Below are 71,820 nucleotides of genomic sequence, written 5' to 3' on the forward strand. Positions count from 1 at the left end.
TATGACTCATTATAATAATGATAACAAATGATACCAAATTAAGTTCAAATAGTTCTAAATGGTTCATATTTTCATAAAATTATCAAAAGAGGAAAATATATCCCATTTGAAATTCAAGTTGACATTTGCAAATATCCTTTAAATTTATTTTTCTGGTGTATTTTGAATAAAAGAGCATTTTTTTATTTTAGGTTTTCTTCAAAAAATAAAGAAATATTTTTTTGATAATATAAAATTAAAATTAATAATATAACTGAAATTAATTTCAAGCAAAAATTCTGTCACCGTGCAACCCACAGGGCAAATGCTAGTAAATATTTTAAATTTTATTCAACGGTACCATGTCACATTGCCACCTCACAGAAAAGGCCCAATACGGTTGCCAAGTAATTTCTTGTACCATATAGGATTAAAAAATCAAAATATATCCGATATGGATGTCATGTCATATCGTATTTTTCGGCAAAATTGAACTTCCTGACCACCAGAGGGTTTAATTTCATCATCTTCTGTGAAGATTGTAGTTTAACGTGATGAACTAGAAATGCAATTGCACAAAGAAAATAAGGGCTGCTGAGATTGTTTCCATTGCTTCAGAAAGTGTTAAAGAGGAAAAGAAAATTTACAGAGTATATATGGGAAGGAGGAAGAAACAATTTAAAAATAACAAACCTCGCCAAGCGTAACTAATCTACAACTAGCTCGTCAAAATGACGTGTCCCAATTAGAAAATAAGTGACGTGTCCCAATTATACTAAATTAATAAATGGCATATTATTGGGTTAAAAATTAATAGTGAGTAAAATTAACAAATTAGAAATAATAATTTTCCAAAAAAAATAATAAAAATAATCAATCACAGTTTAAGTGAACAAGAATTCAAAACGAGGAGGCTATAAAAGCAGACTCAATTAAAAATCGCGTTCCGTATTACTTTGGATTCTTCACCTGTACATTTTAGTTTTTTTTTTTACTAACAAGTAACAATTTCACTTGGCAGAAGAAAAGTCAAAGTAGGAATGGGCAATGACTCTGCTCCTCAGCCACAACAATAATAGAGGACAATGTACACAATATTAATAATTATTTTCCATATTATGAATAACTACAATTTAAGAATTATGATGTACCAATGTTCACATTTTGGGAAAATTACATATGCATCCTCCAAGATACATCTAATAGCATAAATATTTGTTGCTCATCCCAAGACTACAAATGTAACTGTTAATATTGTAGTCGTAATTATAAATACACTTTCTATTCAATGACGATATTTTACATAAACATCTCATGAAGTATATTGCAGTAACACTCCCTCAAAAGGTGTACCTATAATTTTATAAAAAATAGAGAGAATGTCTGTGAAATTTGGCATAACTTAAAGGTGAGTGTCGGTATAATTTACTTAAGTCCTTGGCAAATTGCCCACGACGGATAAGCCTTGGCTTTTCCATCTTGGTGACTGTGTGTTATGTGACGAGGGGGCGACGGAGACACACATTCACCTGTTCTTCCGTTGTCGTTTTAGCAGGAGATGCCTTACGGAGGTACGAAGACTGGTTCGATTTATTTGGCCTAACCGGGATTGGGGAACAGACATTGCGTGGGCTTCACAAATGGAGAGGAAAGCATATCATCAACATAGCGTTTTGAGCCTTACTTACCTCATGCGTTTACCACATTTGGAGGGAAAGGAACATCAGGCGATTTGAGCATGTAGAGAGGACGCTTGTCACACTAGCAATCTTGATCGTGGATGATGTCAGACAAAGGGTTCTCAGCATTAATCTAGCTAATTCTGTTAGTATATGTGTTTTATATAAATTATGGCGTATCCCTTGACCTGTCGAGGGAGAAACCAACTGACAAACAACTTGTTGTACTACTATTTTTACTTAATGAAAATTATATTTACCCAAAAAAAAAAGTTTAAGTATAATCATAGTTAATAAATATTTTTTTCATTCAGTCCTAATTGTAACAATTTTATTTATCACGATCTTTAACGATAAGTCACCATGTGTAGTATCTACAAGACCATATAAAAGAACCATTTCTTAATTAATAGAAACTCAAAATTAATAAATATATATATAGACACTTATATATATATATAAATATACAAATATAAACAAAAAGGAAGGTGTAGAACCCATATTAAAAAAAGAAAACAGAAAAAGAGAGGAGTGAGGGGTGGAGAGGTGTATAAAAACACCTTGTTGTCTCTAATTTTTCTTTAGCAAAAGAACATTCTAGCATCTCTTTGAAGGATCTCTCCGCAGTTGAATTTCATAAGTATCTTGTTTAGTTATTGGCTGAATTTCGTGGAAAAATAAGATATAAGATGAATATAAAGAAAACAAACCGATTACATTGGAAGAAAAGCAGCAGAAAACAATCAGTTCGATCAACCTCTATAAATCGTGATTATCTTGAGATATAGAAGTCCAAATTTAGTGATTCTTGCTTCTATGAAAATCTTACGGTGTCTACTAAAACTTATTAGTTTTTTATCAGAAGCTTATTCCATCATTTTAGTGGGTAAATGTAAGAAAACATTTTGTTGCTTTGTTTTTGTAGGAAATCATATAAAATGTGTTTAAAACCTTGTAACTTGAGTTATAGTGGTTTATCTCCACCTAAATAATAATAAATTCAAACTTGAGGATGGAAAAAATAATAAAAAAAGATTATAAGGATTTTACAAAATACAAAAATATCCGTTCCTTCTCTCCCTCCCATCTTTAGTCTTCTTTAGTCTGTTTTGTACAAACTCACAATCAAACCCTCACATATTTTTCTGTCCATATTCAAGAAATCCTCAAATTCCCGCCCACCCATCTTTTGTAAAAATCCTAAAAATCACCTCTCACAGACCCAGCATCAAACCCCTTCGATCCCCGGAAAAAACCCTCAAGATCCAAAGAAAGAAACACCATGTGGTAAGAATCTCGTGATCGCGTCCTCTTCCAAACGCACTTACAGTAACAGACGTGGCTTCCTGGTGGTTCTTTTCATTTTCAATAACAATAATTTGGAATCTGTGCATGGAGCTCCACATCAAGGTAGCCCAAGGGAAGTGTGGAAGTCCTCGCTTTGTGCACACATAGCCTCGGTGAAATTCGAAAGAAAAAAAAACAAAGGAATGAAACCAAGAAAAAAATCTGCACACGTAGCCTCGGCGAATGAGCCACGGTGGAGTGCACCGACGATGGCCGACTCAAGCCGGAGAACATGATGGGGCTTGATGGTGCCCCTATCCAAAGGCAGCACCCACAGGAGAAGCAGCGGCAGAGGTTGGGTACAACACTGAAAAATCGGAAAAAGAAAAAACCCACTGGTAAAAAATCTTCAAAAAACCACTATAATCTTCCTTTCATTTCATTTCGTGAATTTTCGGTGAAGTGGGTTTCTTCGTATGATATACTTTTGGGTCATTGTTGGAGATTATGCTTTGTGAATCATACTTTCTACGTGGGTATTAGTGGTGACTTCATTATATAATTGGTTGGGTAAGGTTTGACCTCATCCATTTGGCAATTTCTTGTAAAGTACGGCTATCATCATAACAAGTAACGAATGTCTTGATTAAGAAACTGTCACTTTTGGTTGTGGTGTGTGTCCACAAGGATTCTTGTTGTTCTTAGTTATATGATAGTCTTCTAAGTTATTGAAGGATAGATGGTTAAGGCTTCGTGTTATTAATTACTTATCGTCTTACTCAATGAAGTCATATGTTCCACGTGAAAGAATGATGAATGCAAGACTAAAACTGTTGTTGTACATATCTGGTCCATTCTTTTGATAGTTAGTTTTAGGATTTTCACCTAGGAGCGAGTTCTGCAATTCAAATATTGTATGTCAGAGGTTTCTTTGTTTCTGCATTCTTTGATAGTTGGCACTTTGACATTCATGTTTCCCTATAGCATAGTAGTCAATGGCTCATGGCACACCATGGCGCATGACACATGGCACGGCACGCGCCTTTGGTAAGGACGGCACTAATGCACAAAAATAATTGATATGTTTATATAATTAGTATTTTTCTAGAGAACAATATAAATAAAGTACATTATATCTGTCAAAAATCAGAAGTAATATAGAAATCAGATTTTCAGTCAAGTACATTGTATTTCCCAAATTTTCAGATTTTCTAGCTGTCATTTTCCTGTAGTAATCGGAGGCTGTCTGGCTTTGATGAGCTGAAAGACTCATTTTTCATTTATGATTTTGGTTAATCTCTTTATGTTCATGAGCTTCACGTGCTTGGTCCATTGTTTTGGAGATTTTGACTGTAAAGCAAATATTGCAGGAAACTTAACCAGTGTATACTATGAGCAGAGCAACCTTGATATGGCAATACTCAACTACAAGCGAGCAATAACTTGGTTCGGATATCATTTCCATATAAAGATCCACTGAATCTTTTTTCTGTATATTTATGATGAACTTTGCTGGTGGTTCTCTTTTTCATGTCCTTTCTATTGCCAGGGCAATGCATTAAAAGATGCTGGGAGAGTAGAGGAATAAATCCACTGTTACCGAGTTAGTGCTTTCTCACTCTTATCCAATTGATTGTTGTGTAATTGGTCTTGTATATTTACTGATTCTCATTTTGTTTGTTTATGAAGCAATGCCTGTCTCTTCAACCCAGTCACCCTCAAGCTCTAACTAATCTTGGAAATATTTATATGGAGTGGTATGTTTAATATCAGAGTACCTTGTTGAGGAAATTTATGTCTTTATGCCAACAGGCTTCCTTTTTCTGTATTACCGTTAGCTTGTTTATGATTGTGAAATCTTTCTTTTAATCCTTTAAAGGAACATGACGAGTGCTGCAGCTCAGTGCTACAAGGCAACACTAGCTGTTACAACAGGACTTTCTGCCCCTCTTAATAACTTAGCTGTAATACACAAGCAGCAGGTATTATGTTTGTCTTTTTGCCTCAAATGCTGAGCAGCAATGTGAAGTTAAAGGAACTCAAGTAGTTCTGTATAACAAGGATCAGTGCCATGATTGTCATTTAATTTTCACTTGCTTTTTAACATCTGGTGGTAAGAAACTGTTGTCTCTGATGCATTTACAGGGTAATTATGCGGATGCAATATCTTGCTACAATGTGGTCCTCAGGATTGATCCATTGGCAGCTGATGGCAGATACTTCACTAAAGAGAAGTTCAAAGCATATGTTATTGTCTATAACCATCCAAAGGCAATCACAGTGTGCTATGTGAAGGTCAATGAAGATGATAAAACTGATGCTGCAAGGATGTGCTTGTACCTAAGGCAGGCTCTTATTTTTCTCTCTCCTTTCCTCCCCTTCTCTCTATGACATTATTTTTCCAAGTAGATTGGAACCTTATGTGTAGTTCATTGATAAAAGCTTGTTCTGAATTTTCACTAATTTCACTACTTGTGCTTGCTAGGTGGGGAAACTTATTGGCTGTAGCCAAAGAGAAGAGAATTATGACGTTCTCAAGCAAAGGTAAGAAAAACTTTGTTAACACTATAGCTTCATCTCTATAGGCACTCGCGGACTCCCTGGCTGAAGTTTGGGATTCTGTCATACTTGAAACAATAGTAATTTTATATAGCTAGATCTACTTCTGAACCGAAGGAAATTGCATAGTAATTTTATATAGCTAGATTAACTGCATGAAATTGCATAGAGCCTAGCTCCTCTGTTTCTCTTGTCCTTCTTACAACATATAAACTTGTGTAGTCCTTTAACCTATATAATTTAGTTGAAATTGAATAAGCCATGATACACTTGAACTCCTTTCCGTGATATACTACCCTTTATTGTCAGGGATTCAGGTCCACTAAGTGTCGATGCACAGTCACATTTCCTTCTCATACCTCTTACTCCAGTTCCCTCATGCCCTCATATTTTAAGATTGTAATTTATTCACTTTGGAACAGTCTAAGTTTCCATGGGTAAAATGGATGACCTTGTATGCATTTTAGGGGTCTAGTAACATGGGAAGAGTACATTGTAACTTCTCTGATGTATCATGCATGGTAGCAAACATTTTTTTGTACAAGGCTTTAGAAGTAAACCCTGTTTGTGATTTATTTATTTAAAATTGCCGAATAACACACAATACACTAATTCCTCATATGAACATGCAGTAGTAGAGGTTGAGGAATTGCAAACTTATCTATTTGTCATTTCCCGCTTTCATTTTCATTTCTGGTCCAGTTGTTAGCAATTATTTTTCGGGGGGGGGGGGGGAATGAGCACAATGAAGGTTTAGGAAGGAAGAGGGGTTTAAATAGAGTTTTTACATAAACCTCATTGAAGATTGATGTAATTACAGAAAGGCCATCTAAACTCTCCCTTTAAGTTTGACATAATTATGAGAAAGAACCTCTAGGGATAGTTTGGACACTCAATTCGATATTTTGGTTATTTTTTCCTTTTCTTTGGATGAGTAATTCACGTCAAGGTCATTTCAAATGAAATCATCAGCTTTTGGTGCAGTCTTTGACCGGGGGTGTTGGTGTAATTATTAAATAATGAGTCTTTCTAAATTATGGCAAGCCTTAGGGTTGTTTAATTAATTTTCATTTATAACTTGGTATGTCTTGATTTGTTGTGTAGGACCAAATATACACCTCTTAAAACAAGTCCTTGACAAAGTAGGTATAGCTGAGGTAGGAATGTCATCTGATTTCTAGTCGAACAAAGAGATGCAATTGATAATGCCATATTTACTAGTCAATTAAATGAGATATAGTTTTTGGGATCCCAAGCTACGTCAGTGAACAGCAGTTGGGAAAGTCAGGAACTTGTATTATGGACAAAGCTAGAGGAAGAGATCTACCCAAAATCATCTGGCATGAGGTACTTTAGGATTTGAGTCTTTGTGGCTTAACTTTGGAATGGTCCTTGATCTCATGAGTGGAAAGAGGATTCGTACAGCGGACTGATGTTAGTTTGGGATGAGGCTGGGGCAAGGCTTTATTGAGTTGAAATTTAAACAATAATAATGCAAAAGTTTTTCCTTCATATAAAAAGATACAGCTTTTGCTTTGCTGTAACTTCAGTGTGCTTTATAAGAATGTTAAGTATACAATAATTGCTGACATTGCTTCTTTGATTGAAAAACAATTTGACAGGTAAAAGAAGGAAAAGAGAAGGCTATGGCTATGCTTAGTCCGTACCGCCTGCTGCCACACATAATCAGATGATTGAAGGCAGTGGCCATCCTCAAGAAACTTATGACTGTGCGGGAACCTTTTGTCGCCCTTTTGGAGTTTGTTAGTGAAATTTATCAGGTCTGCATGCTATTTCCTCTTCCAAATGCCACATGTGAATTTCTAAGCGAGCCATTTTCCAACATGTGAAGTGGTATCTTTTGTGCATGAATTATTTGTAACTGGTCAATTTTTAGCTAATACAGAAGTTTCCATAAACCGATAAGCGGCTGAAGGTGGAGACTGAAAAAGTTGTTGTGACTGCACGTAATTACTGGCCATATTTTCATTGTTTTGAGACATTTCTCTTAATTTACTGAGTGATCATGCCATCATGGGTGTCAAAGTTCTCAACTTGATTTCTACCGTATCGCTTCCATTTCATTCATGATATTGCCTTGATGTGGCCCTAATGTGCCGTTCTCATATTTACATTATACCCGACCTGTTAATACACTGATGTTGGGTCATGTGGAAACTGTTTGGCGATGCTGTCACCACATTTTGGTTTTGCAAAGCTAATGTTTATTCCCGAAAATTATAATATATGTATTTTTTTAGGTCATTTTGATCGGATCCTAGTCAATAATCTTCCTGTTTGGTTTGATTAGATCTTGGTCATAGAATCTTCCTGCTAGTCAATAATCTTCCTGTCAAGTTCCAAAACGTGCGGGTGTGTTGCCATATCTCTGCATTTGACAATTGATTTGTATTTGAATGTTTTTCGACCACATAGGTGAGCAAGCTTGTGGACGTGTGTAAGGGAAGTTCGGAGGAATGTTCGCGGAAGGTGGTAGGGCTTCAGGGAGTCATCAAGGCTTTAGAAGTAAGCCTTTGTTTATGCGTACTCCTAAGAACACATGTGCATACACTAATTCCTCTTATGAACATGCAATAGTTTTGGTTGAGGAATTGCAAACTTATTTGTTTGTCTTCATGCATCGTAGCTACCAAGGAATGTGTATGAGGTGGCAACGAGGAGGAATACGACAGCTATGTTGGAGGCTGGGGCTTTGAAAACAATGACAGAGCTGATGATTAAGGAAAGTACAAAGTCTTTGCAAAGTGATAATGGTGGTAAAGTTTTCTTGGCTTCCACTTTTCATTTCATTCATTAGATATGTTTCCTTTTATGTATGGGTATTGTTACCTTAAAATCTTGATATTCATCATTGGCACCATAGTGCAAAGGTACTTTTCTTAGATCTAGCAAGTTTGTTCTTTTGAAAAATATTCTCGGATGGTTTTTCAGTGGTTTTCCAATTGATTTTCTACTGTGGGTGTTTCTTATCCTTTTCTATTTAGGTGTACTTCAGTGTAATTTCATTCAGGTAAACAATATGTCTTCCTCTTAATGGTATATCAAGTTTTGTGAGACATGTTTGATTGTCGAAATGTCAATATTATTGTTTAGCATTTTGGGGTGAGACTCTTGGTTCAATTGAAATTACATGGAAGTTCTCATCCAATGATGTGAAGGACCGAATAAACTATTTCAGATGTAATGAATTCCACCTTTTTAAGTTGTCATTTGTCTTCTTTTGTATTATCGAACTACTATATTTTTTCGAGTTTATCGGGAATGACACATGGTAATTTGATGAATAAATGTGATTTAGGAAGCATAAGATTGAGACATGAGTTTGCACTGCGTTATGTGATTGTTGCTTTGAGTAAATGTGGAGTAGTTGAGGCCTAATTTCATGCATTTTGAATTGCTTTGAAATAGAGTTGGAATGTCTCTGCTTCCACTCAATCATAGGAGTTCTTGTGAAATCATATTTGTTTGCCAAAACGCTGCCCAATTGATCCTTATAAGCCTAACATGGACATGCATCATTTTCAAAAATTCAAAGGCCCTTCCCCTTAGAAATTTCTTTTACCATGAAAAAAAAGAAGAAAGAATAGCAAGAAAAAGGAAGACTACATCTACTCCGCTGGTTTAGGTCACTTAGTAACTGGGTAACTTCATCACAAATGTTGTTATTCATGTAAAACGGTGACTAGAGCCATGAGTATGCAAAGCACTTTAGATAAAACGTGTTTTGGTTGAGTAACTGGGTGCCTTCACCACAAGTGTTGTCATTCGCGTCAAAAGACTGAAATACGACGTTTTTTGGTTGAGTAACCGGGTGCCTTCATTACAAGTGTTGTCATTCGCGTCAAAAGACCGAAATACGGCCTAAAGAACATAGGTCACGAGCAAAAACAAAGAAAAAAAGAAAGGAAATAAAAGCCGTGACAAAACAAAAGGGGAAGAAAAAAGGGAAAAAAATCATTAATGGCCAAAGAAAAGAAAGAACAACAAAAGTCGTCCCAACTTAGGCAAATAAGGAGATGAAGGGTATTGTGTTGAAGCGACGAGTATGGTGACATTTAGAAACTTATGATTGGACATCGTTTTTGCCAATAACGTTTCCAGTTTTGGCTGGATAAGATCTTTCATACAGCAGCATATCAGGTTGGTGATTAATCTTTCTGCAAGCTAATTTGACACCAGCAGTGGTATTGCAAGCTCGTTTATTTAATTTTAATCAGGCTCTTGACTGGAATGCAAACTTCCTGGTTTCCTGAATCAGGACTAGTCCTATACTGATGTTGTGTCTAACCCCATTTGTTCTCTGTGGATGAATTCTTTATTTATTGAGTGATTATAAGATTGTGTCCTTCCTTAATGCTCTATAAAATCCGTGCAGTATGTAATATTGTTTTGGGCTTCTACTTCTTTTCTTTTGGGTTTAGCCATCTTTACTTCAGAGCATGTCATTTTCTGTTCTTGCTGCTTCACTAATTGCTTGCCTTGATATACCACCAAACAGAACCACCCGTATAGAGATAGTTATTGTGAAAATTTTAATCCAATCTAAATAAATACATTCGTCTTGGTTTGCTGCCAGTGATTTGTGATGAACAGCTGGATGATTTCTCTCTCATGCTTGAATGTGATAAATGAAGTGATTCTAAAAGAGCTAGGATATGAGGGGTGCTCAACGTTTTTCTGGGCTTCTCTTTGTAGGAACTGACGTAAATGATCTGACAGCATTTGCTTCCTGCAGGCTCTAAAGACATCAAAGACATACTTTCTGCTTTGAAAGAGAGTGCTGCGGAACTCATTGGGGGTTAGGACTCCTTGATGCATCAGGTCCGTATCTTCTTATCTTGTTCTGTATTTTATAGTGCACCTTAGTTGCACTAAGGCATTTCGGAGTTTGGTTATACATTAGGTGCATGCAGTTCAAATGTACTCACATAACATTTATTTCAGTTGTCTATGTATCTCGGAGAGATTATCCTTTTCTTAATCTATACTGATTTAATGCCTTTTCAAGTTTCCCTCGCCCATTACTATGAAGGTGTATATTAAATTTATTTTCTTCCCTTGACTGAGATTTATATATGTTTATTAAAGAAATCGATCCCACTGTACTAATTACATAGGTTAAATACAGTTATATAATGTCAATACAGAGTGAGAAGTGAGACCAAAGAATTGATGGACCCGGTACTCATTTTCTAATAGCGTGGGAACTTCTGTAGGTTCTAGCGTCCATGTGGTATATTCTACTTTATATTTGCTGATGACCATATAGAAAGAATATGTCTTCTTATAGGCTTACCATGAAATTTTGCTTATAGATTTCCTCATGGTATGATTTTTCTGCAATTGTTGACAATATGGTTTAAGGTCATCTGCGATTTATTTTTATATGCAAAAGCACTGTAAGTTTCGTATTTACGTGGAGCATGAATCTGCTAGGGCCAAAAATTCGTTCATAAATAAACTAGTATCTGTGTTGGAAAAATGGAATTTTTTATCTACACTTGCTTGCTTTTTCCTTCCTTTTTCATTTTTGATTCTTGTTTTGGTTAGGAAATTTTGAATGCGTCTTTCCTGTTTATGTCATTTTTCTATTTTGTTAATATTGATAATGCAAAGTTCTCTCTGTTTGTGCAGATAGCATATAGCCTTCTATTCTCTCTTGTCATCGCTTTCATATCAGATGCTTTGAGCACAGTACCGAACAAAGTTTCTGTCTTGTCCCAGGATGCTTCTTTTAGGCGTGAATTTCATGAGATTGTAAGATAAAACCTTACCAATTTGTTTGACACTGTACCTCTGTCTATGACATTATGAACCTTACTGGATCCTGTGCTTCTTCCAGGTGATGGTTGCTGGAAATGATACTGTAGTTGAAGGCTTTGTTGATTGTGTAAGGCTTGCATGGGTTGTACAATTGATTATGGTACAAGACGGAAATGACGCAGACGAGGCACTGACAAGTACTTTGTCTAATGATATGAAAAGTGTTTGCTCATGTTTGGACATCGTTTTTGCCAACAACGTTTCCAGTTTTGGCTGGATAAGATCTTTCATACAGCAGCATATCAGGTTGGTGATTAATCTTTCTGCAAGCTAATTTGACACCAGCAGTGGTATTGCAAGCTCGTTTATTTAATTTTAATCAGGCTCTTGACTGGAATGCAAACTTCCTGGTTTCCTGAAAGAAGAAAGTGGTAAAGAGAGCTGAGGGCAGTGCATCGGAAGTTGGTCTCGTATTTTAGGAAAAATAAACTACAAGGAAAGAAAGCAACAGAAAAAGTTCTATGGAGCTAGTTACCCAATGCATACAACAGAATGAAATATTCCATAAGACATCAAAGATCAAATGTACCAAATACCTGCCCTTTCTTGGTGGTAAGTTGCAAGACTAATGTTGCTGGCTTTATTTCCCCACAGTTGGCTCACCACTAAAGATAACAACAAAAAGCTATGAGATCTATTAGCGATATGGAAACAAATAAGTTCACATGATTAAAGAAAAATTGGGAACGAGTCACGTACGCCTTATCAAGGATATGTATGGATATATCATTCACCCCTTCTTCTCAAACTTGTAATTTAATAAACTCCACAAATGCAATCGGATCAAGAAACTCAAATTTGGGAGATTCTCCAATGCGAAAGGGGATTCCAGCAATGGAGAAAGCTCGACATTTCCCACCACCACTTACGTTATCAAAACTCGGTGGGGATTGCTTTTCTATCTCTTTTTTTTTTTTTGCCGAATAATGCTCTCTTTTTCTTTTTTTTTCTTTTTGTTCTTTTTTTGTTTTTCTTTCTCTTTTTGTTCTTTTTCTTCGGATTTTCTTTTTGGCGTTCGAATTCTCTTAAGCTTATCCCCCATTGCATCTTTAGAAATCCGTTCTTGTAATCTGAAAAAAAATAGAAGACAAGACAACCATGTAAGAAACCCATAAACCTAAGAAGAGAATAATGTCCTTCGAAGAACTAATTAACATTCATAGCTCTAATTCTAAAGACTAAAGTGTCATTAGTCCATTTATTTTTGAGCAACTTCAATGAGAAATAAGCAAATATTGTATCCAGCTCACGGCAGTAAACTACAGTAGAAACCCCCGTTACATATAAACTAGAAATTCTACAAAATAAACAAAGCTTCTGTAACTTAATGTTTTCGACATACCCGCTTGATATTCCACCACCTGCATAAATTCCTCCACTTTTATGCTCAACAATGTTCATGGTCAAATCAACTTTGCCTGCATTAACGAAATTACAATAAACCAATAGATCCAGGTGGACACTGCCGTTAATATTTAACCACATTTACCAAAAACATTGAAGTAGCATCAAAAACCATTTACCAACAACCGGCTCACGAATAATACTAACGCCGTCCGCAATACCATAGCTAGGACATAACCCACATCACTTTTCCACTAAATCATACAATAGACCTTCATAAGACAAATAGCTCAATCGAGTTCACAACGAGCAAACTTTAAACATGAGATAGTAAACTAATCTACCAATGCCAATTTGTGCTATTCCTTTTATTGCATTTTGCAACCGTTGCTTATGAAACAAGTTGTATAATGGCCTCGTTATTTATCACTATCCCAACAACTCACAACTTCTTTCAAGAAGAAAGTGGTAAAGAGAGCTGAGGGCAGTGCATCGGAAGTTGGTCTGGTATTTTAGAAAAAATAAACTACAAGGAAAGAAAGCAACAGAAAAAGTTCTATGGAGCTAGTTACCCAATGCATACAACAGAATGAAATATTCCATAAGACATCAAAGATCAAATGCACGAAATACCTGCCCTTTCTTGGTGGTAAGTTGCAAGACTAATGTTGCTGGCTTTATTTCCCCACAGTTGGCTCACCACTAAAAAGAAAAAATGGGAACGAGTCACGTACGTCTTATCAAGGATATGTATGGATATATCATTCACCCCTTCTTCTCAAACTTGTAATTTAATAATCTCCACAAATGCAATCGGATCAAGAAACTCAAATTTGGGAGATACTCCAATGCGCAAGGGGATTCCAGCAATGGAGAAAGCTCGACATTTCCCACAACCACTTACGTTATCAAAACTCGGTGGGGATTGCTTTTCTATCTCTTTTTTTTTTTTTTTTGCCGAATACTGCTCTCTTTTTCTTTTTTTTTTCTTTTTGTTCTTTTTTTGTTTTTCTTACTCTTTTTGTTCTTTTTCTTCGGATTTTCTTTATGGCGTTCGAATTCTCTTAAGCTTATCCCCCATTGCATCTTTAGAAATCCGTTCTTGTAATCTGAAAAAAAAATAGAAGACAAGACAACCATGTAAGAAACCCATAAACCTAAGAAGAGAATAATGTCCTTTGAAGAACTAATTAACATTCATAGCTCTAATTCTAAACACTAAAGTGTCATTAGTCCATTTATTTTTGAGCAACTTCAATGAGAAATAAACAAATATTGCATCCAGCTCACGGCAGTAAACTACAGTAGAAACCCCCGTTACATATAAACTAGAAATTCTACAAAATAAACAAAGCTTCTGTAACTTAATGTTTTCGACATACCCACTTGATATTCCACCACCTGCATAAATTCCTCCACTTTTATGCTCAACAATGTTCATGGTCAAATCAACTTTGCCTGCATTGACGAAATTACAATAAACCAATAGATCGAGGTGGACACTACCGTTAATATTTAACCACATTTACCAAAAACATTGAAGTAGCATCAAAAACCATTTAACAACAGCCGGCTCACGAATAATACTAACGCCGTCCGTAATACCATAGCTAGGACATAACCCACATCACTTTTCCACTAAATCATACAATAGACCTTCATAAGACAAATAGCTCAATCGAGTTCACAACGAGCAAACTTTAAACATGAGATAGTAAACTAATCTACCAATGCCAATTTGTGCTATTCCTTTTATTGCATTTTGCAACCGTTGCTTATGAAACAAGTTGTATAATGGCCTGGTTATTTATCACTATCCCAACAACTCACAACTTCTTTCAAGAAGAAAGTGGTAAAGAGAGCTGAGGGCAGTGCATCGGAAGTTGGTCTCGTATTTTAGGAAAAATAAACTACAAGGAAAGAAAGCAACAGAAAAAGTTCAATGGAGCTAGTTACCCAATGCATACAACAGAATGAAATATTCCATAAGACATCAAAGATCAAATGTACCAAATACCTGCCCTTTCTTGGTGGTAAGTTGCATGACTAATGTTGCTGGCTTTATTTCCCCACAGTTGGCTCACCACTAAAGATAACAACAAAAAGCTATGAGATCTGTTAGCGATATGGAAACAAACAAGTTCACATGATTAAAGAAAAAATGGGAACGAGTCACGTAGGTCTTATCAAGGATATGTATGGATATATCATTCACCCCTTCTTCTCAAACTTGTAATTTAATAATCTCCACAAATGCAATCGGATCAAGAAACTCAAATTTGGGAGATACTCCAATGCGCAAGGGGATTCCAGCAATGGAGAAAGCTCGACATTTCCCACCACCACTTACGTTATCAAAACTCAGTGGGGATTGCTTTTCTATCTCTTTTTTTTTTTTTTGCCGAATACTGCTCTCTTTTTCTTTTTTTTTCTTTTTGTTCTTTTTTTGTTTTTCTTTCTCTTTTTGTTCTTTTTCTTCGGATTTTCTTTTTGGCGTTCGAATTCTCTTAAGCTTATCCCCCATTGCATCTTTAGAAATCCGTTCTTGTAATCTGAAAAAAAATAGAAGACAAGACAACCATGTAAGAAACCCATAAACCTAAGAAGAGAATAATGTCCTTTGAAGAACTAATTAACATTCATAGCTCTAATTCTAAAAACTAAACTGTCATTAGTCCATTTATTTTTGAGCAACTTCAATGAGAAATAAACAAATATTGCATCCAGCTCACGGTAGTAAACTACAGTAGAAACCCCCGTTACATATAAACTAGAAATTCTACAAAATAAACAAAGCTTCTGTAACTTAATGTTTTCGACATACCCGCTTGATATTCCACCACCTGCATAAATTCCTCCACTTTTATGCTCAACAATGTTAATGGTCAAATCAACTTTGCCTGCATTGACAAAATTACAATAAACCAATAGATCCAGGTGGACACTGCCGTTAATATTTAACCACATTTACCAAAAACATTGAAGTAGCATCAAAAACCATTTACCAACAGCCGGCTCACGAATAATACTAACGGCGTCCGCAATACCATAGCTAGGACATAACCCACATTACTTTTCCACTAAATCATACAATAGACCTTCATAAGACAAATAGCTCAATCGAGTTCACAACGAGCAAACTTTAAACATGAGATAGTAAACTAATCTACCAATGCCAATTTGTGCTATTCCTTTTATTGCATTTTGCAACCGTTGCTTATGAAACAAGTTGTATAATGGCCTCGTTATTTATCACTATCCCAACAACTCACAACTTCTTTCAAGAAGAAAGTGGTAAAGAGAGCTGAGGGCAGTGCATCGGAAGTTGGTCTGGTATTTTAGAAAAAATAACCTACAAGGAAAGAAAGCAACAGAAAAAGTTCTACGGGGCTAGTTACCCAATGCATACAACAGAATGAAATATTCCATAAGACATCAAAGATCAAATGTACCAAATACCTGCCCTTTCTTGGTGGTAAGTTGCAAGACTAATGTTGCTGGCTTTATTTCCCCACAGTTGGCTCACCACTAAAGATAACAACAAAAAGCTATGAGATCTATTAGCGATATGGAAACAAATAAGTTCACATGATTAAAGAAAAATTGGGAACGAGTCACGTACGTCTTATCAAGGATATGTATGGATATATCATTAACCCCTTCTTCTCAAACTTGTAATTTAATAATCTCCACAAATGCAATCGGATCAAGAAACTCAAATTTGGGAGATACTCCAATGCGCAAGGGGATTCCAGCAATGGAGAAAGCTCGACATTTCCCACAACCACTTACGTTATCAAAACTCGGTGGGGATTGCTTTTCTATCTCTTTTTTTTTTTTTTGCCGAATACTGCTCTCTTTTTCTTTTTTTTTCTTTTTGTTCTTTTTTTGTTTTTCTTTCTCTTTTTGTTCTTTTTCTTCGGATTTTCTTTTTGGCGTTCGAATTCTCTTAAGCTTATCCCCCATTGCATCTTTAGAAATCCGTTCTTGTAATCTGAAAAAAAATAGAAGACAAGACAACCATGTAAGAAACCCATAAACCTATGAAGAGAATAATGTCCTTCGAAGAACTAATTAACATTCATAGCTCTAATTCTAAAGACTAAAGTGTCATTAGTCCATTTATTTTTGAGCAACTTCAATGAGAAATAAGCAAATATTGCATCCAGCTCACGGCAGTAACCTACAGTAGAAACCCCCGTTACATATAAACTAGAAATTCTACAAAATAAACAAAGCTTCTGTAACTTAATGTTTTCGACATACCCACTTGATATTCCACCACCTGCATAAATTCCTCCACTTTTATGCTCAACAATGTTCATGGTCAAATCAACTTTGCCTGCATTGACGAAATTACAATAAACCAATAGATCGAGGTGGACACTGCCGTTAATATTTAACCACATTTACCAAAAACATTGAAGTAGCATCAAAAACCATTTACCAACAGCCGGCTCACGAATAATACTAACGCCGTCCGCAATACCATAGCTAGGACATAACCCACATCACTTTTCCACTAAATCATACAATAGACCTTCATAAGACAAATAGCTCAATCGAGTTCACAACGAGCAAACTTTAAACATGAGATAGTAAACTAATCTACCAATGCCAATTTGTGCTATTCCTTTTATTGCATTTTGCAACCGTTGCTTATGAAACAAGTTGTATAATGGCCTCGTTATTTATCACTATCCCAACAACTCACAACTTCTTTCAAGAAGAAAGTGGTAAAGAGAGCTGAGGGCAGTGCATCGGAAGTTGGTCTGGTATTTTAGAAAAAATAACCTACAAGGAAAGAAAGCAACAGAAAAAGTTCTACGGGGCTAGTTACCCAATGCATACAACAGAATGAAATATTCCATAAGACATCAAAGATCAAATGTACCAAATACCTGCCCTTTCTTGGTGGTAAGTTGCAAGACTAATGTTGCTGGCTTTATTTCCCCACAGTTGGCTCACCACTAAAGATAACAACAAAAAGCTATGAGATCTATTAGCGATATGGAAACAAATAAGTTCACATGATTAAAGAAAAATTGGGAACGAGTCACGTACGTCTTATCAAGGATATGTATGGATATATCATTCACCCCTTCTTCTCAAACTTGTAATTTAATAATCTCCACAAATGCAATCGGATCAAGAAACTCAAATTTGGGAGATACTCCAATGCGCAAGGGGATTCCAGCAATGGAGAAAGCTCGACATTTCCCACCACCACTTACGTTATCAAAACTCGGTGGGGATTGCTTTTCTATCTCTTTTTTTTTTTTTTGCCGAATACTGCTCCCTTTTTCTTTTTTTTTCTTTTTGTTCTTTTTGTTCTTTTTTTGTTTTTCTTTCTCTTTTTGTTCTTTTTCTTCGGATTTTCTTTTTGGCGTTCGAATTCTCTTAAGCTTATCCCCCATTGCATCTTTAGAAATCCGTTCTTGTAATCTGAAAAAAAATAGAAGACAAGACAACCATGTAAGAAACCCATAAACCTAAGAAGAGAATAATGTCCTTTGAAGAACTAATTAACATTCATAGCTCTAATTCTAAAAACTAAAGTGTCATTAGTCCATTTATTTTTGAGCAACTTCAATGAGAAATAAACAAATATTGCATCCAGCTCACGGTAGTAAACTACAGTAGAAACCCCCGTTACATATAAACTAGAAATTCTACAAAATAAACAAAGCTTCTGTAACTTAATGTTTTCGACATACCCGCTTGATATTCCACCACCTGCATAAATTCCTCCACTTTTATGCTCAACAATGTTAATGGTCAAATCAACTTTGCCTGCATTGACAAAATTACAATAAACCAATAGATCCAGGTGGACACTGCCTTTAATATTTAACCACATTTACCAAAAACATTGAAGTAGCATCAAAAACCATTTACCAACAGCCGGCTCACGAATAATACTAACGCCGTCCGCAATACCATAGCTAGGACATAACCCACATCACTTTTCCACTAAATCATACAATAGACCTTCATAAGACAAATAGCTCAATCGAGTTCACAACGAGCAAACTTTAAACATGAGATAGTAAACTAATCTACCAATGCCAATTTGTGCTATTCCTTTTATTGCATTTTGCAACCGTTGCTTATGAAACAAGTTGTATAATGGCCTCGTTATTTATCACTATCCCAACAACTCACAACTTCTTTCAAGAAGAAAGTGGTAAAGAGAGCTGAGGGCAGTGCATCGGAAGTTGGTCTGGTATTTTAGAAAAAATAACCTACAAGGAAAGAAAGCAACAGAAAAAGTTCTACGGGGCTAGTTACCCAATGCATACAACAGAATGAAATATTCCATAAGACATCAAAGATCAAATGTACCAAATACCTGCCCTTTCTTGGTGGTAAGTTGCAAGACTAATGTTGCTGGCTTTATTTCCCCACAGTTGGCTCACCACTAAAGATAACAACAAAAAGCTATGAGATCTATTAGCGATATGGAAACAAATAAGTTCACATGATTAAAGAAAAATTGGGAACGAGTCACGTACGTCTTATCAAGGATATGTATGGATATATCATTAACCCCTTCTTCTCAAACTTGTAATTTAATAATCTCCACAAATGCAATCGGATCAAGAAACTCAAATTTGGGAGATACTCCAATGCGCAAGGGGATTCCAGCAATGGAGAAAGCTCGACATTTCCCACAACCACTTACGTTATCAAAACTCGGTGGGGATTGCTTTTCTATCTCTTTTTTTTTTTTTGCCGAATACTGCTCTCTTTTTCTTTTTTTTTCTTTTTGTTCTTTTTTTGTTTTTCTTTCTCTTTTTGTTCTTTTTCTTCGGATTTTCTTTTTGGCGTTCGAATTCTCTTAAGCTTATCCCCCATTGCATCTTTAGAAATCCGTTCTTGTAATCTGAAAAAAAATAGAAGACAAGACAACCATGTAAGAAACCCATAAACCTATGAAGAGAATAATGTCCTTCGAAGAACTAATTAACATTCATAGCTCTAATTCTAAAGACTAAAGTGTCATTAGTCCATTTATTTTTGAGCAACTTCAATGAGAAATAAGCAAATATTGCATCCAGCTCACGGCAGTAACCTACAGTAGAAACCCCCGTTACATATAAACTAGAAATTCTACAAAATAAACAAAGCTTCTGTAACTTAATGTTTTCGACATACCCACTTGATATTCCACCACCTGCATAAATTCCTCCACTTTTATGCTCAACAATGTTCATGGTCAAATCAACTTTGCCTGCATTGACGAAATTACAATAAACCAATAGATCCAGGTGGACACTGCCGTTAATATTTAACCACATTTACCAAAAACATTGAAGTAGCATCAAAAACCATTTACCAACAGCCGGCTCACGAATAATACTAACGTCGTCCGTAATACCATAGCTAGGACATAACCCACATCACTTTTCCACTAAATCATACAATAGACCTTCATAAGACAAATAGCTCAATCGAGTTCACAACGAGCAAACTTTAAACATGAGATAGTAAACTAATCTACCAATGCCAATTTGTGCTATTCCTTTTATTGCATTTTGCAACCGTTGCTTATGAAACAAGTTGTATAATGGCCTCGTTATTTATCACTATCCCAACAACTCACAACTTCTTTCAAGAAGAAAGTGGTAAAGAGAGCTGAGGGCAGTGCATCGGAAGTTGGTCTGGTATTTTAGAGAAACTAAACTACAAGGAAAGAAAGCAACAGAAAAAGTTCTATGGAGCTAGTTACCCAATGCATACAACAGAATGAAATATTCCATAAGACATCAAAGATCAAATGTACCAAATACCTGCCCTTTCTTGGTGGTAAGTTGCAAGACTAATGTTGCTGGCTTTATTTCCCCACAGTTGGCTCACCACTAAAGATAACAACAAAAAGCTATGAGATCTATTAGCGATATGGAAACAAATAAGTTCACATGATTAAAGAAAAATTGGGAACGAGTCACGTACGTCTTATCAAGGATATGTATGGATATATCATTCACCCCTTCTTCTCAAACTTGTAATTTAATAATCTCCACAAATGCAATCGGATCAAGAAACTCAAATTTGGGAGATACTCCAATGCGCAAGGGGATTCCAGCAATGGAGAAAGCTCGACATTTCCCACCACCACTTACGTTATCAAAACTCGGTGGGGATTGCTTTTCTATCTCTTTTTTTTTTTTTGCCGAATACTGCTCTCTTTTTCTTTTTTTTTCTTTTTGTTCTTTTTGTTCTTTTTTTGTTTTTCTTTCTCTTTTTGTTCTTTTTCTTCGGATTTTCTTTTTGGCGTTCGAATTCTCTTAAGCTTATCCCCCATTGCATCTTTAGAAATCCGTTCTTGTAATCTGAAAAAAAATAGAAGACAAGACAACCATGTAAGAAACCCATAAACCTAAGAAGAGAATAATGTCCTTTGAAGAACTAATTAACATTCATAGCTCTAATTCTAAAAACTAAAGTGTCATTAGTCCATTTATTTTTGAGCAACTTCAATGAGAAATAAACAAATATTGCATCCAGCTCACGGTAGTAAACTACAGTAGAAACCCCCGTTACATATAAACTAGAAATTCTACAAAATAAACAAAGCTTCTGTAACTTAATGTTTTCGACATACCCGCTTGATATTCCACCACCTGCATAAATTCCTCCACTTTTATGCTCAACAATGTTAATGGTCAAATCAACTTTGCCTGCATTGACAAAATTACAATAAACCAATAGATCCAGGTGGACACTGCCGTTAATATTTAACCACATTTACCAAAAACATTGAAGTAGCATCAAAAACCATTTACCAACAGCCGGCTCACGAATAATACTAACGCCGTCCGCAATACCATAGCTAGGACATAACCCACATCACTTTTCCACTAAATCATACAATAGACCTTCATAAGACAAATAGCTCAATCGAGTTCACAACGAGCAAACTTTAAACATGAGATAGTAAACTAATCTACCAATGCCAATTTGTGCTATTCCTTTTATTGCATTTTGCAACCGTTGCTTATGAAACAAGTTGTATAATGGCCTCGTTATTTATCACTATCCCAACAACTCACAACTTCTTTCAAGAAGAAAGTGGTAAAGAGAGCTGAGGGCAGTGCATCGGAAGTTGGTCTGGTATTTTAGAAAAAATAACCTACAAGGAAAGAAAGCAACAGAAAAAGTTCTACGGGGCTAGTTACCCAATGCATACAACAGAATGAAATATTCCATAAGACATCAAAGATCAAATGTACCAAATACCTGCCCTTTCTTGGTGGTAAGTTGCAAGACTAATGTTGCTGGCTTTATTTCCCCACAGTTGGCTCACCACTAAAGATAACAACAAAAAGCTATGAGATCTATTAGCGATATGGAAACAAATAAGTTCACATGATTAAAGAAAAATTGGGAACGAGTCACGTACGTCTTATCAAGGATATGTATGGATATATCATTCACCCCTTCTTCTCAAACTTGTAATTTAATAATCTCCACAAATGCAATCGGATCAAGAAACTCAAATTTGGGAGATACTCCAATGCGCAAGGGGATTCCAGCAATGGAGAAAGCTCGACATTTCCCACCACCACTTACGTTATCAAAACTCGGTGGGGATTGCTTTTCTATCTCTTTTTTTTTTTTTGCCGAATACTGCTCTCTTTTTCTTTTTTTTTCTTTTTGTTCTTTTTGTTCTTTTTTTGTTTTTCTTTCTCTTTTTGTTCTTTTTCTTCGGATTTTCTTTTTGGCGTTCGAATTCTCTTAAGCTTATCCCCCATTGCATCTTTAGAAATCCGTTCTTGTAATCTGAAAAAAAATAGAAGACAAGACAACCATGTAAGAAACCCATAAACCTAAGAAGAGAATAATGTCCTTTGAAGAACTAATTAACATTCATAGCTCTTATTCTAAAAACTAAAGTGTCATTAGTCCATTTATTTTTGAGCAACTTCAATGAGAAATAAACAAATATTGCATCCAGCTCACGGTAGTAAACTACAGTAGAAACCCCCGTTACATATAAACTAGAAATTCTACAAAATAAACAAAGCTTCTGTAACTTAATGTTTTCGACATACCCGCTTGATATTCCACCACCTGCATAAATTCCTCCACTTTTATGCTCAACAATGTTAATGGTCAAATCAACTTTGCCTGCATTGACAAAATTACAATAAACCAATAGATCCAGGTGGACACTGCCGTTAATATTTAACCACATTTACCAAAAACATTGAAGTAGCATCAAAAACCATTTACCAACAGCCGGCTCACGAATAATACTAACGCCGTCCGCAATACCATAGCTAGGACATAACCCACATCACTTTTCCACTAAATCATACAATAGACCTTCATAAGACAAATAGCTCAATCGAGTTCACAACGAGCAAACTTTAAACATGAGATAGTAAACTAATCTACCAATGCCAATTTGTGCTATTCCTTTTATTGCATTTTGCAACCGTTGCTTATGAAACAAGTTGTATAATGGCCTCGTTATTTATCACTATCCCAACAACTCACAACTTCTTTCAAGAAGAAAGTGGTAAAGAGAGCTGAGGGCAGTGCATCGGAAGTTGGTCTGGTATTTTAGAAAAAATAACCTACAAGGAAAGAAAGCAACAGAAAAAGTTCTACGGGGCTAGTTACCCAATGCATACAACAGAATGAAATATTCCATAAGACATCAAAGATCAAATGTACCAAATACCTGCCCTTTCTTGGTGGTAAGTTGCAAGACTAATGTTGCTGGCTTTATTTCCCCACAGTTGGCTCACCACTAAAAAGAAAAAATGGGAACGAGTAACGTACGTCTTATCAAGGATATGTATGGATATATCATTCACCCCTTCTTCTCAAACTTGTAATTTAATAATCTCCACAAATGCAATCGGATCAAGAAACTCAAATTTGGGAGATACTCCAATGCGCAAGGGGATTCCAGCAATGGAGAAAGCTCGACATTTCCCACAACCACTTACGTTATCAAAACTCGGTGGGGATTGCTTTTCTATCTCTTTTTTTTTTTTTTTTGCCGAATACTGCTCTCTTTTTCTTTTTTTTTCTTTTTGTTCTTTTTTTGTTTTTCTTTCTCTTTTTGTTCTTTTTCTTCGGATTTTCTTTATGGCGTTCGAATTCTCTTAAGCTTATCCCCCATTGCATCTTTAGAAATCCGTTCTTGTAATCTGAAAAAAAAATAGAAGACAAGACAACCATGTAAGAAACCCATAAACCTAAGAAGAGAATAATGTCCTTTGAAGAACTAATTAACATTCATAGCTCTAATTCTAAACACTAAAGTGTCATTAGTCCATTTATTTTTGAGCAACTTCAATGAGAAATAAACAAATATTGCATCCAGCTCACGGCAGTAACCTACAGTAGAAACCCCCGTTACATATAAACTAGAAATTCTACAAAATAAACAAAGCTTCTGTAACTTAATGTTTTCGACATACCCACTTGATATTCCACCACCTGCATAAATTCCTCCACTTTTATGCTCAACAATGTTCATGGTCAAATCAACTTTGCCTGCATTGACGAAATTACAATAAACCAATAGATCGAGGTGGATACTACCGTTAATATTTAACCACATTTACCAAAAACATTGAAGTAGCATCAAAAACCATTTACCAACAGCCGGCTCACGAATAATACTAACGCCGTCCGTAATACCATAGCTAGGACATAACCCACATCACTTTTCCACTAAATCATACAATAGACCTTCATAAGACAAATAGCTCAATCGAGTTCACAACGAGCAAACTTTAAACATGAGATAGTAAACTAATCTACCAATGCCAATTTGTGCTATTCCTTTTATTGCATTTTGCAACCGTTGCTTATGAAACAAGTCGTATAATGGCCTCGTTATTTATCACTATCCCAACAACTCACAACTTCTTTCAAGAAGAAAGTGGTAAAGAGAGCTGAGGGTAGTGCATCGGAAGTTGGTCTCGTATTTTAGGAAAAATAAACTACAAGGAAAGAAAGCAACAGAAAAAGTTCTATGGAGCTAGTTACCCAATGCATACAACAGAATGAAATATTCCATAAGACATCAAAGATCAAATGTACCAAATACCTGCCCTTTCTTGGTGGTAAGTTGCATGACTAATGTTGCTGGCTTTATTTCCCCACAGTTGGCTCACCACTAAAGATAACAACAAAAAGCTATGAGATCTGTTAGCGATATGGAAACAAACAAGTTCACATGATTAAAGAAAAAATGGGAACGAGTCACGTAGGTCTTATCAAGGATATGTATGGATATATCATTCACCCCTTCTTCTCAAACTTGTAATTTAATAATCTCCACAAATGCAATCGGATCAAGAAACTCAAATTTGGGAGATACTCCAATGCGCAAGGGGATTCCAGCAATGGAGAAAGCTCGACATTTCCCACCACCACTTACGTTATCAAAACTCGGTGGGGATTGCTTTTCTATCTCTTTTTTTTTTTTTGCCGAATACTGCTCTCTTTTTCTTTTTTTTTCTTTTTGTTCTTTTTGTTCTTTTTTTGTTTTTCTTTCTCTTTTTGTTCTTTTTCTTCGGATTTTATTTTTGGCGTTCGAATTCTCTTAAGCTTATCCCCCATTGCATCTTTAGAAATCCGTTCTTGTAATCTGAAAAAAAATAGAAGACAAGACAACCATGTAAGAAACCCATAAACCTAAGAAGAGAATAATGTCCTTTGAAGAACTAATTAACATTCATAGCTCTAATTCTAAAAACTAAAGTGTCATTAGTCCATTTATTTTTGAGCAACTTCAATGAGAAATAAACAAATATTGCATCCAGCTCACGGTAGTAAACTACAGTAGAAACCCCCGTTACATATAAACTAGAAATTCTACAAAATAAACAAAGCTTCTGTAACTTAATGTTTTCGACATACCCGCTTGATATTCCACCACCTGCATAAATTCCTCCACTTTTATGCTCAACAATGTTAATGGTCAAATCAACTTTGCCTGCATTGACAAAATTACAATAAACCAATAGATCCAGGTGGACACTGCCGTTAATATTTAACCACATTTACCAAAAACATTGAAGTAGCATCAAAAACCATTTACCAACAGCCGGCTCACGAATAATACTAACGCCGTCCGCAATACCATAGCTAGGACATAACCCACATCACTTTTCCACTAAATCATACAATAGACCTTCATAAGACAAATAGCTCAATCGAGTTCACAACGAGCAAACTTTAAACATGAGATAGTAAACTAATCTACCAATGCCAATTTGTGCTATTCCTTTTATTGCATTTTGCAACCGTTGCTTATGAAACAAGTTGTATAATGACCTCGTTATTTATCACTATCCCAACAACTCACAACTTCTTTCAAGAAGAAAGTCGTAAAGAGAGCTGAGGGCAGTGCATCGGAAGTTGGTCTGGTATTTTAGAAAAAATAACCTACAAGGAAAGAAAGCAACAGAAAAAGTTCTACGGGGCTAGTTACCCAATGCATACAACAGAATGAAATATTCCATAAGACATCAAAGATCAAATGTACCAAATACCTGCCCTTTCTTGGTGGTAAGTTGCAAGACTAATGTTGCTGGCTTTATTTCCCCACAGTTGGCTCACCACTAAAGATAACAACAAAAAGCTATGAGATCTATTAGCGATATGGAAACAAATAAGTTCACATGATTAAAGAAAAATTGGGAACGAGTCACGTACGTCTTATCAAGGATATGTATGGATATATCATTAACCCCTTCTTCTCAAACTTGTAATTTAATAATCTCCACAAATGCAATCGGATCAAGAAACTCAAATTTGGGAGATACTCCAATGCGCAAGGGGATTCCAGCAATGGAGAAAGCTCGACATTTCCCACAACCACTTACGTTATCAAAACTCGGTGGGGATTGCTTTTCTATCTCTTTTTTTTTTTTTTTTGCCGAATACTGCTCTCTTTTTCTTTTTTTTTCTTTTTGTTCTTTTTTTGTTTTTCTTTCTCTTTTTGTTCTTTTTCTTCGGATTTTCTTTTTGGCGTTCGAATTCTCTTAAGCTTATCCCCCATTGCATCTTTAGAAATCCGTTCTTGTAATCTGAAAAAAAATAGAAGACAAGACAACCATGTAAGAAACCCATAAACCTATGAAGAGAATAATGTCCTTCGAAGAACTAATTAACATTCATAGCTCTAATTCTAAAGACTAAAGTGTCATTAGTCCATTTATTTTTGAGCAACTTCAATGAGAAATAAGCAAATATTGCATCCAGCTCACGGCAGTAACCTACAGTAGAAACCCCCGTTACATATAAACTAGAAATTCTACAAAATAAACAAAGCTTCTGTAACTTAATGTTTTCGACATACCCACTTGATATTCCACCACCTGCATAAATTCCTCCACTTTTATGCTCAACAATGTTCATGGTCAAATCAACTTTGCCTGCATTGACGAAATTACAATAAACCAATAGATCCAGGTGGACACTGCCGTTAATATTTAACCACATTTACCAAAAACATTGAAGTAGCATCAAAAACCATTTACCAACAGCCGGCTCACGAATAATACTAACGTCGTCCGTAATACCATAGCTAGGACATAACCCACATCACTTTTCCACTAAATCATACAATAGACCTTCATAAGACAAATAGCTCAATCGAGTTCACAACGAGCAAACTTTAAACATGAGATAGTAAACTAATCTACCAATGCCAATTTGTGCTATTCCTTTTATTGCATTTTGCAACCGTTGCTTATGAAACAAGTTGTATAATGGCCTCGTTATTTATCACTATCCCAACAACTCACAACTTCTTTCAAGAAGAAAGTGGTAAAGAGAGCTGAGGGCAGTGCATCGGAAGTTGGTCTGGTATTTTAGAGAAACTAAACTACAAGGAAAGAAAGCAACAGAAAAAGTTCTATGGAGCTAGTTACCCAATGCATACAACAGAATGAAATATTCCATAAGACATCAAAGATCAAATGTACCAAATACCTGCCCTTTCTTGGTGGTAAGTTGCAAGACTAATGTTGCTGGCTTTATTTCCCCACAGTTGGCTCACCACTAAAGATAACAACAAAAAGCTATGAGATCTATTAGCGATATGGAAACAAATAAGTTCACATGATTAAAGAAAAATTGGGAACGAGTCACGTACGTCTTATCAAGGATATGTATGGATATATCATTCACCCCTTCTTCTCAAACTTGTAATTTAATAATCTCCACAAATGCAATCGGATCAAGAAACTCAAATTTCGGAGATACTCCAATGCGGAAGGGGATTCCATCAATGGAGAAAGCTCGACATTTCCCACCACCACTTACGTTATCAAAACTCGGTGGGGATTGCTTTTCTATCTCTTTTTTTTTTTTTGCCGAATACTGCTCTCTTTTTCTTTTTTTTTTCTTTTTGTTCTTTTTTTGTTTTTCGTTCTCTTTTTGTTCTTTTTCTTCGGATTTTCTTTTTGGCGTTCGAATTCTCTTAAGTCCCTTATTTAACAAAATATTTATATCTCAATAGTTATTTTATGGCCTAATAGTTATGTTGATTATATTTCAATAGTAACTGTTATATATAGATTTTAAATTTAGATATTTATTGTAATATTTTCTAAACTATGCTTCAACTTCTAACTTAAGTCATTATGTATATTTGATTAGTGAAAACATTAAATGTGACACATGTTTTAATTCTTTACTTATACATCAAAAATAGGATCCACCAGTCTTTTCTTTTTCTTAGTGATTTAGATTAGAATAGGTATTCACATAAGAGAATGGATATATATTTCCATCTTTTTTCCAACCTTACTTTTATTTTTAAGAAATAAATTAACATACTCAATTTCTATTTATCATTACTAAGTTCTTTGTAAAATCTTTCTTATTCAATGTTTGGTGATATTAATTGTACATTATTAGGATATTATTAAGATGTGTGATATAGCTAATAATTAAAATATTAAATTATTATTTACTATATTAATAAAATTAGTTACTAGGTTATAATATTATATTAAAAAATTGTCACACATATAAATTATTTTAAATTTTTAAAATTAATCTTTTAATCTTTTATTTTTTATTGCCAAAAGATAGAGGAAATGTAAAAGTAATATTGATGAAAATAAACAATAAGACCAAAACAATTTTTTCATTGAATTTGTATATAAGTTACTCTTTTAATTGAAATATTAAATTATTCAATTGATTTATTGATGTTAAAAATTACCAAGTATATGATTGCAGTTACAATTAATTGAATATTAAATTATTTAATTTAATATTAAATTTTTTTTTACATAAAGGGGGACGGCATCAAAGCAATATTTATAATCAATACATATATGTTTTTTAATATTAAATTAGTTACTATAAATTTATAAAAATTATAATAATTAAATTAGTATGTTAATAAATAAGTTATAAATTTAAATTAAAAAATTATCTTGATTGTATAAAATTAAAATAAATTGCAAGATTACTTTATTATCAAAAGCTAGGGGATAAATGTAAGATTAATTTCAATTATTTTATTATTATTTTTATTTATTTTGTATATGTTGTTTACTAAATTTAAAATAAGGTGGTTCCAATGCAATATTAATTTTTTTATATTAATTAAAGGTTTTTTCTATAATGAACGATTAATTTTTTGTTCATAATTAAATTTTTATTACCAAAAGGTAGGGTGGGAGTCAATATTTACAGATATAAATTAAAAAATTATCTATAAATTATTTTAAATTAAAAGATTAATTTTTTTATCAAAAGGAAGAGGGCATGTTGAGCAATATCTATGGAACACCTATTTAAAATTATTATTTTTTTATTGAATTTATATATAAAGTAACACAAAATAATAAAAATACTAAATTAAATTAGATTAAAAACCATCACATTTGTGTAAATTATTTAAATATTTTATTTTTATTTATAACTAAATTTTTATTGCCAAAAGGTAGAGGGGCCATCAAAGCAAAACTTATGGAAAAGAATTAACTCGTATATTTTTTTTATTATTTTTATTTATAATAGGAAAAGGTCCTCTCAATGCTGTAACGCCCACACCGAATATGGACCGAACTGACGTTCTGAACCCAGCTCACGTACCGCTTTAATGGGTGAACAGCCCAACCCTTGGAACATACTACAGCCTCAGGTGGCGAAGAGCCATAGGTTATAAATTAAATTATTTAATTAATTTTTATTTAATAGATATTAATTCTTTTTCCTCTTCCCCCCTCCCCCCACCCCCACCTCCTTTTTCCTTCCATCCACCACCACCAATTTTCTTTCCTTCTTCTCCACTCCCAATTCCGCTATTAGCCACCAGCTTGTTCAGTTGTTCATCATCATTTTCTCTCTCTCTCTCTAACATAACTTGGCTTTTTGATCGGACTGGTCGGCTTTCACCGGTTTGATCGGGTTCTAATAAATTTTATTATCATATTAATTTTTTATAGAATTTTTATATTAAATTACATATTTAACTGATATTGATAGCTACCACTTTACAAATTAATTAAAAATTATCTATTTTTAATATTTAAAGATTAATTTTTATTTTTATTTATAGCTAAATTTTTAGTACCACAAAGTAGAAAGGGTATGAAAGTAATATTTACAAGAATGAATAATATGATTCAAGTACTTTTACTGAATCGGTATATAAAATTTACACATCTTAATTAAAATACTAAATGAAAATTAGATTATCACACTTGCATAAATTATTTTTATTATCAATTAGTAGGAGTATCAAAGTAAAATTTATGGGAATGAGCAATATGGTATATTTCTATATCATTTTTACTAAATCCTTATTGAATTTGTATGTAATTTACTCTAAAATGAAAATATTAACTTATGTAATTAATAAAATCAATAAAATCATTAAATTAAAAAATTACCAAGTACAAATAATTTAAATTAAAATTAAAAGATTAACTTTTTATTTTCATTTATAACTAAATTTTATTACCAAAAGGTGTAAGGGGTGTCAAAGGAGTGCAGTAAGAACTCGTATATATTTTTATTATTTACACTAGTTTCTAAATTTAAATTATTTAGTTATTTACTAATCTTTATTGAATTTGTATATAAAAATTAGATTCATACTTGCATAAAATATTTTGAATTTATAAAATTAATCTTTTTATTTATAAGTAAATTTTTAATACCAAAAGGTAGAGGGGGTGTTTAAATAGAATGGATAATATTACCTTATTTAGTTTTATATTGAATCTGTATGTAATTTACTTCATAAAATAGTTATTAGGTTATAAATTTAAATTATCTGTTTTTAAAATTAAAAGATTTAGATTTTATTTTTATTTATAACTAAATTTGATTACTAAAAGTTAGAGGGTGTATGAAGGCAATATTTAGAGAATGAATAATAAGATTTCATATTTTTTGACTTTTTCTTTATTGAATCTATATATGGTCTTCTTAATATTGTTTGATTAATATATTAATAAAATAGTTGTTAGGTTATAAATTTCAATGAAAAGTTTACCAAATTAAAAGATTCATTTAATTTAATTTTATTTATAGAGGGAGTGTCAAGCCAATATTTATAAGAACTAATAATAGGATTCCATATTTTTTTATTGTTCATTCTAATTTAAATTCTTATTTTTTATGCATAAAATTACACCTCTTTATATAAATTTAGACTAAAAAGTAATCAAGATTAATTTTGTACGCATCAAAATATTTATGATATAAATAATATGGTTCTTCCATTTACACTAATTTAAATTTAAACTATATTATTGTTTGTTATTAAATCAGTATATAAAGTTACGTCTCTTAATAATTAAATATTAAATTATTTAATTAATATATTAATAAAATAGTTAGTTAGAAATTTGAACTGAAGAAATGTCACCTTCTAATATATATAAATTCAAAATTTTATTTTTATTTATAATTAAATATTAATTACTAAAAGGTAGGGGGTGTCAAGGGATACTTATGAATAAATGATATGATTCCATATATTTTATTATTATTTATACTAATTTATATTTAAATTGTTCTATTAAAATTTTTATAGAATCTTTATATTAAGTTACATATATTTAATTGATATTAATAGTTACATGGTGATAAATTAAATTAAAAATTATTTATATTTAGAAAGAGGGGGTATGATGCAATATTTATAGGAATGATAATAAGATTCCATATTTTTTTGACTTTTTTGTATTGAATCTGTATATAAAATTATACATCTAATTATAATACTAAGTTATATAATTAATATATTATAAAAATTAGATTATCACACTTGTATAAAATTAAAATAATTTCTTAATTTTTTATTTTTATTTATAAGTAAATTTCTATTACCAAAAGATAAAAGGGAGTGTCAAAATATATTTATGAGAATGAACAGTATGATCTCATTAATTTTATTATTATTATTGATTTTGTATATAATTTACTCTTCTAAAAATTAAAATATTTAATCAGTAGAAAAAGGTTTTATTGAATGCCTCGACAAAATCCCAATAATCAAATTTTATAGAGTCATTGATTTTGAGTGTAAATATTCTTTTTCACCTAATGGATTAAATCTCCATTCAATAGCAAATAAATTTTTTAATTATTGCTTCTAAATAACTGGACTCCTTTCTGATATTGGAGGATATGTAATTGATTTCGACACACTCTATGCTAAGATTATATTCATAATGTGACCTTCATTTAGATTTTGGCGTCTCTTCAATGTATAGAATTTAAATTTATAAACCCTTTTGATTAATTCTTCATTCCAAATGTTTGGAATTTTAGAGATGTTTATCCTAAATATTTAAAAATTAATTGTATTCAAATAAATGAATTAAAAATTCACCATCTGGCAAACATTTGTTTATACATTACGAAGCATCATACATATAATTCAGAGGATTATTTAGAGAAAAAGAAACAATAATTTATAAATTAATATAAATTTTGAAAAATTGATTAACAGACTAACTCCCATTCGTGAGTGGAAATTTTTTTTCTTTTTATATTAGTAGTATAGATATGGATATAAATAAAATTTGGTCATATTAATAATTTAATATTTTCAATTAAATTATCCGACAAACTTCCTCTATTATTAAATTAAATTACCCGACACTTATATTCTTGAGAGGTAATCCATGATTGATAACCAATTTATTAATAAAATTATTAATTATTTATATATTTTTTTATTCTTGCACACGCATCAAGTATTATGTACCACTTTAATAATATATAATTAATGAATTCTTTCAATTTCTCTGATTTTTTTTTTAATAGCTACATAATCTACTAAAATAATATGCATATAATATTTTTGAATTTACGAAGTTGACATTTAAGTTTTAAGACCAAACCTAATTCGCTATCCGTATAAAATGTTATTTTAGTCCGAATAAATAAGATTTAGTGTTATTTTAGTCCGAATAAATAAGATTTAGTGGTACATAACGCAAATTCCAACTTATTAATAAAAAAAATATTAATTATTTATTTTTTTTATTATTCTTGCACACACATCAAGCTTTCAATTTCTCTAATTATTCTCAATAAAATGTTATTTTAATCCGAATAAATAACTTAGTGTTACTTGATCCACAAATTCCAACTTATTAATACATATTAATTATTTATTTTTTTTATTATTCATGCACACACATCAAGTGTTATGTATTATAATTTAATAAATATGTAATTAGTGAATTCTTTCAATTTCTCTGAAGTTTTTTAATAGCTTCATAATCTACGAAAATAATATATACATATAGGATATTATTTTTTGAGTTTACAAAATGAGATTTAATTTTTAAAATCAGACCTAACTCGGTATCCGAATATAATGTTATTTTATTTCGAATAAATAGAATTTAGTGGTACATAACACTTGATCAGCAATTCCAATTTATATTATTTATTTATTTATTTTATTATTCTTGCACACACATTAAGCTGAGGGAGGAGGGAACTGTGTGAACACTTGCCTCGCCACCGTCGCCCGCCACCGTAGCCGCCGCGGTTCCGCCGCCGCGCCGCCGCCGGCCGGCCGCCGGAATTTTCCGGCGCGTTTCCAGCCACGCGCACCAGATCCAGAATCGTCGTCCGACGACCTCTCCATCCGTGTCGCGCGTCTCCTGAACCGGGCTGCGACGCGCCGCCAATCGACTGCTGAAGAAAGTTGTTTTTGAACATTTACCTGAATATTATTCTTTGTGCAAGCATGTGGGACATAAGGATTCTGATTGTTTTTCGAAAGGTAATGCCCTTAGACCCCAACCCCGTAATAAGATCAAACCTAGGCAGCTACAATTTGCAGGAACTGAGAGAACACAAGCCCGTGATAGAGGTAAAAAGATGATTGTGCTAATAGGTTGTCCCGCTGCCAAGCCCAATGAAGAAGCGGAACGCTCAATAGCTGACTAGCCAGAAAAAGGAGACAAAGATCAATAGGAGAATGACAATCAAGTGGAACAGATCCAGAGCCATGGAAAACAGGGGAACTTAAAGATGGACATCACAGGAACTCCGAACTCTGAAAATTATCAAGGAGCTGCTACACATGGATGCACTCCCACACTGATTTGACGCCTCAAGGAGATAACTGCATAGACAATATGGACAACTCCAACTTGGTTGATCCCTTAATTGCAGAATTATTGGACAGGGATGGGAATGCTGAAAACCATGACCTTAGTTCCACAAGCAAGTCGAAAACCAGAGGAAAAGCTAAGAAGACCCCAAAAAGTGGTGGCAAAGGCTGTACTTCTACAAAAGCAACAGGAACTAGAATCCTTCTAAGAGGAGAATGTAGAAGTTTGCATTATCAGTATTAACAAAATAGAAAAATGACATAAACAGGAAAGACGCATTCAAATTTTCCTAACCAAAACAAGAATCAAAAATGAAAAAGGAAGGACAAAGCAAGCAAGTGTAGATAAAAAATTCCATTTTTCCAACACAGATACTAGTTTATTTATGGAGGAATTTTTGGCCCTAGCAGATTCATGCTCCACGTAAATACGAAACTTACAGTGCTTTTGCATATAAAAATAAATCGCTGATGACCTTAAACTCCACCATGAAACCACTATAGATAGAAAAGTTTGAGGAGCTTAAGGATCAGATGCTGATCTTCAATAGGAACCTGGGAGGTGCAGCATGCACATTGTGCAGCTCCAACAGGAATTAGGATTGGACGCACGACATATTTTTCAAGAGGCTAATGGAGCGGCTGATCATCTTGCGAAGGACGCCGCTTCTCAACAATTAACTCGGGTTATGTATCAGGAGGACATTACGGGAGTACTACAAGGCATTATTCGACTTGATAAACTGGCACTCCCTACCTTCGCCCGTGAGCTTGTGTGAGGCTTTGAGATTGATTTCTGGTCGGGCATTGAGGGAGAGATTGGTGGGGGGCAATACGTAGTAGGTCCGACCAATGTATAAAAGGGATGGACATGTCTATAGGATAAATTCTATTTATTTTCTAGGCTTAGATAGACTTTGCTTTTTAGTATTAATCACTGATGTTGTACATAGATTAGAATTTTTTATTGTAAAGGGAGTAAGTACTCCTTGTTTATTATTTTTAATTATACACACTATAATTTTTTTGGCACAGGCGACTTTTTGAAAAAAAAAAGGTTTATTAGTGGACTTAAAGAGGAGGTGAAATCATTTGTATCCACCTGCAATCCAACATCACTCATCAAGCTATCACCCTTACCAAAAAACAAGAGCAGACTATTAATGTCATTATAAAGATGGCTCACCATCCCAATAGGAGCTTACAACCAAAGTCTCCCTTAAAACCCCAAACAGAAATCCCCCTCCAAGACCACCTTTCCAAATAAGGAGATTCCTCACAGAGGCAGAAGCGAGGGAAGAAAAGGAGAAAAATGTATGTTACTGGTGTGATGGGCCTTATGTTCTAAGGTACAAATGCAAATATAGGAAAGTTTACATGTTGTTGAGTGATGAAGAGTCAAGAGAGTATGATGAAGCTGAACAAGGGAGACAAATTATTGAGACAGAAGTTGAAGTTGAAGAAGATATCACTGTTTCTTTACATGCTATGAAAGGTGAGGTTACTTGCAGAACTTTAAAGGTTTAAGGGCTTGTTGGAGATAAGGAGATCCTCATCCTTATTGATAGTGACAACACTCGTTGTTTCTTGGATGAAAGATTGCTGGAATCTTGAATTGTAAACCTGAAAACTTTGTATCTATGTTGATTAGAGTTGCAGATGGCAGTAAGCTTACTAGCCAACTAACTTGCCCCAAGTTCAGTTGGGAAGTGCTGGGTTATAAATTCACTCATCCAATTAGGCTACTCAAACTAGGGGGGTATGACTTGGTATTAGGATGTGATTAGCTTAGTTTACACAATCCAGTTGAACTGGACTTTCACCAAGGGAGAGTGACTCTCAACCAAGGCTCAGACAAGTTGATTCTCCAAGCTCTCCCTTATAAGGCTGGAACCAAGGCCTTATCTACCCACTCACTAGCACAGCTGATGAGGAGAAAGAATCCTAAAGTACAAGGGGTGTTGTTAATGAGTTATAGGACACCTCAAGGAGAAATAGAAAGCACCAAGGTGCTAGAATTGCTGCAGCTGTATGATGATGTGTTCCAAGACCCCCACTCCTTACCACATGAAAGGAGTATTGTGCATTGTATTGAACTACATCCAGAAGCCATACCTAAGAAGCAACACCCTTACAGGTATGCTTATGGTCAAAAAACTGAAATAGAAAGAACTGTCAAGGAAATGTTAAACAGTGGAATTATAGGGCCAAGCCAAAGCTCCTTTGTTTCCCAGTTTTATTGGTGAAGAAAAAATATGGAGGATGGAGTATGTGTGTTGACTATAGGTATCTCAATAAGCTAATAGTGAAACATAACTTTCCTATTCCTGTTATTGATGAATTATTGGATGAATTGCAGAGCTAAATACTTTTCTAAGGTTGACTTGAGGTCAGGGAACTTTCAAATCAGGATGACGAAGGAGGACATTCCCAATACCAATTTCATCACACACAGTGGGCACTATGAATTCATGCCATGCACCCTCAACATTTCAATCTCTCATGAATACCAGTTTTGAACCTTACCTGAGCAAATTTGTATTGGTGTTTTTGATGACATTCTAATCTATAGCAAGGATTAGGGAATGTCGAGGAAACACCAGTTATATGCCAAGAAGAGTAAATGCTCCTTTGCTCAGAAGGAGGTGGATTATTTGGGGCACATCATATCACACGAAGGAGTTGCTACTGATCCTCATAAAGTTTAATGTATGGTTAATTGGCCTATTCCCACTAACGTCAAGGCACTAAGGGGCTTCCTAGAACTCACTGGCTTCTATAGGAGGTTTATAAGGGGGTATGGAGCTGTAAGCAAACCACTTACTTTTACTTAAGAAAGATGCATTTGAATGGAACATGGAACCTGAGGAAACCTTTAACCACCTCAAGAAACTGATGACTTCAGAGGATAGGGAAGGTCACTTATAGGTTGGAATTGCCCTCAGGAACAAGAATTCATCCTGTTTTCCACGTTTCATTGCTGAAAAGGAAGATTGATTCTAAGTAGTTTCCTTTTGTCAACCTCCCAGAACTAGAAGAAGAAGTCTTCAAAATATATCCTACTGCCATCCTTGCTTGAAGATTATTGCCTAGAAATAATGTAGGAGTGCCTCAGGTTTTAATTCAATGGTCGCATTCAGCCCCCGAACTAGCCACGTGGGAAGGTTATCACTCCATTGCTGCAAAGTTTCCAAACTTTGATCTTTGGGGACAATGAGCTAAAAAAGGAAGGAGATATGTCGCATTTAGAGGGCAAAATGCGACTTTGAATGCAGACCGTACGATGGTGAAGAAGGATGAGGACCGTCAGATTGAGGGTTCTGATAAAATTGGGGCCGAATTTAAAATCAGAAGTGAACGTAAAGTCGTTTCAACACAATTAGGGCGCGGTCATGAGATTGAAGGAATTGAGGATTTTGAACTAGCTGGTCTTTCCCCTTTGGGCTAAGGAGCTGACACGTGTAGGGCTGAGGATCATTGAGCCATTGCTACAGGAGCTGTCGTCCTCATTTTTGAAGCTCCAGACGCAGAAACAAAGCCACCAATCGTTAGCAGGAGGAAGGACACGCGACAGAGAGTCTGGGGAAATTTTAATTGCTGTTTAGTTTTATTTCCCTTATTTTTTTTGTCATTTTGCTGCAATTTCTTGTAAAAGGATCAAGTGTTGTAAGGGAAGCCATTATTAATGAAGTAAAATTTCTGTTTTCCTCTCATCTCAATTTTTTCTTCCCTACCCCACTATTTATGCTGCTGGTTGTCATTTCTCTTCAAATTTTACTTAAGTTTATTACAACCTCTAGGCCCTCGTACCAAATTTCTGCATGGATTGGGTCTTCAAATGGGTTAGGCCAATGCTTGGACTGAATGCATTCTTTGTATATCTTTCAGTCCCCCCCCCCCCCACTTTGTGGAGGAGGGCATCGAGTTACTCCTCCTTAGATCAGCGAGCCTCTGGCCAAGGGTATCCACCTTTCAACTTCCGCAAGGGGGAGTCTAAGCTCGTTATGAACTTTCGTTGAAAGCTTCCTATAGAGTTTATTGAGTATTTTTTACCGGTGGCTTTTTTCTTTCTCGGATCAAATGGAGAAACCCTCTTCACCAAAAATTCAAGAAATCAACTGAAGAAACCCTATTCACGAAAAATTCAAGAAATGAATTTGAAAGGAAGAGCAAGATGATTTTGAGTATTTTTACCGGTGGCTTTTTTGTTTCTCGGATCAAATGGAGAAACCCTCTTCACCAAGATTCAAGAAATGAACTGAAGAAACCCTCTTCACGAAAAATTTAAGAAATGAAATGAAAGGAAGAGCAAGATGATTTTGAGTATTTTTACCGGTGGTTTTTTTCTTTCTCGGATCAAATGGAGAAACACTCTTCACCAAAAATTCAAGAAATGAACTGAAGAAACCCTCTTCACGAAAAATTCAAGAAATGAAATGAAAGGAAGAGCAAGATGATTTTGAGAATTTTTACCGGTGGCTTTTTTCTTTTTCGAATCAAATGGAGAAACCCTCTTCACCAAAAATTTAAGAAATGAACTGAAGAAAAACCCTCTTCACGAAAAATTCAAGAAATGAAATGAAAGGAAGAGCAAGATGATTTTGAGTATTTTTACCGGTGGATTTTTTCTTTCTCGGATCAAATGGAGAAACCCTCTTCACCAAAAATTCAAGAAATGAACTGAAGAAACCCTCTTCACGAAAAATTCAAGAAATGAAATGAAAGGAAGAGCAAGATGATTTTGAGTATTTTTACCAGTGGCTTTATTCTTTCTCGGATCAAATGGAGAAACCCTCTTCAGACAAATTTCAAGAAATGAACTGAAGAAACCCTCTTCACGAAAAATTCAAGAAATGAAATGAAAGGAAGAGCAAGATGATTTTGACTATTTTTACCAGTGATTTTTTTCTTTCTCGGATCAAATGGAGAAACCCTCTTCACCAAAAATTCAAGAAATGAACTGAAGAAACCCTTTTCACGAAAAATTCAAGAAATGAAATGAAAGGAAGAGCAAGATAATTTTGAGTATTTTTTACCGGTGGCTTTTTTCTTTCTAGGATCAAAAGGAGAAACCCTCTTCACCAAAAATTCAAGAAATAAACTGAAAAAACCCTATTCACAAAAAATTCAAGAAATGAAATGAAAGGAAGAGCAAGATGATTTTGAGTATTTTTACCAGTGGCTTTATTCTTTTTCGGATCAAATGGAGAAACCCTCTGCACACAAATTTCAAGAAATGAATTGAAAAAACCCTCTTCACAAAAAATTCAAGAAATGAAATGAAAGGAAGAGCAAGATGATTTTGAGTATTTTACCAGTGGTTTTTTTCTTTCTCGGATCAAATGGAGAAACCCTCTTCACCAAAAGTTCAAACAAAAAAACTGAAAAACCCTATTCACGAAAAATTAAAGAAATGAAATGAAAGGAAGAGCAAGATGATTTTGAGTATTTTTACCAGTGGCTTTATTCTTTCACGGATCAAATGGAGAAACCCTCTTCACCAAAAATTCAAGAAATGAACTGAAGAAACCCTCTTCACGAAAAATTCAAGAAATGAAATGAAAGGAAGAGCAAGATGATTTTGAGTATTTTTACCAGTGGCTTTATTCTTTCCTGGATCAAATGGAAAAACCCTCTTCACACAAACTTCAAGAAATGAACTGAAGAAACCCTCTTCACAAAAAATTCAAGAAATGAAATGAAAGGAAGAGCAAGATGATTTTGAGTATTTTTACCGGTGGCTTTTTTCTTTTTCGGATCAAATCAAGAATCCCTCTTCACCAAAAATTCAAGAAATGAACTGAAGAAACCCTCTTCATGAAAAATTCAAGAAATGAAATGAAAGGAAGAGCAAGATGATTTTGAGTATTTTTTACCGGTGGCTTTTTTCTTTCTCGGATCAAATGGAGAAACACTATTCACCAAAAATTCAAGAAATGAACTGAAGAAACCCTCTTCACACAAACTTCAAGAAATGAACTGAAGAAACCCTCTTCACAAAAAGTTCAAGAAATCAAATGAAAGGAAGAGCAAGATGATTTTGAGTGTTTTTGCCAGTGGTTTATTTCTTTCTCGGATCAAATGGAGAAACCCTCTTCACCAAAAATTCAAGAAATGAACTGAAGAAACCCTCTTCACAAAAAATTCAAGAAATGAAATGAAAGGAAGAGCAAGATGATTTCGAGTATTTTTACCGGTGGTTTTTTTCTTTCCTGGATCAAATGGAAAAACCCTCTTCACACAAACTTCAAGAAATGAACTGAAGAAACCCTCTTCACAAAAAATTCAAGAAATGAAATGAAAGGAAGAGCAAGATGATTTTGAGTATTTTTACCGGTGGCTTTTTTCTTTTTCGGATCAAATCAAGAATCCCTCTTCACCAAAAATTCAAGAAATGAACTGAAGAAACCCTCTTCATGAAAAATTCAAGAAATGAAATGAAAGGAAGAGCAAGATGATTTTGAGTATTTTTACCGGTGGCTTTTTTCTTTTTCGGATCAAATCAAGAATCCCTCTTCACCAAAAATTCAAGAAATGAACTGAAGAAACCCTATTCATGAAAAATTCAAGAAATGAAATGAAAGGAAGAGCAAGATGATTTTGAGTATTTTTTACCGGTGGCTTTTTTCTTTCTCGGATCAAATGGAGAAACACTATTCACCAAAAATTCAAGAAATGAACTGAAGAAACCCTCTTCACACAAACTTCAAGAAATGAACTGAAGAAACACTCTTCACAAAAAGTTCAAGAAATCAAATGAAAGGAAGAGCAAGATGATTTTGAGTGTTTTTGCCAGTGGTTTATTTCTTTCTCGGATCAAATGGAGAAACCCTCTTCACCAAAAATTCAAGAAATGAACTGAAGAAACCCTCTTCACAAAAAAATAAAGAAATGAAATGAAAGGAAGAGCAAGATGATTTCGAGTATTTTTACCGGTGGTTTTTTTCTTTCTCGAATCAAATGGAGAAACCCTCTTCACCAAAAATTCAAGAAATGAACTGAAGAAACCCTCTTCACGAAAAATTCAAGAAATGAAATGAAAGGAAGAGCAAGATGATTTTGAGTATTTTTTACCGGTGGCTTTTTTCTTTCTCGGATCAAATGGAGAAACACTCTTCACCAAAAATTCGAGAAATGAACTGAAGAAACCCTCTTCACGAAAAATTCAAGAAATGAAATGAAAGGAAGAGCAAGATGATTTTGAGTATTTTTACCGGTAGCTTTTTTCTTTCTCGGATCAAATGGAGAAACCCTCTTCACCAAAAATTTAAGAAATGAACTGAAGAAAACCCTCTTCACGAAAAATTCAAGAAATGAAATGAAAGGAAGAACAAGATGATTTTGAGTATTTTTACCAGTGGCTTTGTTCTTTCTTTGATCAAATGGAAAAACCCTCTTCACACAAACATCAAGAAATGAACTGAAGAAACCCTCTTCACAAAAAATTCAAGAAATGAAATGAAAGGAAGAGCAAGATGATTTCGAGTATTTTTACCGGTGGTTTTTTTCTTTCTCGAATCAAATGGAGAAACCCTCTTCACCAAAAATTCAAGAAATGAACTGAAGAAACCCTCTTCACGAAAAATTCAAGAAATGAAATGAAAGGAAGAGCAAGATGATTTTGAGTATTTTTTACCGGTGGCTTTTTCCTTTCTCGGATCAAATGGAGAAACACTCTTCACCAAAAATTCAAGAAATGAACTGAAGAAACCATCTTCACGAAAAATTCAAGAAATGAAATGAAAGGAAGAGCAAGATGATTTTGAGTATTTTTACCGGTAGCTTTTTTCTTTCTCGGATCAAATGGAGAAACCCTCTTCACCAAAAATTTAAGAAATGAACTGAAGAAAACCCTCTTCACGAAAAATTCAAGAAATGAAATGAAAGGAAGAGCAAGATGATTTTGAGTATTTTTACCAGTGGCTTTATTCTTTCTCGGATCAAATGGAGAAACCCTCTTCAACAAATTTCAAGAAATGAACTGAAGAAACCCTCTTCACGAAAAATTCAAGAAATGAAATGAAAGGAAGAGCAAGATGATTTTGAGTATTTTTACCGGTGGTTTTTTTCTTTCTCGGATCAAATGGAGAAACCCTCTTCATCAAAAATTCAATAAATGAACTGAATAAACCCTTTTCACGAAAAATTCAAGAAATGAAACGAAAGGAAGAGCAAGATAATTTTGAGTATTTTTTACCGGTGGCTTTTTTCTTTCTAGGATCAAACGGAGAAACCCTCTTCACCAAAAATTCAAGAAATGAACTGAAGAAACCCTATTCACAAAAAATTCAAGAAATGAAATGAAAGGAAGAGCAAGAAAATTTTGATTATTTTTACCAGTGGTTTTTTTTCTTTCTCGGATCAAATGGAGAAACCCTCTTCACCAAAACTTCAAGAAATGAACTGAAGAAACCCTCTTCACAAAAAGTTCAAGAAATCAAATGAAAGGAAGAGCAAGATGATTTTGAGTGTTTTTGCCAGTGGTTTATTTCTTTCTCGGATCAAATGGAGAAACCCTCTTCACCAAAAATTCAAGAAATGAACTAAAGAAACTCTTTTCACGAAAAATTCAAGAAATGAAATGAAAGGAAGAACAAGATGATTTTGAGTATTTTTTACCGGTGGCTTTTTTCTTTCTCGTATCAAATGGAGAAACCCACTTCACCAAAAATTTAAGAAATGAACTGAAGAAAACCCTCTTCACGAAAAATTCAAGAAATGAAATGAAAGGAAGAACAAGATGATTTTGAGTATTTTTACCAGTGGCTTTATTCTTTCTTGGATCAAATGGAAAAACCCTCTTCACACAAACTTCAAGAAATGAACTGAAGAAACCCTCTTCACAAAAAATTCAAGAAATGAAATGAAAGGAAGAGCAAGATGATTTTGAGTATTTTTACCGGTGGCTTTTTTCTTTTTCGGATCAAATCAAGAATCCCTCTTCATCAAAAATTCAAGAAATGAACTGAAGAAACCCTCTTCATGAAAAATTCAAGAAATGAAATGAAAGGAAGAGCAAGATGATTTTGAGTATTTTTTACCGGTGGCTTTTTTCTTTCTCGGATCAAATGGAGAAACACTATTCACCAAAAATTCAAGAAATGAACTGAAGAAACCCTCTTCACACAAACTTCAAGAAATGAACTGAAGAAACCCTCTTCACGAAAAATTCAAGAAATGAAATGTAAGGAAGAACAAGATGATTTTGAGTATTTTTACCAGTGGCTTTGTTCTTTCTTTGATCAAATGGAAAAACCCTCTTCACACAAACATCAAGAAATGAACTGAAGAAACCCTCTTCACAAAAAATTCAAGAAATGAAATGAAAGGAAGAGCAAGATGATTTCGAGTATTTTTACCGGTGGTTTTTTTCTTTCTCGAATCAAATGGAGAAACCCTCTTCACCAAAAATTCAAGAAATGAACTGAAGAAACCCTCTTCACGAAAAATTCAAGAAATGAAATGAAAGGAAGAGCAAGATGATTTTGAGTATTTTTTACCGGTGGCTTTTTTCTTTCTCGGATCAAATGGAGAAACACTCTTCACCAAAAATTCGAGAAATGAACTGAAGAAACCCTCTTCACGAAAAATTCAAGAAATGAAATGAAAGGAAGAGCAAGATGATTTTGAGTATTTTTACCGGTAGCTTTTTTCTTTCTCGGATCAAATGGAGAAACCCTCTTCACCAAAAAATTAAGAAATGAACTGAAGAAAACCCTCTTCACGAAAAATTCAAGAAATGAAATGTAAGGAAGAACAAGATGATTTTGAGTATTTTTACCAGTGGCTTTGTTCTTTCTTTGATCAAATGGAAAAACCCTCTTCACACAAACATCAAGAAATGAACTGAAGAAACCCTCTTCACAAAAAATTCAAGAAATGAAATGAAAGGAAGAGCAAGATGATTTCGAGTATTTTTACCGGTGGTTTTTTTCTTTCTCGAATCAAATGGAGAAACCCTCTTCACCAAAAATTCAAGAAATGAACTGAAGAAACCCTCTTCACGAAAAATTCAAGAAATGAAATGAAAGGAAGAGCAAGATGATTTTGAGTATTTTTTACCGGTGGCTTTTTTCTTTCTCGGATCAAATGGAGAAACACTCTTCACCAAAAATTCAGGAAATGAACTGAAGAAACCCTCTTCATGAAAAATTCAAGAAATGAAATGAAAGGAAGAGCAAGATGATTTTGAGTATTTTTACCGGTGGCTTTTTTCTTTTTCGGATCAAATCAAGAATCCCTCTTCACCAAAAATTCAAGAAATGAACTGAAGAAACCCTATTCATGAAAAATTCAAGAAATGAAATGAAAGGAAGAGCAAGATGATTTTGAGTATTTTTTACCGGTGGCTTTTTTCTTTCTCGGATCAAATGGAGAAACACTATTCACCAAAAATTCAAGAAATGAACTGAAGAAACCCTCTTCACACAAACTTCAAGAAATGAACTGAAGAAACACTCTTCACAAAAAGTTCAAGAAATCAAATGAAAGGAAGAGCAAGATGATTTTGAGTGTTTTTGCCAGTGGTTTATTTCTTTCTCGGATCAAATGGAGAAACCCTCTTCACCAAAAATTCAAGAAATGAACTGAAGAAACCCTCTTCACAAAAAAATAAAGAAATGAAATGAAAGGAAGAGCAAGATGATTTCGAGTATTTTTACCGGTGGTTTTTTTCTTTCTCGAATCAAATGGAGAAACCCTCTTCACCAAAAATTCAAGAAATGAACTGAAGAAACCCTCTTCACGAAAAATTCAAGAAATGAAATGAAAGGAAGAGCAAGATGATTTTGAGTATTTTTTACCGGTGGCTTTTTTCTTTCTCGGATCAAATGGAGAAACACTCTTCACCAAAAATTCGAGAAATGAACTGAAGAAACCCTCTTCACGAAAAATTCAAGAAATGAAATGAAAGGAAGAGCAAGATGATTTTGAGTATTTTTACCGGTAGCTTTTTTCTTTCTCGGATCAAATGGAGAAACCCTCTTCACCAAAAATTTAAGAAATGAACTGAAGAAAACCCTCTTCACGAAAAATTCAAGAAATGAAATGAAAGGAAGAACAAGATGATTTTGAGTATTTTTACCAGTGGCTTTGTTCTTTCTTTGATCAAATGGAAAAACCCTCTTCACACAAACATCAAGAAATGAACTGAAGAAACCCTCTTCACAAAAAATTCAAGAAATGAAATGAAAGGAAGAGCAAGATGATTTCGAGTATTTTTACCGGTGGTTTTTTTCTTTCTCGAATCAAATGGAGAAACCCTCTTCACCAAAAATTCAAGAAATGAACTGAAGAAACCCTCTTCACGAAAAATTCAAGAAATGAAATGAAAGGAAGAGCAAGATGATTTTGAGTATTTTTTACCGGTGGCTTTTTCCTTTCTCGGATCAAATGGAGAAACACTCTTCACCAAAAATTCAAGAAATGAACTGAAGAAACCATCTTCACGAAAAATTCAAGAAATGAAATGAAAGGAAGAGCAAGATGATTTTGAGTATTTTTACCGGTAGCTTTTTTCTTTCTCGGATCAAATGGAGAAACCCTCTTCACCAAAAATTTAAGAAATGAACTGAAGAAAACCCTCTTCACGAAAAATTCAAGAAATGAAATGAAAGGAAGAGCAAGATGATTTTGAGTATTTTTACCAGTGGCTTTATTCTTTCTCGGATCAAATGGAGAAACCCTCTTCAACAAATTTCAAGAAATGAACTGAAGAAACCCTCTTCACGAAAAATTCAAGAAATGAAATGAAAGGAAGAGCAAGATGATTTTGAGTATTTTTACCGGTGGTTTTTTTCTTTCTCGGATCAAATGGAGAAACCCTCTTCATCAAAAATTCAATAAATGAACTGAATAAACCCTTTTCACGAAAAATTCAAGAAATGAAACGAAAGGAAGAGCAAGATAATTTTGAGTATTTTTTACCGGTGGCTTTTTTCTTTCTAGGATCAAACGGAGAAACCCTCTTCACCAAAAATTCAAGAAATGAACTGAAGAAACCCTATTCACAAAAAATTCAAGAAATGAAATGAAAGGAAGAGCAAGAAAATTTTGATTATTTTTACCAGTGGTTTTTTTTCTTTCTCGGATCAAATGGAGAAACCCTCTTCACCAAAACTTCAAGAAATGAACTGAAGAAACCCTCTTCACAAAAAGTTCAAGAAATCAAATGAAAGGAAGAGCAAGATGATTTTGAGTGTTTTTGCCAGTGGTTTATTTCTTTCTCGGATCAAATGGAGAAACCCTCTTCACCAAAAATTCAAGAAATGAACTAAAGAAACTCTTTTCACGAAAAATTCAAGAAATGAAATGAAAGGAAGAACAAGATGATTTTGAGTATTTTTTACCGGTGGCTTTTTTCTTTCTCGTATCAAATGGAGAAACCCACTTCACCAAAAATTTAAGAAATGAACTGAAGAAAACCCTCTTCACGAAAAATTCAAGAAATGAAATGAAAGGAAGAACAAGATGATTTTGAGTATTTTTACCAGTGGCTTTATTCTTTCTTGGATCAAATGGAAAAACCCTCTTCACACAAACTTCAAGAAATGAACTGAAGAAACCCTCTTCACAAAAAATTCAAGAAATGAAATGAAAGGAAGAGCAAGATGATTTTGAGTATTTTTACCGGTGGCTTTTTTCTTTTTCGGATCAAATCAAGAATCCCTCTTCATCAAAAATTCAAGAAATGAACTGAAGAAACCCTCTTCATGAAAAATTCAAGAAATGAAATGAAAGGAAGAGCAAGATGATTTTGAGTATTTTTTACCGGTGGCTTTTTTCTTTCTCGGATCAAATGGAGAAACACTATTCACCAAAAATTCAAGAAATGAACTGAAGAAACCCTCTTCACACAAACTTCAAGAAATGAACTGAAGAAACCCTCTTCACGAAAAATTCAAGAAATGAAATGTAAGGAAGAACAAGATGATTTTGAGTATTTTTACCAGTGGCTTTGTTCTTTCTTTGATCAAATGGAAAAACCCTCTTCACACAAACATCAAGAAATGAACTGAAGAAACCCTCTTCACAAAAAATTCAAGAAATGAAATGAAAGGAAGAGCAAGATGATTTCGAGTATTTTTACCGGTGGTTTTTTTCTTTCTCGAATCAAATGGAGAAACCCTCTTCACCAAAAATTCAAGAAATGAACTGAAGAAACCCTCTTCACGAAAAATTCAAGAAATGAAATGAAAGGAAGAGCAAGATGATTTTGAGTATTTTTTACCGGTGGCTTTTTTCTTTCTCGGATCAAATGGAGAAACACTCTTCACCAAAAATTCGAGAAATGAACTGAAGAAACCCTCTTCACGAAAAATTCAAGAAATGAAATGAAAGGAAGAGCAAGATGATTTTGAGTATTTTTACCGGTAGCTTTTTTCTTTCTCGGATCAAATGGAGAAACCCTCTTCACCAAAAAATTAAGAAATGAACTGAAGAAAACCCTCTTCACGAAAAATTCAAGAAATGAAATGTAAGGAAGAACAAGATGATTTTGAGTATTTTTACCAGTGGCTTTGTTCTTTCTTTGATCAAATGGAAAAACCCTCTTCACACAAACATCAAGAAATGAACTGAAGAAACCCTCTTCACAAAAAATTCAAGAAATGAAATGAAAGGAAGAGCAAGATGATTTCGAGTATTTTTACCGGTGGTTTTTTTCTTTCTCGAATCAAATGGAGAAACCCTCTTCACCAAAAATTCAAGAAATGAACTGAAGAAACCCTCTTCACGAAAAATTCAAGAAATGAAATGAAAGGAAGAGCAAGATGATTTTGAGTATTTTTTACCGGTGGCTTTTTTCTTTCTCGGATCAAATGGAGAAACACTCTTCACCAAAAATTCAGGAAATGAACTGAAGAAACCATCTTCACGAAAAATTCAAGAAATGAAATGAAAGGAAGAGCAAGATGATTTTGAGTATTTTTACCAGTAGCTTTTTTCTTTCTCGGATCAAATGGAGAAACCCTCTTCACCAAAAATTTAAGAAATGAACTGAAGAAAACCCTCTTCACGAAAAATTCAAGAAATGAAATGAAAGGAAGAGCAAGATGATTTTGAGTATTTTTACCAGTGGCTTTATTCTTTCTCGGATCAAATGGAGAAACCCTCTTCAACAAATTTCAAGAAATGAACTGAAGAAACCCTCTTCACGAAAAATTCAAGAAATGAAATGAAAGGAAGAGCAAGATGATTTTGAGTATTTTTACCGGTGGTTTTTTTCTTTCTCGGATCAAATGGAGAAACCCTCTTCATCAAAAATTCAATAAATGAACTGAATAAACCCTTTTCACGAAAAATTCAAGAAATGAAACGAAAGGAAGAGCAAGATAATTTTGAGTATTTTTTACCGGTGGCTTTTTTCTTTGTAGGATCAAACGGAGAAACCCTCTTCACCAAAAACTCAAGAAATGAACTGAAGAAACCCTATTCACAAAAAATTCAAGAAATGAAATGAAAGGAAGAGCAAGAAAATTTTGATTATTTTTACCAGTGGTTTTTTTTCTTTCTCGGATCAAATGGAGAAACCCTCTTCACCAAAAATTCAAGAAATGAACTAAAGAAACTCTTTTCACGAAAAATTCAAGAAATGAAATGAAAGGAAGAACAAGATGATTTTGAGTATTTTTTACCGGTGGCTTTTTTCTTTCTCGTATCAAATGGAGAAACCCACTTCACCAAAAATTTAAGAAATGAACTGAAGAAAACCCTCTTCACGAAAAATTCAAGAAATGAAATGAAAGGAAGAACAAGATGATTTTGAGTATTTTTACCAGTGGCTTTATTCTTTCTTGGATCAAATGGAAAAACCCTCTTCACACAAACTTAAAAAAATGAACTGAAGAAACCCTCTTCACAAAAAATTCAAGAAATGAAATGAAAGGAAGAGCAAGATGATTTTGAGTATTTTTACCGGTGGCTTTTTTCTTTTTCGGATCAAATCAAGAATCCCTCTTCACAAAAAATTCAAGAAATGAACTGAAGAAACCCTCTTCATGAAAAATTCAAGAAATGAAATGAAAGGAAGAGCAAGATGATTTTGAGTATTTTTTACCGGTGGCTTTTTTCTTTCTCGGATCAAATGGAGAAACACTATTCACCAAAAATTCAAGAAATGAACTGAAGAAACCCTCTTCACACAAACTTCAAGAAATGAACTGAAGAAACCCTCTTCACAAAAAGTTCAAGAAATCAAATGAAAGGAAGAGCAAGATGATTTTGAGTGTTTTTGCCAGTGGTTTATTTCTTTCTCGGATCAAATGGAGAAACCCTCTTCACCAAAAATTCAAGAAATGAACTGAAGAAACCCTCTTCACAAAAAATTAAAGAAATGAAATGAAAGGAAGAGCAAGATGATTTCGAGTATTTTTACCGGTGGTTTTTTTCTATCTCGAATCAATTGGAGAAACCCTCTTCACCAAAAATTCAAGAAATGAACTGAAGAAACCCTCTTCACGAAAAATTCAAGAAATGAAATGAAAGGAAGAGCAAGATGATTTTGAGTATTTTTTACCGGTGGCTTTTTTCTTTCTCGGATCAAATGGAGAAACACTCTTCACAAAAAATTCGAGAAATGAACTGAAGAAACCCTCTTCACGAAAAATTCAAGAAATGAAATGAAAGGAAGAGCAAGATGATTTTGAGTATTTTTACCGGTAGCTTTTTTCTTTCTCGGATCAAATGGAGAAACCCTCTTCACCAAAAATTTAAGAAATGAACTGAAGAAAACCCTCTTCACGAAAAATTCAAGAAATGAAATGAAAGGAAAAACAAGATGATTTTGAGTATTTTTACCAGTGGCTTTGTTCTTTCTTTGATCAAATGGAAAAACCCTCTTCACACAAACATCAAGAAATGAACTGAAGAAACCCTCTTCACAAAAAATTCAAGAAATGAAATGAAAGGAAGAGCAAGATGATTTCGAGTATTTTTACCGGTAGTTTTTTTCTTTCTCGAATCAAATGGAGAAACCCTCTTCACCAAAAATTCAAGAAATGAACTGAAGAAACCCTCTTCACGAAAAATTCAAGAAATGAAATGAAAGGAAGAGCAAGATGATTTTGAGTATTTTTTACCGGTGGCTTTTTTCTTTCTCGGATCAAATGGAGAAACACTCTTCACCAAAAATTCAGGAAATGAACTGAAGAAACCATCTTCACGAAAAATTCAAGAAATGAAATGAAAGGAAGAGCAAGATGATTTTGAGTATTTTTACCGGTAGCTTTTTTCTTTCTCGGATCAAATGGAGAAACCCTCTTCACCAAAAATTTAAGAAATGAACTGAAGAAAACCCTCTTCACGAAAAATTCAAGAAATGAAATGAAAGGAAGAGCAAGATGATTTTGAGTATTTTTACCAGTGGCTTTATTCTTTCTCGGATCAAATGGAGAAACCCTCTTCAACAAATTTCAAGAAATGAACTGAAGAAACCCTCTTCACGAAAAATTCAAGAAATGAAATGAAAGGAAGAGCAAGATGATTTTGAGTATTTTTACCGGTGGTTTTTTTCTTTCTCGGATCAAATGGAGAAACCCTCTTCATCAAAAATTCAATAAATGAACTGAATAAACCCTTTTCACGAAAAATTCAAGAAACGAAACGAAAGGAAGAGCAAGATAATTTTGAGTATTTTTTACCGGTGGCTTTTTTCTTTCTAGGATCAAACGGAGAAACCCTCTTCACCAAAAATTCAAGAAATGAACTGAAGAAACCCTATTCACAAAAAATTCAAGAAATGAAATGAAAGGAAGAGCAAGAAAATTTTGATTATTTTTACCAGTGGTTTTTTTTCTTTCTCGGATCAAATGGAGAAACCCTCTTCACCAAAACTTCAAGAAATGAACTGAAGAAACCCTCTTCACAAAAAGTTCAAGAAATCAAATGAAAGGAAGAGCAAGATGATTTTGAGTGTTTTTGCCAGTGGTTTATTTCTTTCTCGGATCAAATGGAGAAACCCTCTTCACCAAAAATTCAAGAAATGAACTAAAGAAACTCTTTTCACGAAAAATTCAAGAAATGAAATGAAAGGAAGAACAAGATGATTTTGAGTATTTTTTACCGGTGGCTTTTTTCTTTCTCGTATCAAATGGAGAAACCCACTTCACCAAAAATTTAAGAAATGAACTGAAGAAAACCCTCTTCACGAAAAATTCAAGAAATGAAATGAAAGGAAGAACAAGATGATTTTGAGTATTTTTACCAGTGGCTTTATTCTTTCTTGGATCAAATGGAAAAACCCTCTTCACACAAACTTCAAGAAATGAACTGAAGAAACCCTCTTCACAAAAAATTCAAGAAATGAAATGAAAGGAAGAGCAAGATGATTTTGAGTATTTTTACCGGTGGCTTTTTTCTTTTTCGGATCAAATCAAGAATCCCTCTTCACCAAAAATTCAAGAAATGAACTCAAGAAACCCTCTTCATGAAAAATTCAAGAAATGAAATGAAAGGAAGAGCAAGATGATTTTGAGTATTTTTTACCGGTGGCTTTTTTCTTTCTCGGATCAAATGGAGAAACACTATTCACCAAAAATTCAAGAAATGAACTGAAGAAACCCTCTTCACACAAACTTCAAGAAATGAACTGAAGAAACCCTCTTCACAAAAAGTTCAAGAAATCAAATGAAAGGAAGAGCAAGATGATTTTGAGTGTTTTTGCCAGTGGTTTATTTCTTTCTCGGATCAAATGGAGAAACCCTCTTCACCAAAAATTCAAGAAATGAACTGAAGAAACCCTCTTCACAAAAAATTAAAGAAATGAAATGAAAGGAAGAGCAAGATGATTTCGAGTATTTTTACCGGTGGTTTTTTTCTTTCTCGAATCAAATGGAGAAACCCTCTTCACCAAAAATTCAAGAAATGAACTGAAGAAACCCTCTTCACGAAAAATTCAAGAAATGAAATGAAAGGAAGAGCAAGATGATTTTGAGTATTTTTTACCGGTGGCTTTTTTCTTTCTCGGATCAAATGGAGAAACACTCTTCACCAAAAATTCGAGAAATGAACTGAAGAAACCCTCTTCACGAAAAATTCAAGAAATGAAATGAAAGGAAGAGCAAGATGATTTTGAGTATTTTTACCGGTAGCTTTTTTCTTTCTCGGATCAAATGGAGAAACCCTCTTCACCAAAAATTTAAGAAATGAACTGAAGAAAACCCTCTTCACGAAAAATTCAAGAAATGAAATGAAAGGAAGAACAAGATGATTTTGAGTATTTTTACCAGTGGCTTTGTTCTTTCTTTGATCAAATGGAAAAACCCTCTTCACACAAACATCAAGAAATGAACTGAAGAAACCCTCTTCACAAAAAATTCAAGAAATGAAATGAAAGGAAGAGCAAGATGATTTCGAGTATTTTTACCGGTAGTTTTTTTCTTTCTCGAATCAAATGGAGAAACCCTATTCACCAAAAATTCAAGAAATGAACTGAAGAAACCCTCTTCACGAAAAATTCAAGAAATGAAATGAAAGGAAGAGCAAGATGATTTTGAGTATTTTTTACCGGTGGCTTTTTTCTTTCTCGGATCAAATGGAGAAACACTCTTCACCAAAAATTCAGGAAATGAACTGAAGAAACCATCTTCACGAAAAATTCAAGAAATGAAATGAAAGGAAGAGCAAGATGATTTTGAGTATTTTTACCGGTTGCTTTTTTCTTTCTCGGATCAAATGGAGAAACCCTCTTCACCAAAAATTTAAGAAATGAACTGAAGAAAACCCTCTTCACGAAAAATTCAAGAAATGAAATGAAAGGAAGAGCAAGATGATTTTGAGTATTTTTACCAGTGGCTTTATTCTTTCTCGGATCAAATGGAGAAACCCTCTTCAACAAATTTCAAGAAATGAACTGAAGAAACCCTCTTCACGAAAAATTCAAGAAATGAAATGAAAGGAAGAGCAAGATGATTTTGAGTATTTTTACCGGTGGTTTTTTTCTTTCTCGGATCAAATGGAGAAACCCTCTTCATCAAAAATTCAATAAATGAACTGAATAAACCCTTTTCACGAAAAATTCAAGAAATGAAACGAAAGGAAGAGCAAGATAATTTTGAGTATTTTTTACCGGTGGCTTTTTTCTTTCTAGGATCAAACGGAGAAACCCTCTTCACCAAAAATTCAAGAAATGAACTGAAGAAACCCTATTCACAAAAAATTCAAGAAATGAAATGAAAGGAAGAGCAAGAAAATTTTGATTATTTTTACCAGTGGTTTTTTTTCTTTCTCGGATCAAATGGAGAAACCCTCTTCACCAAAACTTCAAGAAATGAACTGAAGAAACCCTCTTCACAAAAAGTTCAAGAAATCAAATGAAAGGAAGAGCAAGATGATTTTGAGTGTTTTTGCCAGTGGATTATTTCTTTCTCGGATCAAATGGAGAAACCCTCTTCACCAAAAATTCAAGAAATGAACTAAAGAAACTCTTTTCACGAAAAATTCAAGAAATGAAATGAAAGGAAGAACAAGATGATTTTGAGTATTTTTTACCGGTGGCTTTTTTCTTTCTCGGATCAAATGGAGAAACCCTCTTCACCAAAAATTCAAACAAAAAAATTGAAGAAACCCTATTCACGAAAAAATCAAGAAATGAAATGAAAGGAGGAGCAAGATGATTTTGAGTATTTTTACCAGTAGCTTTATTCCTTCACGGATCAAATGGAGAAACCCTCTTCACCAAAAATTCAAGAAATGAACTGAAGAAACCCTATTCACAAAAAATTCAAGAAATGAAATGAAAGGAAGAGCAAGAAAATTTTGACTATTTTTACCAGTGGTTTTTTTCTTTCTCGGATCAAATGGAGAAACCCTCTTCACTAAAAATTCAAGAAATGAACTGAAGAAACCCTATTCACAAAAAATTCAAGAAATGAAATGAAAGGAAGAGCAAGAAAATTTTGATTATTTTTACCGGTGGTTTTTTTCTTTCTCGAATCAAATGGAGAAACCCTCTTCACCAAAAATTCAAGAAATGAACTGAAGAAACCCTCTTCACGAAAAATTCAAGAAATGAAATGAAAGGAAGAGCAAGATGATTTTGAGTATTTTTTACCGGTGGCTTTTTTCTTTCTCGGATCAAATGGAGAAACACTCTTCACCAAAAATTCAAGAAATGAACTGAAGAAACTCTCTTCACGAAAAATTCAAGAAATGAAATGAAAGGAAGAGTAAGATGATTTTGAGTATTTTTACCGGGAGCTTTTTTCTTTCTCGTATCAAATGGAGAAACCCACTTCACCAAAAATTTAAGAAATGAACTGAAGAAAACCCTCTTCACGAAAAATTCAAGAAATGAAATGAAAGGAAGAACAAGATGATTTTGAGTATTTTTACCAGTGGCTTTATTCTTTCTTGGATCAAATGAAAAAACCCTCTTCACACAAACTTCAAGAAATGAACTGAAGAAACCCTCTTCACAAAAAATTCAAGAAATGAAATGAAAGGAAGAGCAAGATGATTTTGAGTATTTTTACCGGTGGCTTTTTTCTTTTTCGGATCAAATCAAGAATCCCTCTTCACCAAAAATTCAAGAAATGAACTGAAGAAACCCTCTTCATGAAAAATTCAAGAAATGAAATGAAAGGAAGAGCAAGATGATTTTGAGTATTTTTTATCGGTGGCTTTTTTCTTTCTCGGATCAAATGGAGAAACACTATTCACCAAAAATTCAAGAAATGAACTGAAGAAACCCTCTTCACACAAACTTCAAGAAATAAACTGAAGAAACTCTCTTCACAAAAAGTTCAAGAAATCAAATGAAAGGAAGAGCAAGATGATTTTGAGTGTTTTTGTCAGTGGTTTATTTCTTTCTCGGATCAAATGGAGAAACCCTCTTCACCAAAAATTCAAGAAATGAACTGAAGAAACCCTCTTCACAAAAAATTAAAGAAATGAAATGAAAGGAAGAGCAAGATGATTTCGAGTATTTTTACCGGTGGTTTTTTTCTTTCTCGAATCAAATGGAGAAACCCTCTTCACCAAAAATTCAAGAAATGAACTGAAGAAACCCTCTTCACGAAAAATTCAAGAAATGAAATGAAAGGAAGAGCAAGATGATTTTGAGTATTTTTTACCGGTGGCTTTTTTCTTTCTCGGATCAAATGGAGAAACACTCTTCACCAAAAATTCAGGAAATGAACAGAAGAAACCATCTTCACGAAAAATTCAAGAAATGAAATGAAAGGAAGAGCAAGATGATTTTGAGTATTTTTACCGGTAGCTTTTTTCTTTCTCGGATCAACTGGAGAAATCCTCTTCACCAAAAATTTAAGAAATGAACTGAAGAAAACCCTCTTCACGAAAAATTCAAGAAATGAAATGAAAGGAAGAGCAAGATGATTTTGAGTATTTTTACCAGTGGCTTTATTCTTTCTCGGATCAAATGGAGAAACCCTCTTCAACAAATTTCAAGAAATGAACTGAAGAAACCCTCTTCACGAAAAATTCAAGAAATGAAATGAAAGGAAGAGCAAGATGATTTTGAGTATTTTTACCGGTGGTTTTTTTCTTTCTCGGATCAAATGGAGAAACCCTCTTCATCAAAAATTCAATAAATGAACTGAATAAACCCTTTTCACGAAAAATTCAAGAAATGAAACGAAAGGAAGAGCAAGATAATTTTGAGTATTTTTTACCGGTGGCTTTTTTCTTTCTAGGATCAAACGGAGAAACCCTCTTCACCAAAAATTCAAGAAATTAACTGAAGAAACCCTATTCACAAAAAATTCAAGAAATGAAATGAAAGGAAGAGCAAGAAAATTTTGATTATTTTTACCAGTGGTTTTTTTTCTTTCTCGGATCAAATGGAGAAACCCTCTTCACCAAAACTTCAAGAAATGAACTGAAGAAACCCTCTTCACAAAAAGTTCAAGAAATCAAATGAAAGGAAGAGCAAGATGATTTTGAGTGTTTTTGCCAGTGGTTTATTTCTTTCTCGGATCAAATGGAGAAACCCTCTTCACCAAAAATTCAAGAAATGAACTAAAGAAACTCTTTTCACGAAAAATTCAAGAAATGAAATGAAAGGAAGAACAAGATGATTTTGAGTATTTTTTACCGGTGGCTTTTTTCTTTCTCGGATCAAATGGAGAAACCCTCTTCACCAAAAATTCAAACAAAAAAATTGAAGAAACCCTATTCACGAAAAAATCAAGAAATGAAATGAAAGGAGGAGCAAGATGATTTTGAGTATTTTTACCAGTAGCTTTATTCCTTCACGGATCAAATGGAGAAACCCTCTTCACCAAAAATTCAAGAAATGAACTGAAGAAACCCTATTCACAAAAAATTCAAGAAATGAAATGAAAGGAAGAGCAAGAAAATTTTGACTATTTTTACCAGTGGTTTTTTTCTTTCTCGGATCAAATGGAGAAACCCTCTTCACTAAAAATTCAAGAAATGAACTGAAGAAACCCTATTCACAAAAAATTCAAGAAATGAAATGAAAGGAAGAGCAAGAAAATTTTGATTATTTTTACCGGTGGTTTTTTTCTTTCTCGAATCAAATGGAGAAACCCTCTTCACCAAAAATTCAAGAAATGAACTGAAGAAACCCTCTTCACGAAAAATTCAAGAAATGAAATGAAAGGAAGAGCAAGATGATTTTGAGTATTTTTTACGGTGGCTTTTTTCTTTCTCGGATCAAATGGAGAAACACTCTTCACCAAAAATTCAAGAAATGAACTGAAGAAACTCTCTTCACGAAAAATTCAAGAAATGAAATGAAAGGAAGAGCAAGATGATTTTGAGTATTTTTACCGGGAGCTTTTTTCTTTCTCGTATCAAATGGAGAAACCCACTTCACCAAAAATTTAAGAAATGAACTGAAGAAAACCCTCTTCACGAAAAATTCAAGAAATGAAATGAAAGGAAGAACAAGATGATTTTGAGTATTTTTACCAGTGGCTTTATTCTTTCTTGGATCAAATGAAAAAACCCTCTTCACACAAACTTCAAGAAATGAACTGAAGAAACCCTCTTCACAAAAAATTCAAGAAATGAAATGAAAGGAAGAGCAAGATGATTTTGAGTATTTTTACCGGTGGCTTTTTTCTTTTTCGGATCAAATCAAGAATCCCTCTTCACCAAAAATTCAAGAAATGAACTGAAGAAACCCTCTTCATGAAAAATTCAAGAAATGAAATGAAAGGAAGAGCAAGATGATTTTGAGTATTTTTTATCGGTGGCTTTTTTCTTTCTCGGATCAAATGGAGAAACACTATTCACCAAAAATTCAAGAAATGAACTGAAGAAACCCTCTTCACACAAACTTCAAGAAATAAACTGAAGAAACCCTCTTCACAAAAAGTTCAAGAAATCAAATGAAAGGAAGAGCAAGATGATTTTGAGTGTTTTTGTCAGTGGTTTATTTCTTTCTCGGATCAAATGGAGAAACCCTCTTCACCAAAAATTCAAGAAATGAACTGAAGAAACCCTCTTCACAAAAAATTAAAGAAATAAAATGAAAGGAAGAGCAAGATGATTTCGAGTATTTTTACCGGTGGTTTTTTTCTTTCTCGAATCAAATGGAGAAACCCTCTTCACCAAAAATTCAAGAAATGAACTGAAGAAACCCTCTTCACGAAAAATTCAAGAAATGAAATGAAAGGAAGAGCAAGATGATTTTGAGTATTTTTTACCGGTGGCTTTTTTCTTTCTCGGATCAAATGGAGAAACACTCTTCACCAAAAATTCAGGAAATGAACTGAAGAAACCATCTTCACGAAAAATTCAAGAAATGAAATGAAAGGAAGAGCAAGATGATTTTGAGTATTTTTACCGGTAGCTTTTTTCTTTCTCGGATCAAATGGAGAAATCCTCTTCACCAAAAATTTAAGAAATGAACTGAAGAAAACCCTCTTCACGAAAAATTCAAGAAATGAAATGAAAGGAAGAGCAAGATGATTTTGAGTATTTTTACCAGTGGCTTTATTCTTTCTCGGATCAAATGGAGAAACCCTCTTCAGCAAATTTCAAGAAATGAACTGAAGAAACCCTCTTCACGAAAAATTCAAGAAATGAAATGAAAGGAAGAGCAAGATGATTTTGAGTATTTTTACCGGTGGTTTTTTTCTTTCTCGGATCAAATGGAGAAACCCTCTTCATCAAAAATTCAATAAATGAACTGAATAAACCCTTTTCACGAAAAATTCAAGAAATGAAACGAAAGGAAGAGCGAGATAATTTTGAGTATTTTTTACCGGTGGCTTTTTTCTTTCTAGGATCAAACGGAGAAACCCTCTTCACCAAAAATTCAAGAAATTAACTGAAGAAACCCTATTCACAAAAAATTCAAGAAATGAAATGAAAGGAAGAGCAAGAAAATTTTGATTATTTTTACCAGTGGTTTTTTTTCTTTCTCGGATCAAATGGAGAAACCCTCTTCACCAAAACTTCAAGAAATGAACTGAAGAAACCCTCTTCACAAAAAGTTCAAGAAATCAAATGAAAGGAAGAGCAAGATGATTTTGAGTGTTTTTGCCAGTGGTTTATTTCTTTCTCGGATCAAATGGAGAAACCCTCTTCACCAAAAATTCAAGAAATGAACTAAAGAAACTCTTTTCACGAAAAATTCAAGAAATGAAATGAAAGGAAGAACAAGATGATTTTGAGTATTTTTTACCGGTGGCTTTTTTCTTTCTCGGATCAAATGGAGAAACCCTCTTCACCAAAAATTCAAACAATAAAATTGAAGAAACCCTATTCACGAAAAAATCAAGAAATGAAATGAAAGGAGGAGCAAGATGATTTTGAGTATTTTTACCAGTAGCTTTATTCCTTCACGGATCAAATGGAGAAACCCTCTTCACCAAAAATTCAAGAAATGAACTGAAGAAACCCTATTCACAAAAAATTCAAGAAATGAAATGAAAGGAAGAGCAAGAAAATTTTGACTATTTTTACCAGTGGTTTTTTTCTTTCTCGGATCAAATGGAGAAACCCTCTTCACTAAAAATTCAAGAAATGAACTGAAGAAACCCTATTCACAAAAAATTCAAGAAATGAAATGAAAGGAAGAGCAAGAAAATTTTGATTATTTTTACCGGTGGTTTTTTTCTTTCTCGAATCAAATGGAGAAACCCTCTTCACCAAAAATTCAAGAAATGAACTGAAGAAACCCTCTTCACGAAAAATTCAAGAAATGAAATGAAAGGAAGAGCAAGATGATTTTGAGTATTTTTTACCGGTGGCTTTTTTCTTTCTCGGATCAAATGGAGAAACACTCTTCACCAAAAATTCAAGAAATGAACTGAAGAAACTCTCTTCATGAAAAATTCAAGAAATGAAATGAAAGGAAGAGCAAGATGATTTTGAGTATTTTTACCGGGAGCTTTTTTCTTTCTCGTATCAAATGGAGAAACCCACTTCACCAAAAATTTAAGAAATGAACTGAGGAAAACCCTCTTCACGAAAAATTCAAGAAATGAAATGAAAGGAAGAACAAGATGATTTTGAGTATTTTTACCAGTGGCTTTATTCTTTCTTGGATCAAATGAAAAAACCCTCTTCACACATACTTCAAGAAATGAACTGAAGAAACCCTCTTCACAAAAAATTCAAGAAATGAAATGAAAGGAAGAGCAAGATGATTTTGAGTATTTTTACCGGTGGCTTTTTTCTTTTTCGGATCAAATCAAGAATCCCTCTTCACCAAAAATTCAAGAAATGAACTGAAGAAACCCTCTTCATGAAAAATTCAAGAAATGAAATGAAAGGAAGAGCAAGATGATTTTGAGTATTTTTTATCGGTGGCTTTTTTCTTTCTCGGATCAAATGGTGAAACACTATTCACCAAAAATTCAAGAAATGAACTGAAGAAACCCTCTTCACACAAACTTCAAGAAATAAACTGAAGAAACCCTCTTCACAAAAAGTTCAAGAAATCAAATGAAAGGAAGAGCAAGATGATTTTGAGTGTTTTTGCCAGTGGTTTATTTCTTTCTCGGATCAAATGGAGAAACCCTCTTCACCAAAAATTCAAGAAATGAACTGAAGAAACCCTCTTCACAAAAAATTAAAGAAATGAAATGAAAGGAAGAGCAAGATGATTTCGAGTATTTTTACCGGTGGTTTTTTTCTTTCTCGAATCAAATGGAGAAACCCTCTTCACCAAAAATTCAAGAAATGAACTGAAGAAACCCTCTTCACGAAAAATTCAAGAAATGAAATGAAAGGAAGAGCAAGATGATTTTGAGTATTTTTTACCGGTGGCTTTTTTCTTTCTCGGATCAAATGGAGAAACACTCTTCACCAAAAATTCAAGAAATGAACTGAAGAAACTCTCTTCACGAAAAATTCAAGAAATGAAATGAAAGGAAGAGCAAGATGATTTTGAGTATTTTTACCGGTAGCTTTTTTCTTTCTCGTATCAAATGAAGAAACCCACTTCACCAAAAATTTAAGAAATGAACTGAAGAAAACCCTCTTCACGAAAAATTCAAGAAATGAAATGAAAGGAAGAACAAGATGATTTTGAGTATTTTTACCAGTGGCTTTATTCTTTCTTGGATCAAATGGAAAAACCCTCTTCACACAAACTTCAAGAAATGAACTGAAGAAACCCTCTTCACAAAAAATTCAAGAAATGAAATGAAAGGAAGAGCAAGATGATTTTGAGTATTTTTACCGGTGGCTTTTTTCTTTTTCGGATCAAATCAAGAATCCCTCTTCACCAAAAATTCAAGAAATGAACTGAAGAAACCCTCTTCATGAAAAATTCAAGAAATGAAATGAAAGGAAGAGCAAGATGATTTTGAGTATTTTTTACCGGTGGCTTTTTTCTTTCTCGGATCAAATGGAGAAACACTATTCACCAAAAATTCAAGAAATGAACTGAAGAAACCCTCTTCACACAAACTTCAAGAAATGAACTGAAGAAACCCTCTTCACAAAAAGTTCAAGAAATCAAATGAAAGGAAGAGCAAGATGATTTTGAGTGTTTTTGCCAGTGGTTTATTTCTTTCTCGGATCAAATGGAGAAACCCTCTTCACCAAAAATTCAAGAAATGAATTGAAGAAACCCTCTTCACAAAAACTTAAAGAAATGAAATGAAAGGAAGAGCAAGATGATTTCGAGTATTTTTACCGGTGGTTTTTTTCTTTCTCGAATCAAATGGAGAAACCCTCTTCACCAAAAATTCAAGAAATGAACTGAAGAAACCCTCTTCACGAAAAATTCAAGAAATGAAATGAAAGGAAGAGCAAGATGATTTTGAGTATTTTTTACCGGTGGCTTTTTTCTTTCTCGGATCAAATGGAGAAACACTCTTCACCAAAAATTCGAGAAATGAACTGAAGAAACCCTCTTCACGAAAAATTCAAGAAATGAAATGAAAGGAAGAGCAAGATGATTTTGAGTATTTTTACAGGTAGCTTTTTTCTTTCTCGGATCAAATGGAGAAACCCTCTTCACCAAAAATTTAAAAAATGAACTGAAGAAAATCCTCTTCACGAAAAATTCAAGAAATGAAATGAAAGGAAGAACAAGATGATTTTGAGTATTTTTACCAGTGGCTTTGTTCTTTCTTTGATCAAATGGAAAAACCCTCTTCACACAAACATCAACAAATGAACTGAAGAAATCCTCTTCACAAAAAATTCAAGAAATGAAATGAAAGGAAGAGCAAGATGATTTCGAGTATTTTTACCGGTGGTTTTTTTCTTTCTCGAATCAAATGGAGAAACCCTCTTCACCAAAAATTCAAGAAATGAACTGAAGAAACCCTCTTCACGAAAAATTCAAGAAATGAAATGAAAGGAAGAGGAAGATGATTTTGAGTATTTTTACCAGTGGCTTTATTCTTTCTCGGATCAAATGGAGAAACCCTCTTCAACAAATTTCAAGAAATGAACTGAAGAAACCCTTTTCACGAAAAATTCAAGAAATGAAATGAAAGGAAGAGCAAGATGATTTTGAGTATTTTTACCGGTGGTTTTTTTCTTTCTCGGATCAAATGGAGAAACCCTCTTCATCAAAAATTCAATAAATGAACTGAATAAACCCTTTTCACGAAAAATTCAAGAAATGAAACGAAAGGAAGAGCAAGATAATTTTGAGTATTTTTTACCGGTGGCTTTTTTCTTTCTAGGATCAAACGGAGAAACCCTCTTCACCAAAAATTCAAGAAATGAACTGAAGAAACCCTATTCACAAAAAATTCAAGAAATGAAATGAAAGGAAGAGCAAGAAAATTTTGATTATTTTTACCAGTGGTTTTTTTTCTTTCTCGGATCAAATGGAGAAACCCTCTTCAACAAATTTCAAGAAATGAACTGAAGAAACCCTCTTCACGAAAAATTCAAGAAATGAAATGAAAGGAAGAGCAAGATGATTTTGAGTATTTTTACCGGTGGTTTTTTTCTTTCTCGGATCAAATGGAGAAACCCTCTTCATCAAAAATTCAATAAATGAACTGAATAAACCCTTTTCACGAAAAATTCAAGAAATGAAACGAAAGGAAGAGCAAGATAATTTTGAGTATTTTTTACCGGTGGCTTTTTTCTTTCTAGGATCAAACGGAGAAACCCTCTTCACCAAAAATTCAAGAAATGAACTGAAGAAACCCTATTCACAAAAAATTCAAGAAATGAAATGAAAGGAAGAGCAAGAAAATTTTGATTATTTTTACCAGTGGTTTTTTTTCTTTCTCGGATCAAATGGAGAAACCCTCTTCACCAAAACTTCAAGAAATGAACTGAAGAAACCCTCTTCACAAAAAGTTCAAGAAATCAAATGAAAGGAAGAGCAAGATGATTTTGAGTGTTTTTGCCAGTGGTTTATTTCTTTCTCGGATCAAATGGAGAAACCCTCTTCACCAAAAATTCAAGAAATGAACTAAAGAAACTCTTTTCACGAAAAATTCAAGAAATGAAATGAAAGGAAGAACAAGATGATTTTGAGTATTTTTTACCGGTGGCTTTTTTCTTTCTCGTATCAAATGGAGAAACCCACTTCACCAAAAATTTAAGAAATGAACTGACGAAAACCCTCTTCACGAAAAATTCAAGAAATGAAATGAAAGGAAGAACAAGATGATTTTGAGTATTTTTACCAGTGGCTTTATTCTTTCTTGGATCAAATGGAAAAACCCTCTTCACACAAACTTCAAGAAATGAACTGAAGAAACCCTCTTCACAAAAAATTCAAGAAATGAAATGAAAGGAAGAGCAAGATGATTTTGAGTATTTTTACCGGTGGTTATTTTCTTTCACGGATCAAATGGAGAAACCCTCTTCATCAAAAATTCAATAAATGAACTGAATAAACCCTTTTCACGAAAAATTCAAGTAATGAAACGAAAGGAAGAGCAAGATAATTTTGAGTATTTTTTACCGGTGGCTTTTTTCTTTCTAGGATCAAACGGAGAAACCCTCTTCACCAAAAATTCAAGAAATGAACTGAAGAAACCCTATTCACGAAAAATTCAAGAAATGAAATGAAAGGAAGAGCAAGAAAATTTTGATTATTTTTACCAGTGGTTTTTTTTCTTTCTCGGATCAAATGGAGAAACCCTCTTCACCAAAACTTCAAGAAATGAACTGAAGAAACCCTCTTCACAAAAAGTTCAAGAAATCAAATGAAAGGAAGAGCAAGATGATTTTGAGTGTTTTTGCCAGTGGTTTATTTCTTTCTCGGATCAAATGGAGAAACCCTCTTCACCAAAAATTCAAGAAATGAACTAAAGAAACTCTTTTCACGAAAAATTCAAGAAATGAAATGAAAGGAAGAACAAGATGATTTTGAGTATTTTTTACCGGTGGCTTTTTTCTTTCTCGTATCAAATGGAGAAACCCACTTCACCAAAAATTTAAGAAATGAACTGAAGAAAACCCTCTTCACGAAAAATTCAAGAAATGAAATGAAAGGAAGAACAAGATGATTTTGAGTATTTTTACCAGTGGCTTTATTCTTTCTTGGATCAAATGGAAAAACCCTCTTCACACAAACTTCAAGAAATGAACTGAAGAAACCCTCTTCACAAAAAATTCAAGAAATGAAATGAAAGGAAGAGCAAGATGATTTTGAGTATTTTTACCGGTGGCTTTTTTCTTTTTCGGATCAAATCAAGAATCCCTCTTCACCAAAAATTCAAGAAATGAACTGAAGAAACCCTCTTCATGAAAAATTCAAGAAATGAAATGAAAGGAAGAGCAAGATGATTTTGAGTATTTTTTACCGGTGGCTTTTTTCTTTCTCGGATCAAATGGAGAAACACTATTCACCAAAAATTCAAGAAATGAACTGAAGAAACCCTCTTCACACAAACTTCAAGAAATGAACTGAAGAAACCCTCTTCACACAAACTTCAAGAAATGAACTGAAGAAACCCTCTTCACAAAAAGTTCAAGAAATCAAATGAAAGGAAGAGCAAGATGATTTTGAGTGTTTTTGCCAGTGGTTTATTTCTTTCTCGGATCAAATGGAGAAACCCTCTTCACCAAAAATTCAAGAAATGAACTGAAGAAACCCTCTTCACAAAAAATTAAAGAAATGAAATGAAAGGAAGAGCAAGATGATTTCGAGTATTTTTACCGGTGGTTTTTTTCTTTCTCGAATCAAATGGAGAAACCCTCTTCACCAAAAATTCAAGAAATGAACTGAAGAAACCCTCTTCACGAAAAATTCAAGAAATGAAATGAAAGGAAGAGCAAGATGATTTTGAGTATTTTTTACCGGTGGCTTTTTTCTTTCTCGGATCAAATGGAGAAACACTCTTCACCAAAAATTCAAGAAATGAACTGAAGAAACTCTCTTCACGAAAAATTCAAGAAATGAAATGAAAGGAAGAACAAGATGATTTTGAGTATTTTTACCAGTGGCTTTATTCTTTCTTGGATCAAATGGAAAAACCCTCTTCACACAAACTTCAAGAAATGAACTGAAGAAACCCTCTTCACAAAAAATTCAAGAAATGAAATGAAAGGAAGAGCAAGATGATTTTGAGTATTTTTTACCGGTGGCTTTTTTCTTTCTCGGATCAAATGGAGAAACACTCTTCACCAAAAATTCGAGAAATGAACTGAAGAAACCCTCTTCACGAAAAATTCAAGAAATGAAATGGAAGGAAGAGCAAGATGATTTTGAGTATTTTTACCGGTAGCTTTTTTCTTTCTCGGATCAAATGGAGAAACCCTCTTCACCAAAAATTTAAGAAATGAACTGAAGAAAACCCTCTTCACGAAAAATTCAAGAAATGAAATGAAAGGAAGAACAAGATGATTTTGAGTATTTTTACCAGTGGCTTTGTTCTTTCTTTGATCAAATGGAAAAACCCTCTTCACACAAACATCAAGAAATGAACTGAAGAAACCCTCTTTACAAAAAATTCAAGAAATGAAATGAAAGGAAGAGCAAGATGATTTCGAGTATTTTTACCGGTAGTTTTTTTCTTTCTCGAATCAAATGGAGAAACCCTCTTCACCAAAAATTCAAGAAATGAACTGAAGAAACCCTCTTCACGAAAAATTCAAGAAATGAAATGAAAGGAAGAGCAAGATGATTTTGAGTATTTTTTACCGGTGGCTTTTTTCTTTCTCGGATCAAATGGAGAAACACTCTTCACCAAAAATTCAGGAAATGAACTGAAGAAACCATCTTCACGAAAAATTCAAGAAATGAAATGAAAGGAAGAGCAAGATGATTTTGAGTATTTTTACCGGTAGCTTTTTTCTTTCTCGGATCAAATGGAGAAACCTCTTCACCAAAAATTTAAGAAATGAACTGAAGAAAACCCTCTTCACGAAAAATTCAAGAAATGAAATGAAAGGAAGAGCAAGATGATTTTGAGTATTTTTACCAGTGGCTTTATTCTTTCTCGGATCAAATGGAGAAACCCTCTTCAACAAATTTCAAGAAATGAACTGAAGAAACCCTTTTCACGAAAAATTCAAGAAATGAAATGAAAGGAAGAGCAAGATGATTTTGAGTATTTTTACCGGTGGTTTTTTTCTTTCTCGGATCAAATGGAGAAACCCTCTTCATCAAAAATTCAATAAATGAACTGAATAAACCCTTTTCACGAAAAATTCAAGAAACGAAACGAAAGGAAGAGCAAGATAATTTTGAGTATTTTTTACCGGTGGCTTTTTTCTTTCTAGGATCAAACGGAGAAACCCTCTTCACCAAAAATTCAAGAAATGAACTGAAGAAAACCCTATTCACAAAAAATTCAAGAAATGAAATGAAAGGAAGAGCAAGAAAATTTTGATTATTTTTACCAGTGGTTTTTTTTCTTTCTCGGATCAAATGGAGAAACCCTCTTCACCAAAACTTCAAGAAATGAACTGAAGAAACCCTCTTCACAAAAAGTTCAAGAAATCAAATGAAAGGAAGAGCAAGATGATTTTGAGTGTTTTTGCCAGTGGTTTATTTCTTTCTCGGATCAAATGGAGAAACCCTCTTCACCAAAATTTCAAGAAATGAACTAAAGAAACTCTTTTCACGAAAAATTCAAGAAATGAAATGAAAGGAAGAACAAGATGATTTTGAGTATTTTTTACCGGTGGCTTTTTTCTTTCTCGTATCAAATGGAGAAACCCACTTCACCAAAAATTTAAGAAATGAACTGAAGAAAACCCTCTTCACGAAAAATTCAAGAAATGAAATGAAAGGAAGAACAAGATGATTTTGAGTATTTTTACCAGTGGCTTTATTCTTTCTTGGATCAAATGGAAAAACCCTCTTCACACAAACTTCAAGAAATGAACTGAAGAAACCCTCTTCACAAAAAATTCAAGAAATAAAATGAAAGGAAGAGCAAGATGATTTTGAGTATTTTTACCGGTGGCTTTTTTCTTTTTCGGATCAAATGAAGAATCCCTCTTCACCAAAAATTCAAGAAATGAACTGAAGAAACCCTCTTCATGAAAAATTCAAGAAATGAAATGAAAGGAAGAGCAAGATGATTTTGAGTATTTTTACCGGTGGTTTTTTTCTTTCTCGGATCAAATGGAGAAACCCTCTTCCTCAAAAATTCAATAAATGAACTGAATAAACCCTTTTCACGAAAAATTCAAGAAATGAAACGAAAGGAAGAGCAAGATAATTTTGAGTATTTTTTACCGGTGGCTTTTTTCTTTCTAGGATCAAACGGAGAAACCCTCTTCACCAAAAATTCAAGAAATGAACTGAAGAAACCCTATTCACAAAAAATTCAAGAAATGAAATGAAAGGAAGAGCAAGAAAATTTTGATTATTTTTACCAGTGGTTTTTTTTCTTTCTCGGATCAAATGGAGAAACCGTCTTCACCAAAACTTCAAGAAATGAACTGAAGAAACCCTCTTCACAAAAAGTTCAAGAAATCAAATGAAAGGAAGAGCAAGATGATTTTGAGTGTTTTTGCCAGTGGTTTATTTCTTTCTCGGATCAAATGGAGAAACCCTCTTCACCAAAAATTCAAGAAATGAAATAAAGAAACTCTTTTCACGAAAAATTCAAGAAATGAAATGAAAGGAAGAACAAGATGATTTTGAGTATTTTTTACCGGTGGCTTTTTTCTTTCTCGTATCAAATGGAGAAACCCACTTCACCAAAAATTTAAGAAATGAACTGAAGAAAACCCTCTTCACGAAAAATTCAAGAAATGAAATGAAAGGAAGAACAAGATGATTTTGAGTATTTTTACCAGTGGCTTTATTCTTTCTTGGATCAAATGGAAAAACCCTCTTCACACAAACTTCAAGAAATGAACTGAAGAAAGCCTCTTCACAAAAAATTCAAGAAATGAAATGAAAGGAAGAGCAAGATGATTTTGAGTATTTTTACCGGTGGCTTTTTTCTTTTTCGGATCAAATGAAGAATCCCTCTTCACCAAAAATTCAAGAAATGAACTGAAGAAACCCTCTTCATGAAAAATTCAAGAAATGAAATGAAAGGAAGAGCAAGATGATTTTGAGTATTTTTTACCGGTGGCTTTTTTCTTTCTCGGATCAAATGGAGAAACACTATTCACCAAAAATTCAAGAAATGAACTGAAGAAACCCTCTTCACACAAACTTCAAGAAATGAACTGAAGAAACCCTCTTCACAAAAAGTTCAAGAAATCAAATGAAAGGAAGAGCAAGATGATTTTGAGTGTTTTTGCCAGTGGTTTATTTCTTTCTCGGATCAAATGGAGAAACCCTCTTCACCAAAAATTCAAGAAATGAACTGAAGAAACCCTCTTCACAAAAAATTAAAGAAATGAAATGAAAGGAGAAGCAAGATGATTTTGAGTATTTTTTACCGGTGGCTTTTTTCTTTCTCGGATCAAATGGAGAAACACTCTTCACCAAAAATTCGAGAAATGAACTGAAGAAACCCTCTTCACGAAAAATTCAAGAAATGAAATGAAAGGAAGAGCAAGATGATTTTGAGTATTTTTACCGGTAGCTTTTTTCTTTCTCGGATCAAATGGAGAAACCCTCTTCACCAAAAATTCAAAAAATGAACTGAAGAAAACCCTCTTCACGAAAAATTCAAGAAATGAAATGAAAGGAAGAGCAAGATGATTTTGAGTATTTTTACCGGTAGCTTTTTTCTTTCTCGGATCAAATGGAGAAACCCTCTTCACCAAAAATTCAAAAAATGAACTGAAGAAAACCCTCTTCACGAAAAATTCAAGAAATGAAATGAAAGGAAGAGCAAGATGATTTTTAGTATTTTTACCAGTGGCTTTATTCTTTCTCGGATCAAATGGAGAAACCCTCTTCAGACAAATTTCAAGAAATGAACTGAAGAAACCCTCTTTACAAAAAATTCAAGAAATGAAATGAAAGGAAGAGCACGATGATTTCGAGTATTTTTACCGGTAGTTTTTTTCTTTCTCGAATCAAATGGAGAAACCCTCTTCACCAAAAATTCAAGAAATGAACTGAAGAAACCCTCTTCACGAAAAATTCAAGAAATGAAATGAAAGGAAGAGCAAGATGATTTTGAGTATTTTTTACCGGTGGCTTTTTTCTTTCTCGGATCAAATGGAGAAACACTCTTCACCAAAAATTCAGGAAATGAACTGAAGAAACCATCTTCACGAAAAATTCAAGAAATGAAATGAAAGGAAGAGCAAGATGATTTTGAGTATTTTTACCGGTAGCTTTTTTCTTTCTCGGATCAAATGGAGAAACCCTCTTCACCAAAAATTTAAGAAATGAACTGAAGAAAACCCTCTTCACGAAAAATTCAAGAAATGAAATGAAAGGAAGAGGAAGATGATTTTGAGTATTTTTACCAGTGGCTTTATTCTTTCTTGGATCAAATGGAAAAACCCTCTTCACACAAACTTCAAGAAATCAACTGAAGAAACCCTCTTCACAAAAAATTCAAGAAATGAAATGAAAGGAAGAGCAAGATGATTTTGAGTATTTTTACCGGTGGCTTTTTTCTTTTTCGGATCAAATCAAGAATCCCTCTTCACCAAAAATTCAAGAAATGAACTGAAGAAACCCTCTTCATGAAAAATTCAAGAAATGAAATGAAAGGAAGAGCAAGATGATTTTGAGTATTTTTTACCGGTGGCTTTTTTCTTTCTCGGATCAAATGGAGAAACACTATTCACCAAAAATTCAAGAAATGAACTGAAGAAACCCTCTTCACACAAACTTCAAGAAATGAACTGAAGAAACCCTCTTCACAAAAAGTTCAAGAAATCAAATGAAAGGAAGAGCAAGATGATTTTGAGTGTTTTTGCCAGTGGTTTATTTCTTTCTCGGATCAAATGGAGAAACCCTCTTCACCAAAAATTCACGAAATGAACTGAAGAAACCCTCTTCACAAAAAATTAAAGAAATGAAATGAAAGGAAGAGCAAGATGATTTCGAGTATTTTTACCGGTGGTTTTTTTCTTTCTCGAATCAAATGGAGAAACCCTCTTCACCAAAAATTCAAGAAATGAACTGAAGAAACCCTCTTCACGAAAAATTCAAGAAATGAAATGAAAGGAAGAGCAAGATGATTTTGAGTATTTTTTACCGGTGGCTTTTTTCTTTCTCGGATCAAATGGAGAAACACTCTTCACCAAAAATTCAAGAAATGAACTGAAGAAACTCTCTTCACGAAAAATTCAAGAAATGAAATGAAAGGAAGAACAAGATGATTTTGAGTATTTTTACCAGTGGCTTTATTCTTTCTTGGATCAAATGGAAAAACCCTCTTCACACAAACTTCAAGAAATGAACTGAAGAAACCCTCTTCACAAAAAATTCAAGAAATGAAATGAAAGGAAGAGCAAGATGATTTTGAGTATTTTTACCGGTGGCTTTTTTCTTTTTCGGATCAAATCAAGAATCCCTCTTCACCAAAAATTCAAGAAATGAACTGAAGAAACCCTCTTCATGAAAAATTCAAGAAATGAAATGAAAGGAAGAGCAAGATGATTTTGAGTATTTTTTACCGGTGGCTTTTTTCTTTCTCGGATCAAATGGAGAAACACTATTCACCAAAAATTCAAGAAATGAACTGAAGAAACCCTCTTCACACAAACTTCAAGAAATGAACTGAAGAAACCCTCTTCACAAAAAGTTCAAGAAATCAAATGAAAGGAAGAGCAAGATGATTTTGAGTGTTTTTGCCAGTGGTTTATTTCTTTCTCGGATCAAATGGAGAAACCCTCTTCACCAAAAATTCAAGAAATGAACAGAAGAAACCCTCTTCACAAAAAATTAAAGAAATGAAATGAAAGGAAGAGCAAGATGATTTCGAGTATTTTTACCGGTGGTTTTTTTCTTTCTCGAATCAAATGGAGAAACCCTCTTCACCAAAAATTCAAGAAATGAACTGAAGAAACCCTCTTCACGAAAAATTCAAGAAATGAAATGAAAGGAAGAGCAAGATGATTTTGAGTATTTTTTACCGGTGGCTTTTTTCTTTCTCGGATCAAATGGAGAAACACTCTTCACCAAAAATTCGAGAAATGAACTGAAGAAACCCTCTTCACGAAAAATTCAAGAAATGAAATGGAAGGAAGAGCAAGATGATTTTGAGTATTTTTACCGATAGCTTTTTTCTTTCTCGGATCAAATGGAGAAACCCTCTTCACCAAAAATTTAAGAAATGAACTGAAGAAAACCCTCTTCACGAAAAATTCAAGAAATGAAATGAAAGGAAGAACAAGATGATTTTGAGTATTTTTACCAGTGGCTTTGTTCTTTCTTTGATCAAATGGAAAAACCCTCTTCACACAAACATCAAGAAATGAACTGAAGAAACCCTCTTTACAAAAAATTCAAGAAATGAAATGAAAGGAAGAGCAAGATGATTTCGAGTATTTTTACCGGTAGTTTTTTTCTTTCTCGAATCAAATGGAGAAACCCTCTTCACCAAAAATTCAAGAAATGAACTGAAGAAACCCTCTTCACGAAAAATTCAAGAAATGAAATGAAAGGAAGAGCAAGATGATTTTGAGTATTTTTTACCGGTGGCTTTTTTCTTTCTCGGATCAAATGGAGAAACACTCTTCACCAAAAATTCAGGAAATGAACTGAAGAAACCATCTTCACGAAAAATTCAAGAAATGAAATGAAAGGAAGAGCAAGATGATTTTGAGTATTTTTACCGGTAGCTTTTTTCTTTC

General features: G+C 33.7%; 2 protein-coding genes and 2 long non-coding RNA genes across 17 annotated transcripts; 1 reads left to right on the plus strand and 3 right to left on the minus strand.

Moving 5' to 3' along the window:
* Window positions 1–2,743: 2,743 nt before the first annotated feature.
* Window positions 2,744–11,667, plus strand: LOC105162374 (uncharacterized). Its single transcript, XM_088880872.1, has 13 exons — window positions 2,744–3,343; window positions 4,316–4,391; window positions 4,495–4,548; window positions 4,635–4,702; window positions 4,825–4,927; window positions 5,091–5,290; window positions 5,431–5,489; window positions 7,127–7,285; window positions 7,941–8,030; window positions 8,152–8,281; window positions 10,261–10,346; window positions 11,160–11,282; window positions 11,368–11,667. Exons 4-8 carry the CDS (start codon window positions 4,695–4,697, stop codon window positions 7,162–7,164), a joined length of 408 nt encoding a protein of 135 aa, XP_088736998.1. The 5' UTR covers window positions 2,744–3,343; window positions 4,316–4,391; window positions 4,495–4,548; window positions 4,635–4,694; the 3' UTR covers window positions 7,165–7,285; window positions 7,941–8,030; window positions 8,152–8,281; window positions 10,261–10,346; window positions 11,160–11,282; window positions 11,368–11,667.
* A 53-nt stretch (window positions 11,668–11,720) lies between these two features.
* LOC148788114 (uncharacterized) lies at window positions 11,721–14,778 on the minus strand. Of its 3 annotated transcripts, none has more exons than XR_016065634.1 (7): window positions 14,710–14,778; window positions 14,079–14,150; window positions 13,427–13,801; window positions 13,326–13,394; window positions 12,691–12,766; window positions 12,048–12,418; window positions 11,721–11,953 (listed from the first exon to the last, which is right to left on the minus strand). It is a non-coding gene; the product is annotated as an uncharacterized LOC148788114 (long non-coding RNA). The 3 variants fall into 3 exon arrangements; XR_016065632.1 differs by having other exon boundaries at window positions 14,075–14,150; XR_016065633.1 differs by lacking the exon at window positions 12,691–12,766 and having other exon boundaries at window positions 14,075–14,150.
* A 62-nt stretch (window positions 14,779–14,840) lies between these two features.
* On the minus strand, window positions 14,841–24,837 carry LOC110011994 (uncharacterized). 8 transcript variants are annotated; one of them, XR_016065429.1, is made up of 19 exons: window positions 24,769–24,837; window positions 24,134–24,209; window positions 23,487–23,860; window positions 23,386–23,454; window positions 22,099–22,478; window positions 21,936–22,004; window positions 20,649–21,028; window positions 20,486–20,554; window positions 19,851–19,926; window positions 19,208–19,578; window positions 19,045–19,113; window positions 18,410–18,485; window positions 17,757–18,137; window positions 17,594–17,662; window positions 16,959–17,034; window positions 16,315–16,686; window positions 16,152–16,220; window positions 15,517–15,592; window positions 14,841–15,244 (listed from the first exon to the last, which is right to left on the minus strand). XR_016065429.1 is itself a non-coding variant. In XM_088880247.1 (18 exons), exons 15-18 carry the CDS (start codon window positions 16,343–16,345, stop codon window positions 14,917–14,919), a joined length of 504 nt encoding a protein of 167 aa, XP_088736373.1. In that variant the 5' UTR covers window positions 16,346–16,686; window positions 16,959–17,034; window positions 17,594–17,662; window positions 17,757–18,137; window positions 19,045–19,113; window positions 19,208–19,578; window positions 19,851–19,926; window positions 20,486–20,554; window positions 20,649–21,028; window positions 21,936–22,004; window positions 22,099–22,478; window positions 23,386–23,454; window positions 23,487–23,860; window positions 24,134–24,209; window positions 24,769–24,837; the 3' UTR covers window positions 14,841–14,916. The 8 variants fall into 8 exon arrangements, 1 of the variants encoding a protein (XP_088736373.1); XR_016065428.1 differs by lacking the exon at window positions 15,517–15,592; XM_088880247.1 differs by lacking the exon at window positions 18,410–18,485.
* A 394-nt stretch (window positions 24,838–25,231) lies between these two features.
* Window positions 25,232–28,151, minus strand: LOC148788115 (uncharacterized). Of its 5 annotated transcripts, none has more exons than XR_016065463.1 (5): window positions 27,826–28,151; window positions 27,028–27,731; window positions 26,382–26,755; window positions 26,219–26,287; window positions 25,232–25,311 (listed from the first exon to the last, which is right to left on the minus strand). It is a non-coding gene; the product is annotated as an uncharacterized LOC148788115 (long non-coding RNA). The 5 variants fall into 5 exon arrangements; XR_016065464.1 differs by lacking the exon at window positions 25,232–25,311 and adding an exon at window positions 25,592–25,659; XR_016065461.1 differs by lacking the exon at window positions 25,232–25,311 and having other exon boundaries at window positions 26,152–26,287; window positions 27,028–27,103; window positions 27,663–27,731.
* Window positions 28,152–71,820: the final 43,669 nt, after the last annotated feature.

Source organism: Sesamum indicum, linkage group LG5 (assembly GCF_026168435.1).
Source record: "Sesamum indicum cultivar Baizhima isolate 11 linkage group LG5, ASM2616843v1, whole genome shotgun sequence".
NCBI classification, from domain to species: Eukaryota; Viridiplantae; Streptophyta; class Magnoliopsida; order Lamiales; family Pedaliaceae; genus Sesamum; species Sesamum indicum.

What these genes read in the sequence shown, in the direction of transcription:
- LOC105162374 (XM_088880872.1), top strand. An exon ending in CTGTAATACACAAGCAGCAG is followed by an intron (nt 4,928 to 5,090) that starts GTATTATGTTTG and finishes ATGCATTTACAG; the next exon opens with GGTAATTATGCGGATGCAAT. An exon ending in TATGACGTTCTCAAGCAAAG is followed by an intron (nt 5,490 to 7,126) that starts GTAAGAAAAACT and finishes ACAATTTGACAG; the next exon opens with GTAAAAGAAGGAAAAGAGAA.
- LOC110011994 (XM_088880247.1), bottom strand. Translation starts at nt 16,345, where the DNA reads ATGATATATCCATACATATCCTTGATAAGAC. An exon ending in ATACATATCCTTGATAAGAC is followed by an intron (nt 16,221 to 16,314) that starts GTACGTGACTCG and finishes TGTTATCTTTAG; the next exon opens with TGGTGAGCCAACTGTGGGGA. An exon ending in TTACCACCAAGAAAGGGCAG is followed by an intron (nt 15,593 to 16,151) that starts GTATTTGGTACA and finishes TTGTCAATGCAG; the next exon opens with GCAAAGTTGATTTGACCATT.